The following is a 72,089-nucleotide window of genomic DNA, read 5'->3' on the forward strand; positions in this document are numbered from 1 at the left end:
TTTGTCTTCCGTTTTCACTACTAGAATTTTGGTCTTTAACATCGGCCAGGAACCGATGTTAAAAAAAAAAACGTCCGATGTCTTAGTGGGTGATGTTAAAGATCAGAAAATCCCAGACATCGGTTTTTAGCCGATGTTAAAAATGACTTTGGACATCAGTTTCTTGTAAGATCCTGATGTATAAAATGACTATAGACATCATTTGATTTATAAAAAACTGATTTTGTATCCTACTATGACATCGTTTTACATAAGAAATTGATTTATATATCAGTATTAGACATATGTTCTATAGATAGAACTGATGTCCTGAGTCATTTATAACATCAGTTTGTTATTTCAAATTGTTGTGTCTTCATTCTTTTTGCTTCAATTTCTAGTTTAGAAGTGATTACTAAATCAGTTTCTTTACTAAAAAAGTATCACAATGAGAATACCAGTGGTAAGCAAAAGAAAATTCTCATTAATATTATTGATAAAAATTGTACAAAGAGTAGGGAGAAGGGGACATATGGCCTAAACTTCTCCATATACAATAGTAAAAGAAAAGAACAAGATTGAAGTCTCCTAAATAAACCATATGAAGACAAAAAAGGTTTGTAGATACAGTAAAAAGAAAAAGAGAAAAAAAAATAGCAGTTTGTTATAAGATAAAAATACTTGTAACTTGAATTTCCAGTCCTTGGTGTAGCTGCAAATGAACCTAGCAAAAACATGTGCCAATGAGTTGGAGAACTAGTTTCACAGATACCCACTTAAATTGCAACTTCAAATCACAAAAAGTAGTTAAAGAAGAGGGCAATGACTTAACAGTAAGTACACAGGGGTGGCATAGGCCAAAGTCCACACCTGCATTAAAGAACAGGTAATCTGAAACATTGAGAAGATGTTTGCCTGTACAAAATATTAAGGTGAAAGAGCTAAATGCAAGTTGTTATGAGAGACCCATACCAGCTGTATATATTGATATACTCTTATTCAAGCCATTCATTTGTAAACTAACTCAGCAATTAAACAGAAAACATAGACGATTCGACAGATTCTATCTTCCAACAACAACAAATCCATACTAGTATGCAAATAGAGTAATTTTGAGAAGAGAATAAGATACTAAACGTGCAGACTAGACCGTGCATGCTACTACTATGTTATCTGCATTTCCAGAAAACTTCAAAGTAGGCAAATTTAATTTAAAGCAAGATCAGGGACAGCTATAAATTGAACTTCACCTCTCTCAAGAGTTGCGTAGCACTACCTATATATGACCCAAACTGCAATTATCCTGCTGTTTTATCACATGATGACATGAACAAAGGACCAAGATTGAGTTCATTATACTAAGAAATATTATCACATTCTTGCAAATTTAAGCTACTACAGTCAAAGGTGGACTAGTAATTAAGCTGAGCAGCATCATTAGGACATGAAGTGAGGAGGAAAAATGCAGAAGGTTACCTTGCATAAAACATGGTTTCAGACCTTGCAGGAGATTCCATGAGATTTTCAGGGAGTGGATCTCCAACAGTAAGTCCACTTAAACTAGATGCCATGATCTGCACAAGAAACAATGTGTGAGGGATTGAAACAGCTATAGAGTGACTAAAGTGGACACTATGTCATTGAAGGCGACCATGGCTGTTTAACATCAGAAGAATAAAAAATGACCATACAGAGTCCCCTGACTACATGAAAGATGTGACAAGAATATATGTGAAGCAAAAACAAAACAAGTGGCAAGAAAGATGTTCATATCTTTTCATAATCATACCCAACTCCCATGAATTTATGTGGTAGCCCTTCAAAACTGTATAATTAATAAAATCATAGGCATTGCTAGAGTCCTAATCTCCAACCCAAACATCCGCGCCTTTGTGGTGCCTCCCTGACAGTGCATTCAAGCTAAATGTGACAAGGGGCCTGAAAATGTAAGATACAGATCGTAAGTCACAGTACAAGTAAGTCTAGACCACATAATTCAGATCAGCAAAGGATATGTAAGGGCAACAGTCCAACTTTCTTTTCTTCATGTTTTCGCTTCTGTAAAGAAAGTTCATAAGTAATATATTTTACCTCGTCTTGCTGAAAAAATGGTTAAGCTCATCCCATCTACTCATAGGTAAACATCCTGTAGAAAATCCAAACAACCCACCCTTCTGCTTTCTAAAAGGATGGCAAGGATATTTCAAATCTCCTACACCATACAATTATTGATCTTACAAGGAACCCCCAATTCTGATCCTCAACTGATTGAAAGCTATATCAAAATACCGTGTAAAAGAGTAAATTTAGTTTGTAGATACTAGCCAATGACACTTGACTCTACTTTAAATAGCCAGTACAGTCTAAGTGATGCAATCTTATTAATACAAATTTACGGATAGACAAACCTTGAATTGACTTGGCAAGCAGAGGATGAGACAAGCTCTGGTAAAAAGAAAACCAGAGGATGAGACAAGACCCAAATACAGGTATCTCTGATTGCTTACCAAATTTAACACAGATGCCGATCCCCAAGGACAGTGGTTGTAGTCGCACTTTTCATGATTCCACCAATCAAGAGTGGCACAGACAAAATTGTTATCAACCTGTGCAGTAGCTACTGTCCCATCAACTACAATGCTAGCATGTCCAACATCTTTGGCCAAAAATGCTGGCAGAGAAATCAAAAAGAGAATCAAAGAGACACAAAGTTCCATTTGTAAATCAATTTCTCGCTCACCCACTCAGCTAATGGATTAACTGCAAGAAGAGAAAGATAAACTGAGAAGCAGATAATTATGCTAATTTAGATGCCCCAAGAATAGCTGGTATCAAATTGATAATTCAGTACAAATGGGAAAGAAAATAAAGAGTCTGGACTGGTCATTTTCCCCAAAAGGCATGCATTAATCTTCATTGTTTTCAGTTTTTTTTTTTTTTTTTCAGCTTTTGAAGAGCTTAAACATAATAGCACTGAAAGTCAGTGTAGTCAGTCAAACTGGAAAAAAGTAAAATGCATTGTGTTTCGGACATAAATGGAAAATTAATTTGTAACAGAAGTTTGAACAAACAGATTTAGGATTCTAAGGAAGACCAAGTGATATTTATTTCACTGAAATTCCAAGGAGATCCCAATATTTTGACTCTTGAGTAAGAGTTGAGAGCATTAATTCAGTTAGCAGAGTGGAGTCAATGGGAAATCAATTCCCTTGACTTTTTCAGCGTAAGCAATGAGAATCCTCGTTGGAAGAGTTCCACGAGCAAAATTAGAAATTATCAATGAGAACTTTAGTCACCAAATTCTGTAACCCAGAGGAATAGTTTTCACAATCCTACACTTACCAAACATTCATTGCATTTTTTTCTGAAGAGAAACAGATTTAAACATAACAATTTCATATCTCAAATTCAATACATAACATCAAAAGAAACATGCTTTACCCTCACTACCGGAGCTTATCATATATAAAACAACACCTACATGTCTGCCGATACAAAATCCAAGACCAGTATGGACAACCCCAGTTCAGTTCAGAGCTGCCTCAAATAAACCCAACAAACAACAAATTCTAAACAGCTTTCCTAAAAGAGCAATTATAATCCAGATTCCAACAATCAGTAGGTAAAGAACAAAATCAGAAGCAACCCAGAAACTGCTGAATAAGAACAACCCAAACCCACATCAAAACTCATCTCAAAGCTTAAAACTTTACCATCGAAGCCACCGGTGAAGCTCAAACACAAAAGCATGCACCTTCCTTGAAGCAAATCACATCGATAATGTGAAGCTTTTTAGTTGATAAACAAGCAAAATTTGACATTGGCGGACCACTCAAGGACATGTATGCTACGTTTGGTGAAATGGGTCCATCAAAGTTTGGAAGTTTAAGCCCCAAAATTTGCAAAACCCGAAACCTAAAACTTAACAAAAGCCCCAAAGTTTCCCAAATCAGTCACAAACAATGAGAAGAATTGAGAAAGAGCGAACCTGAGATAAAGAATGCCCAGAAAGCTCCAGTTACATGGTCACCAAGCTTCGAACTTGCCCAGCTCAATGAAGAATGGCTCGGTAGATGAAACACAAATCCTTGGAAGCAAATTAAGAAACAAAAGCTCAGATCGGTGATTTCAGAACTCACAAATCCTTCAAAGACATGTACTGAACAGATTCGTGAATTACCTATGACTCAGAAGCTCAAAGTTTCTCCCAAACGGCGGCCTCGATCTACGATCCTGTTCACTGTCTTAGAGCAGATGAGCTAGTGTGACGCGAAAAAGAAGGAGGACGAGGCGTCAAGTTCTGGTTGGATTCGAAGAACCAAGAGGATGAGAGTTTTGGTCGGAGGTGTAGAACGATTGAACGAAGAGGAGGAGAAGGAAGCTGTCGAATAGTTAGGGGCTTAGGGCAGTCTTAAGTCAATTTTAGTCCAAATATGTATAAGTGTGGGAAACAACTTTTCATCCCCGCGTTTCTTTAAAAAAAATTTAACTTAGCCGCTCAGCCATTCTGCGAAAATTTAAAACAAAGTTTAGACATCAGTCAACAGTAAATATCGATGTCAGTAATATGCATAGAAATCGGTATTTGAGGAATCGATGTTAATGACATTTTTTTACATCGCGTGAATTCCTCAGCGATGTAATTGTCGTGATGTCTAAGGCCAAAATTCTAGTAGTGTTTGTAGTACCCCATTGTTGAAGATGATGAGCTCCCTCAATTAAATAGTAATGTAGTAAATTAGTGATTATGTTTTTGTAGTTTGTTAAATTTCAATATGTAGTCCATATTGGATCCAAAGACACAACTTGTTGGCTGGACCAGTTTTTGAATTTCTTGTATGCTACAAATTAATTATGTATCATTTCGAACCATTAAATGAATTATTTTTTTATGATTGTCATTATTTGGAACTATTTTCAGTACAAATTAATTATGTATCATTTTGAACCATTAAATGAATTATTTTTTTATGGTTGTCATTATTTGAAACTATTTTCAGTTCGACACAAATGTTTAGATGACATTATTGAAATGCTATAATAAATGTACAAAGACAACTGGCAAAACGCTATCAAAGAAGAATTATAGCATTCATTAAACTTTATGGTAGTTATCTAAAAGCTATTAAATATCAGACAATAGCAGTTTATAATTGCTATGACTAATAAACTAATAGCATTTCATAAATGCTATGGAAGGTATTTTTATAGCAATTCAAAAATGTTATGAAAAACTAATCAGTAGCATTTTGTAAACGCTATGCTTACGGATTATAGATAGTGTTTCTGGGAAACGCTATCTAAAGCAACCGACCCGCCATAGCGAGCCTGTCATAGCGTTTTCTAAAACGCTACGACATGATACTATATCATTTTTTTGCCGCTATAGATGACAGTTTATGGTGTACTTGGAGGTTGTTTTGATCCTCTTAAATCCTTATATCTTCAACATTGTTCGAAGAGTGTTTCTATTGGGACCTCCAAATTTGCTCATTTGATTATGTTTTTCTGTACTTTATACCAAAGCAAATCATCATTGGAACAAAGAGTTCTTTTCAATAGTAAAGTCACTTATTTCTAATTGATTTGATACGTTATTTGCTATCCTAGGGTCTACCATTTGGTAGTAGAGGACGTTAAATGGACTTCGGATTTTCATAGTAAAGGACATAAAAAGGACTTCGGTTTTTCCATTTTGACATATATTCCTTTCGTATCGAAAAGAATATATCCTAATTAGAAGATGTAATTTTGTTTTTAGTTTGTCACATCAATCTAAAATGAAGCTTAATTAATTAGAAGCATTGCAGAGCAGATTCAAAACGCATGGAAGTTCAATATAGATTGCATTTTGTCATGTGATATTGAGAAAGGTAGATGAAAGAAGTGCACATATATGAACAAGATGAGATAGAATTGGAGAATCTTTTTTTTACCTTACATGAGGTGTTTTAAGATCAGACTATAACTAGGTCATACTTATTGCGAGGACAACAAAAGCGATGGATAAAATATATAAAGGAACAGCTAGATGAGACCAGCTAGTGGAATTACTTAGCTAGCTAGCTTAATTAATTCACAAAGTTCTGTTACCGGCCATGAATATATATGCAACTAGAAATAAATTATTTAGAGTAGCATCCTCCCAAAAGCCATGAGCAAGACGAGGAGCAAGGCAGGTGGCAACGTGATGATCACATTTGGATATGGCGGTGGAGCAGCGGCCGAGTAAAAATCATAGGAATAGGACGATCCATAAGTATCTGTTTTGTACAAATCACCTGGAATACCCGTCACATAAATGAACCTTGGAGGCGGCGGCGCCAATAATACTGGGGCTGCAGGTAAAACTGGGCTGCAACTAGTGGTCTTTGGTGGCGGAGGCGGTGGGGGAGGTGGTGGAATCTGCTGCTGCTGCTGTTGACAAGGGTTTACACAAGGGCATGTTCCACACTTGATTTCTCCAGTAGTAGTAGAAGTGTCGGTTTCTTCTTTCTGAGTGGACGAAACTGTCACTGTTTGTTGTTGGTTCTTTTCATCGGAAGTGACAGTGACTGCGGCTGAATTCCCTGGAACTGAAATGGACAAAATGATCAGCAGCATGATAACTGCAAGTGGGGGAGAGCACTTCCAACTTCGTGGAGGCCATGCCATTGATGGATTGATCAGTTAATTTCCTGTAAGAGCTGAAATGGTCGAAAGACGAGGAGGGAGTGAGAGTTTAAAGCGGTAGCTTAGGTAGAAGAGTATCGTACTAGCAGTAGTGGGTGGTTGTTTAGGGTGGATCAATGCTTCGCTAGTGGGTACCTTTAGCTTGAGGCTTAGAAAGAGCTTGTGGCTTACGTTTGGGGGCTGCTGCATGGAATTGGTATAAAGCCACAACTCGCCGCCCCCTTATTAGGTAATATAGCAGTTATGAGTGTTGAGCAACGAAAGCGATCGAGAGAGGGACTTGATCTTATTCATATTTATTTTCAGCATGAGAGAGCCTCTAATTTAGAGCGAGGCTATATAATATATATTTTCATATATAATGTTTCGTATCGTATCGTATATATATATATATATATATATATATATATATATATATATATATATATGATCGATCATCATATTAAATGCTGGCTAGCTATCTGAAAGCGAATTGCATGTGGAAGTTGTAAATGCATACATAACCATGCCATGAGGGGACCTAGCTAGCTAGCTCATCTTTTTCTTGTTGACGTTTCTTTTCGATCCACCTGTTTATGTTTTACAATCATGCACCTAGCTAGCTTTACAATCAGTTATCGGCTCCCATAACATTAATAACATATAAAGAATAAACAAAAGAAAATTAAGAGAATTAATTCTACTCTTACATTAAAAATGTTAGGAAGTTTTAAGGTACATTCATGTACTGGTACATCAAGTAAACTTAATTCGATATAAAACAAGTAAAGTCGTCCTAAATTAGTATACCAATGAATGAAGTCAGTCTACATCTGAATCAAACTAGTCTACTTGATGTATCAGTATATTAATGTACCGTAGACAAACTCGAAAAAATTAATGCATGTCTAAAATGTTGAACAGTATCTTACATAGTAAAGTTTTCCTCTCCTAAAAGTGTAGCGAGACAATACCGGTGTCATTCATAGAATCATAGAGAACCAAATTACAAGGTCTATCACATTCAATAAGGAAGGGTTAGTTTAGAATTCCCAATAGATCGAGGAAAGCTCAAGAGAACCAAATTGTGAAACAACATTCATATATTGTGATGTCCCGGAAATTCGTATTTATTTTCCGAGGATTTTTCCGGAATTTAAATTGTGGTTATTGGACGATTTCGTGGCTCGTGGATGGAGCGGAAGTGTTTCGGACGAATTTTTATTCGGAAAGTATGACTTTAGGGGGTTTGCAAAGGTTGACTTTTGATACGTTGAGATTCTCCGGAAATTTCCTTCACAAAAGTTGTAGAGCGCGTCGATACGAGTTCGTGGACATGTGGAACGCGGAAATCGGAGTTCGTATGAGGAAGTTATGGCCAGTGGAAGAAGTTTCCATTTTGGTATAAATAGGGAATTTCCGAAAATATTTTCATAATTCCTGATTTCTGTTTTTGGAAACTTTCTTTCTCTCTCTTTTCTCTCGGTTGCTACCTTCAGAATCGAAGAAAACCGCCTGACCCGACCCGAACCCGGCCGACCCGACCCGGCTTTTCCTGCCAATTGCGGCGGTCTCCGGCGACGAAAATTTCCAGATGGGATCGCCTCCTCCGTCTGGTCGTCCCTGTGGTACTCTCTAACGTCGATTCTTACTGTGTGCGACGGAGAAAGGTGGTGCAGCCTAGTGTTTTCGGACCCGACCGGAAAACACAGTTCCGGCGACGTCAAGGCTTCAAGCTTCCATCTTTGGGTTCGTGGGAGGCTCCTTGATCGATCTATGGTGTTTGTTTCGATCGGTTTACGTGGAAATCGGTTCAACTCAGTTGGGATTACTGTTCACGGCTTGTGAGGTATTTTTCGATCCCTTAAGCTTGTTTTCTGACTTTGAGCTAGTTATGAAAATCCACAAGCATGCTTAGATGAAGCTTTTTGATGTTGGGAGTTTTGTGAAATAATGAGTTTTGGCCGGCGGCGGTGCGCCTCCGTCTGTGGCGGCGTTCCGGCGGTGTATGAGACTGTTTCTGGTATTATATGTCTTCTACTCGTCGATACGAGCGTTTTGATATATAATACGCATATTTTGGAGTTCGTATGAAATTGTTATGATTTTTACGGTTTCATACCGGTGGATTTATTCGATCCGTGAGGATCTGAGCGTCCGATCGACTTGTGGTTTGGACGTATCGATCGTAGATGTATTCCGGAGACTTTGGGAGGTCTCGGATGCGTTTTCGCCTCGATTGGCGTCACTTTGGGAATTTTGGTTCGATTTAGGGTTTCGAACGTTATTCCTTGTGATTCGTTGACTGAATCAGAGCTGTGCTTCCTTAGGTACTTGGCGAAGTATTTGGACGGTTATTTTGTGGATTGGCTGCTTTGTTCTATATTGAAGACGCAGCGGGAGTTTCGAGGTGAGTAATCTCACAAGGTTCATTTTGGAACGGAACACCTTATCGTTTTGTGAGTTATTGATTTAACTGCAAACTATATGTTTTAGTGGGTTGTGGATTTATGAAAACAATAGGCATGAATGATGCGTTTTATTGTTTTGGGTTGTGGCTTTTGGAAAACAAATGACTTGGAATTGTTGATTTGATTTGTTTTGAAAAGCGTTGAGATTTGTGTATGAAAACAATATGCATGAAATGATGCTTTTTATTGTTTTGTGGCTTTTCGGAAAACAATGATTATGGAAATGTCGATTTCGATTGTTTTGAAAAGCGTGAGATTTGTGTAATGTTTTTGAGTCCTGTGCGACTGTTTTAATGATTTGCTCCAAGGGACTGTGCGGCCCGAGGAACGAAGGTCTATGACCTTGGGCAGAATATCAGGTAATCACGTCTTTGGCCGGACGAGTGGTTACGTTCAGTTAGAGCTCTAGTCTGTCTGCCATCTAGGTAATTCATGGGGTAACGGGAATTGGTTATTGATAACTCATGACATTACGTGTTTTTAGGGAACAAAGTGTGAGTTGCTTCCTTATTAACGGTTTTTAAGGGGACAAGGTGTAAGTTGTTTTCCTTATTAACGACTTGGTACGAATTGGTACGTTTTGGTACGATTGATAGAAATCAAGGTGTGAGTTGCTTTCTATGTTATTTTGATAGAATTCAAGTGTGAGTTGTTTTCTATGGTACATTATGGTACGATTGATAGAAATCAAGGAGTGAGTTGCTTTCTATGTTATTTTGATAGAATTCAAGGTGTGAGTTGTTTTCTATGTTTCGTTTTAAAAGAAACCAAGGAGTGAGTTGCTTTCTTTTATTTCGATTTGAAGGAAAATAAAGTGTGAGTTGTTCTCCTTTATTTCGTGTTTTACGGGATTAAAGTGTGTTTGGTTTCTCGATTGAAACGTGACTTGTGCGGACTTTTCTCCTGTGATTGGGTGTGAGTTGTTTTGAGAACAATGTTTAAACTGAGATTGTTTGTTTTAATGTAATCTCCTGAACTAAATTTCTATGCAGGGATTACTATGATTTTATCGATTGTTTTAATGTAATCTCCTGAACTAAGTTATATGCAGAGATTATTGCTTTTTGAATCGATTGCTTTAATGTAATCTCCTGAACTAAGTTATATGCAGGGATTACTGCTTTTTGGATTGTTGTTCTGATGTGATCTCCTGAACTAAGTTTCAATGCAGGGATTATTGATTTTACTTAATTCGATTTTTAAGTGTGGTTGTGGTTGTGATTTGGTGTGAGTTGTTTCGAGTTACTCATACGGGCTTGCAAAAGCTTACCGGGTTTGTTGTGTGACAACCCGGTGCACCATTCCAACGGTGTAGGGGTTAATCCTGCAGGGTAGGATAATCGGGGCTGAAGCCGAGGTAGCTTGTTGGCAACAGAACAGGTAGGAAGCAAAATTGATTGGCCTTGCCATTGTTATGACTTCCGCTATGTAGTAAACTCTGAGGAGTTTTTGCGTTTTATCTTGTTGTAGACAATTTAATTCGTAAACTTATGTAATATATGACTCTGTGGGCGGGTCAATATTGACATAGTGGGTTCAGGGCATCAATATGTATGTTGTATAAAGGGAAAAAGTTTTCCAGGTATTTGGTATTGATGGCTGAACGTTCACGCATGTATAATTATGGGGTTATATATCGATTTTTAATTGTGTTAAAAATCAGGGGCGTGACATATATCTTGGCTTGCTAGCTTGACACATAATTCCAGACAAGAAAAGAATAAAAGCAGAAATATCAGGAAGTGTTTTCAATCATTGGCTTTTAGCTTGAAGTCCCAGAGAAAAGGACATGTAAGTTAATATGGGTATATGTTTTAAGAAAAATTATATTAATTTATTCAGATTAGATAGAAAAGATGTAGATGCATGTATCAAAAACGAAGTAATAAAGATCGATGTGTAAATGCAAGATTAAGCTTGAAGCATATATTATAATGTAAATTTTTTTAATTTTTATTTTTTTAATTTTTTGAACTGAAGATGAAATTGATCTGGAGCAGGGTGCATGCCTGTTTGTTTTTTTCTTTTGTTTCTCTATATTGTAAAAGTTTGATGCATGTCATAAAGAGGTGCAAGCTTCATAGTTACGATTACTTGCTTCCTGGCTTTACATGCTGGCTGGCTTACTGGCTATGGCTAGCATATATTCTTCCACTTTCGCCATGATCGATCACCATTGATTAATGCTATATATTTAGCTTCCTTTCAGGGTCTTATAAATTATTCTATAGTTTCATCAGCAATCTTTATGATGATCTGAACAGCATTTCAATCCGATCAATATGCTGGCAATCAGGATTTAAAGTAGATATATTCCAAAAGTAGAACGGAGTCCATATGCATGTTTAGGATATATCTTCAACACTCAAACAAGGGAATCAGATACCCTTACATAAGATTAGTGACTAGCAATTAATAGGGGCAATCAAGTCCACCTGTTTAATCTTTTGATTATCGCACTTCAGTAATACCCCTCTGATGATTGTTGAAAAAGAAATCTGCAATATAAGAGTTTGTATTTCTCTCTCTCTCTCTCTCTTGGTGGTCAGGGGGAAGAAGCTTTTTGACATGACTCCCAACACAGATACCGTGATCTAGATTAAAAAAAAAAAAAAAGTTCTCTCTGCTAGCTATATCATAATTTTGATAATCAAAAGGTTGTTTCGTATTGCAGCTCATGATCATGATCATGTTGGAAAAGTAATAATTAATAGTTGCAACTTACTGAAGAGGTTAATTCATTCTAGTACGGTTTATATATAAACAACCTCAAGAATCCTAATTCTGTGAAGTTGATATAGCTCATACAAGCAGACTTATATAATATTGAGCTTGTTATACGATCCAGCTAGGAAAGAAATGGGGTTTACCTAATGCATTCTGAGAATCTGAGCTGAAGTCGTTGGCAATGCCCAAAATGGTCGGTTAAGGTGATTCTCAGATGAGATATATATTAGAAACCATTTAATTTTCTGGTTGTTTCACCTAAAATGTACGTTTGTCCCCTCCATCGATGGTAAGCGATTTAATGGTGGGGCTAGGTGTGTGGAATGCTCGATCCATTAATCAGGCTTGTATTCTTCAAGCATGAGGCAGAATTTATTCTGTTTTCCATGTATACAGTAAAATACATTTGCAATGTTCATTTGTTTTGTTTTTTTAATGTGAGATTTACATTCTCAACATGCCTCTGCACGTGTGGCAAATTTTCAAAAACTGTACATTTGAACAACTTGTTTCCCTAAACTATAATGCTTTCTTTCCATCTAGAGTCTCGACTTCGTATGCTTGCGAATTATGGCTGGTTTACCACATAAAGTCGAACACAGTGTACTGGATTTGTATTTGGATTTGTGTGGATCAATAAAAATGGGTTGGCCGGTTTTGTAAATGGGCCTTGACTTTGTACTTTGGTTTGGTCTATCTTCCGTTCGTATCAATAGGCCATAGCTCACCGACATGTTGGATATACTCTATGCTTCATAATATCGAAAATGTAAAATATATTATCAGTTTATAAATTAATTTTAGTGGGTCAGTAAAATTTTATATACCGTAACAGTTTAGAATGAATCCCATAATTCACTCTAGAAAACATATAAATGTGGGAAGAACTAAGCTATTTCCAATTTCTGACCTAGCACTTTCGCTCTACTAGGGTTTATCGTGGACAGCCATCAACAACAATTCTTTAGGCCTCAGCCTATTCCTTTCATGGGGATTTCCTCCAGCTTCGACCTCCTCATTATCTTGGTTGCAATTGTTGCTCCCAAGTTATTCAATGGTTTACTGCTCGTAAGCGACAGAGGTCGCTCAAGCGTGGTTGGTTTAGCGGTGCCAACAAAACTGAGCATTGGTTGGACGGACAGAGTTGGTGATGGTGGTTGCTGGGAAGGGTGGGATCCAGGTAGAAGGCCGGATCTGTTGTCTTTCATCCATGGTAGCTTTAAGTGGTCATCTTCATCTTGCGCACGACAACGGTGCTTTGAGGTCGTTAAGGGCGCGCTTACTTCTGATCTAGCCTGGTCCAACGGGTTTGGGTATTCCCCTGCTACGTACTATCGCCGGCAATCGAACTGGGGGATTTGAAACTGGTTTTGGCATATATGGGGTGCACCGGGTTGACCCCATGTGGTGATGGCGGTGTACTTTCGGTCACAGAGGGTGGCAAAGTTGTGGCTGACGGAAGTGAACTTGGCGGCGGTGGCGGCATTGCTGGGGCAGAGGTTACTAGGGCTTCTCCAAGTTGGGCTGGAGATTGGGCATTCCTTCTGTGGGCTTGGGTCTATTTAGTTATTTGGCTTTACTCTTTTATCTTAGTATTGGGCCTGTCTTCTCTTTTACAAAGGGAGCATAGGACAATTTTCTTTTTTTGAGTGGGACAGATCGACAAGAAACAAGCTGCTTCTTGGTTATTTATATGTTCTTGGGGTGGCTATGTTTTCTTGTTTTTGCGCTTAACCATAAAAGGTGGGTGTGTTGAGTAGTATACTTGGGTGAGGGGTGTGCTAGTATAGTGTACTACTGTATGTAATGGCTTTTTCTAACAGCCCTAACGGGCAAGTCATTATTGTACTGCTTGCTGAATTGCATAATGGATGACCTTTTCAACTATAAAAGAGCTATTTCCAAGAATTTATAGATATCATCATCATCATCATCATCATTGTTGATATCACTTATACTACATACCGCCAAGCATAAGCAACGACCTCTTAGGTGGGCCCCGCGGCATAGCTAGTCCCGCCTACAACATGCATCCGGTACTCCGACACCCGAGCTACCTCGCTATGGTGAAAGTCGGCCGGTACCTCATAGGGAGGCCACCCTCCCATGCTCTCCAAGAGGCTTCAAGAGAAGCAATATGTACATTGTATCCCACATCGGAAATATAGAATAGATGGGGACTTCCCTTAGCTATAAAGGGAAGTCCTCCCCTTCTTAGAAGGGATGGATCCATGATCCCCTCACTTGTATCACTATCAAAGGCTACTTGGCCTCACTACATAGTACAATATCTAAGTGGACGTAGCCTTGCTTCAAGGGCAAGGTGAACCACTATACATGCTTGTGTCTCTCTCTCTCTCTCTCTCTCATGATCCACACTTAGTCTCGTTCCGTATTCTTCAGTAGAAACATTGGCGCTAGAAGGAGGGGCCCTATGTTTGGGTATGAACCTCCGACCTTGAGCAAGAGTCATGTACAGGTACTATGAGTCATCCGGGAACACAAGTGAGCGGGTACGCGCAAGACCCCGCACCCTCATAGCTCATCACCGTACTCGTCATTTCTACAACCAAGGTCCACTGATCAGTACTACCCGACCGGGACTTGTTGAGAAGATCCCGCTCTGTCCTCTTCCAGCATACTTACGGTGTTGCAACTCTTGGTGACCTGACGAGGTTTGGAATACCCGACCGGGACTCATTGAGAAGATCCCACCCTTGGTCCTCTTCCAACATCCCCATCTCTGCGGCAACATTGAAGCAGACAAATTTTCTGGCGGTACCCACACCAACTCATCTTCATTCATCACCTACTCTGTACATGGAGCATCTACTTTGGACACCCACCGAGTCTAGTCCCGCTGCAACCACTCAAGCAGGTGATCTACCCTGCACGTCCAGTTCCCGTTCAGCAACTCAACGCACTTCTCGGTGTCATAGTCCCGGATCCACATGACAAGGTCTGAGTCGACCAACCCTAATGATTTCAGGACTCCTGCCTGATAGCTTCCTCCTTCCAGCACTAACCATTCCCGGAGACACCAGGACGGTCACTGATCCCATCTCCGACACATACCGGTGGCATCATATAGAGGCTGGAATCCCGGGAACGTCATTTCTGGAACGCAACTCTGTTCTACACTTATCTGAACAAAACTTTTCTGGGCACCAACATATCTACTCTGTGCACCCGCTTGGCCACTTTCCTGGAGATAAGCCTTTCATTCTGCTGTCTTTTATAAAAAGCTCAAAACATGCTTCAGTTATATATGATGTCTCTCAGCATGTTCACTTCGATTCTGATAAACAGCTTACTAAAGCATACGATAACTTCCAGATATACATGCATGCAAACAATATAGTTCTAGTACTACAGATACTTGTCATGAATTCCTTATAGACACGATTTGCTAATCTACTCAATTGATGCCACGTATCAAATAGCATGATAACACTTCATATAATCTCTTATACATGAGTGGCTACTCAGCCCTACGTGGTTCATGTTTGTAGAAGTATGCATGTGATTCATGCCACCTTGAGTTAATTATCAAGCATGATCCCGTACCCACTTGCACACCAATCATGCACACTTGCTTTATTTATATGTGGTATCGCCACACTATACAACCTAAGTTTAATTAAGCACATTTGCTTTCTTTCTTTATGTTACTTCTTCAAGCACTTTGATTTTGGATAAATTGTTACTCAATGCATGGCCCCAGCACAGTCATCTATGATTAACATTCTCATACATTGATTGTGATCAGTACCGGCTATATATTAAGCATACTCAGTTCAATTCTTTTAAGAACGGCTTAATCGATTCCATATTTCTATGGTCAATTAATTAGTCAATTCAACATTTTGAATAAATTGCTACTCACTTCCTTCCTTAATTTTGACAAGGCACTCTTACCCCAACGGGAACCTTTATTATATAAACAAAGCAAGTGTACTATGGGTACTTCCTAGTCGACATGGAGTCCTAAGCATGGCCAACCCCGATTTATACACAACTTACACAATTTCGAACGGCTCCAGATAAGTTCTCATTTACACTTTAAAATTAGTGCTAATGCAATGATTTACATGCTTCAAATAACAATTTCTATAATCTAAGCATGTCTACAATATTTGATAATTTCGATATCATATCTAATATGCCTATGTATTAGTGTCAAAGGTTAATTTAATTGCTCATCAATTAAATTGCTACATATATACATATGACACTAGGCAAGTGTAACATGCGGCACTTAAAATCCTCGCCCCGAGCGAGATACCCCAATGGGGTTACGAGGCACAAAGCCATCATTCTACCCGGGGCCAAGCCACCGGGTACCGGAGGCCAAAGCCACCGGACACCCCAACGGGGTTACGAGGCTACAACCATCATTCTACCCGGGGCCACGCCACCGGGTAAACGAGGCCTACAGGCCCTCATTCAACCTCATTGGGTTAAGGAGGATCAAGCCCTCATGCTACCCCATCGGGTACGAGAGGCATCAAGCCCTCATGCTACCCCATCGGGTACGAGAGGCATCAGGCCCTCATGCTACCCCATCGGGTACGAGAGGCATCAAGTCCTCATTCTACCATTCCGGGTATCAGAGGCCCAAGTCCTCATTCTACCCTTCCGGGTATCAGAGGCTCAAGTCCTCATTCTACCCTTCCGGCTATCAGAGGCATCAAGCCCTCATGCTACCCCATCGGGTACGAGAGGCATCAAGCCCTCATGCTACCCCATCGGGTACCAGAGGCATCAAGCCCTCATGCTACCTCATCGGGTACGAGAGGCATCAAGCCCTCATGCTACCCCATCGGGTACGAGAGGCATCAAGTCCTCATTCTACCCTTCCGGCTATCAGAGGCTCATGTCCTCAATCTACCCTTCCGGGTATCAGAGGCTCAAGCCCTCATGCTACCCCATCGGGTACGAGAGGCATCAAGCCCTCATGCTACCCCATCGGGTACGAGAGGCATCAGGCCCTCATGCTACCCCATCGGGTACGAGAGGCATCAAGTCCTCATTCTACCCTTCCCGGTATCAGAGGCCCAAGTCCTCATCCTACCCTTCCGGGTATCAGAGGCCCAAGTCCTCAGCCCTCATCCTACCCTTCCGGGTATCAGAGGCTCAAGTCCTCATTCTACCCTTCCGGGTATCAGAGGCCCAAGTCCTCAATCTACCCTTCCGGGTATCAGAGGCCCAAGTCCTCATTCTACCCTTCCGGGTATCAGAGGCCCAAGTCCTCATTCTACCGTTCCGAGTATCAGAGGCTCGAGTCCTCATTTACCCTTCCGGGTATCATAGACCCAAATCCTCATTCTACCCTATCGGGTACCCTAGGCTCAAGCCCTCAGAAAATCCCACTTGGTACCGGAGGCGGGGTAAGCGAAGGTCCAATCCTTTGCTTTTTGAATCATCTCACCTCCCGAGCGTTCTGTACACTTGGGGGACTTATTCATACCACTTATCACAAGTGGAGATAGTGCCCGACCGGGACTATCATTGAGCTTCACGCTCATACTTTCGTGTTATGGTCTATTAATGGAAATATTGAAAATTTTCACCTATTGTTGATCGCAACAATTAAATTTCTTTTACATCCCATTAATAAGACCATAGGACAAAACTCACACCCGCTCAACATGAGCGAGCTCATCTCTTATGTTCCCGTTACACATGAGCCAAACAATCGGGTTATGGCTTATACGTTCGGGTTAAGTAAGTTAGAGTTCCTTCTTCTAACCTATACTTGGGGGACTATCATGGTCACGCCATAGTCTCGCTAGTATTGTCAATGGTTACTTCGATACCGGAGCTTCATTCTTAGCCATAGCCTAAATCCAAATTCCTGTTTTTCTACGTGACTTGGGGGACTCGGCGAGTAACTACACTCCCGGTCCTAACATGTGTTCATCACGGGCATACAACATTACATATCATTATGTGTCATCGTGTTCATCACACATCTATGCATCATATGCACTTCGTTATACTATCATAACACATACATTTTCAACTTATACGTCGTATGTCAAACATTACATAATATATGCATACACACATTGTGTAACATGCATCTCACATAAACATTCATGCACCTCGATGCATTTGACTCAAATGTCACTTCGATTGCCCTGGCGCAATCAATATGCTTTGTGTGCACTCATCTTATTTGCAGGTACTAGCTTGATGAGGGCCCCGGGGCACCAACATACCCGTAGAGTCCCTTCTTACTTACGGAGTTGGGGGACTAGTATGGGTATAGCGTTCAAACAAGGTCATCACTTATACTTGGCGGCATCATATTTAAACTCCCCAACCAAGAAGCGCCTCTTACTCGGGGACTTGGGGGACTTGTTGATATCACTTATACTACATACCGCCAAGCATAAGCAATGACCTCTTAGGTGGGCCCCGCGGCATAGCTAGTCCCGCCTACAACATGCATCCGGTACTCCGACACCCGAGCTACCTCGCTATGGTGGAAGTCGGCCGGTACCTCATAGGGAGGCCACCCTCCCATGCTCTCCAAGAGGCTTCAAGAGAAGCAATATGTACATTGTATCCCACATCAAAAATATAGAATAGATGGGGACTTCCCTTAGCTATAAAGGGAAGTCCTCCCCTTCTTAGAAGGGATGGATCCATGATCCCCTCACTTGTATCACTATCAAAGGCTACTTGGCCTCACTACATAGTACAATATCTAAGTGGACGTAGCCTTGCTTCAAGGGCAAGGTGAACCACTATACATGCTTGTGTCTCTCTCTCTCTCTCTCCCTCTCATGATCCACACTTAGTCTCGTTCCGTATTCTTCAGTAGAAACAATCATCATACAATTCATGACCTGCCTATAAGGGCCACGTCAATATCAAGCCATGCTAGGCTACCATACAACAACCTCAATGCAAGTACCCTAGGAATTAGCGCTAGTAACCAAATTAACCAAGACAATGTAAGGGGTATTGAAGAAGTCCGTCCTAACATATTCAGAAAGTACCCAGGACCACCCTACGTAGAAACAACTCTCCCAGGATCCTAAATACGAACCCAATAGTGTATTACTGACTTCCAAACTCTCAATGTTAATACAGACTCGTTCTTTAGAGTCATATATTACATTACACAAGTTTACAAATTAAGTTGTGTTAACAAAATAATAAGTAAACGCTCCCTCAGAGCTTACTACAAACAAAAGTTCGAAAAGCTCGAAGCAACAAAATTAGCTTCCGAACTTCTACTGTCCATGCTTGACAAGACTAGCTGAACTAACGCTTCAAAGCGCTAGGCAACTCCCCAACCAAGATAGTGCTCCTTAGCTGGGGACTTGGGGGACTTATACTTACATAAGAATTTGCCCAAGCATAATTAGCTACAGCGGACCATGTCCATGCTATCGCCAGTGGCGCCAACACCGTCAAGTGTGTTACCCCCGGGAACACCATCAGACGGGCTGTCACCTGATCTCAGGGTCGGGCCAAGATCACAGCTGACGCACCCTCACGCGCCGCACCAAAGTCTCTTCTCTAAAGCATCACAAGCTGCTGCCTGATGCATATCAGTCCTACATCGAAGACAAGAAAGACATCAGTGTTTCCCTCATTTATAAAAGGTTCATTCTTCTCTCCTCATTCATTGCGCATTTATTACTTACCTAACGTTATTTTGTCAACATAAATACATTGACTGACTTAGGCATCAGAGTAGAGAAGACCGCCAACTGCGGTCTCCCCTCTGATGCCCTTTATATTTCACTTGACAGGTGACGTTACTGCTACAATCCTTTCAGTAGCAGTCCGAGCTAGGACCAGCGTTAACAGGATGTGGCTACCACCAGATCACCAGCATTAACAGGAAAAACAAGAAAACTTGGCTACACCACCAAAGATTCTCTCATGCAATTCTCTCTCTTGTTTCGTTTTTGGAACAATTCAACACCACAGGTAATTCGAGGATGTCGAGAGGAAGCTGTGGCTACCGGTGAGACGTTGAGAAAAGGTCGGAAACGGAAAACCAAATGGCGAACCCGAGAAGCTTTAGGGCTTCATCCTACTGCTTCTGATGGCTTTTCGAAGAAGAAAATGCTTGGATTTGCATCGCACTGCTGAGACGAGTTGAACCACCCCTATAAGACGCCTGGAGGTGGTCGGACGATGGAGAAATCATTAGGTCGCCATTGCGGTTTTCGGGTCGAATAACCAGCTCAGCGTTTGGGTGAGTTCAGATCTTGTCTAATCTGATATATATATATATATATATATATATATATATATATATATATATATATATATATATATATATATCCAATCCAACTGTCACGATCAAGCCGTTAATTAAAGTTGTGGTACTGAAGTTACTAATGAAACAAACGTTGGGTACAGTTCGCATATTTTCCCTACAATAAAAGAGCCTCCTAGGCTCGGATTGGAGCCTCCCAAGCTCTATTCTTGACTGCGACCTACAAACACAAAGTATTTGAGGAGGAGTACTAAGCCAAACCCTCGATTGCAACCCACGTGAGTGGAAAACTAAATAAATCAAACCATGTATGGTGAAGAAAAGGATTCGAAAACCGTAAAATCCATAAAGCTTCCCCAAAATCTCGCAAATGAAGGCACGAGTACGATTCCCAACCGTACTCGGAAAAATCTCATGAGAAATCAAATAAAACTCAATGACGTGTCGGCGTGTCCTACACGCCAAAATATTCCCAATAAGAACACAATTCATAAAATAAAATTCATATGCGAGATTAAATTATAAATCATATATCATAAACAAAATCCAAATCCGAAATCATCGCTAAAGCATTCTCAATGCAAAAACCAAAAGTTGATAAATAATAGATAAATATCATTGGATTAAATTCAGTTTACCCCCCTGAGGTTTGGGGGTAATTTCATGTTAGTCCCTGTCGTTTCAATTTAATCAGTTTACCCCCCAAGCTTGTCAATTCTCCTCAACCGTGTCCATTCCATCCAATTTGGACGTTAAGTCTGACTTTTGAGAGCTAAAATGATCATTTCAAGACCAAAAAAAAACTTAAAAAAAAAAAGGAATTTTTTTTTTTTATTTTTTATTTTTTAATTTTTTTCTTCTGTTTTTTCATTTTTTATTTATTTTTATTTATTTTTATTTTGTCTTCAACCTATACACCACAAGTTATAATAGGTTTATAAGAACAAAAAGATACTCTAGGTGGTTGAAAGCCGCTCGCTTGTAGACCCCCGTACTTTTTATTGTTTATTTTAATTTGTCGTTTAACGTATGAAATTACGTATTCGTGAGGTACAAAAGTATTTGTGCTTAGGTTAAGACTTTGAGGCCATTTAAAGGATTAAGAAATTTAGAGAAAATCCAATTTGGATCTAGAAAAGTATTTTTAAAGTATCGAGGCTTAGGACAAGCCCGAAAAATTTTCCCGCAAGGATTCGGTGAAGTATCGGGGAAGTAAGGATGTTTGAAGAGGTAATTTTCGGAGTGGGCTTAAGGAAAATTAAGAGGAAAGTGAAATAGGAGCAGCCCAAGCCCATTGGCCCAAAAGGAGGGGCAGATTCGACTTTTCACAATTAAATTTGGGAGAGGTATTTAAGGAACACATTCTCCAAACCCTAGCCTCAACCCACCTCATTTTTCACTTCAGCTCTCTCTCTCTACCCGAGAGTTTCTCTCTCTCTCTACCCGAGAGCTTCTCTCTCTCTCTACCCGAGAGCTTCTCTCTCCTCATCCTCGCCGGAAATCGCCGCCGCCGGCCGCCGGAACCCGGATTTCAACCAAAATCAAGAAATTTGGTCATTCAATCCTCCAAAAACCCTAGAACCCGAAGCTAATTTGGGGGTTTTTGTGATTTCTTCTTTCCAAGCTTAAATCAAGGTAATATCCCTCCTAATCTAGCCTCTATTCATCCGATCTACACCTATTTCTTCCTAAATCCGAGTTTTTGATTTTGATTTTGATTTGTGATTTTGTTTGCATGAACCCGATTTCTCCTTAAACCATGAAGCTAGGCTATGGGTTTGGCAAGGATTTTTGGTAAGGATCTATCCATGCAACCTTGTTTTCGAGTTTTTTGGTTGAGATGTTGATGTTGGACGGATTTGTAGGTGAAGAAGGCCAAGGAGAAGGAATAGGCCGTGATTTTTGAAGAAGAAAGGGTAAGGAATGGGTTTTGGACAAACCCTAGAATTTTTTGAATTTATTTGGTTGATTTTGATTATGTTGAGCTATTTGTTGTGTTGGAAAAATTGTGAAAAATAGAGATTTGAGGATGGTTTAATTAGTAGGATTTTATTAGCATAATTTTCAAAGTGTTGGAATTTTGTTGTTGAAGATTTGGTGATTGTTGTTGTGTAGTTTTGGCCAAAAGAAAACGAAAAGGAAGAAGAAAAGAAATGGATTTGTTTTTGGAAGAAAAGGGAAATAAAGAAAATGGTAAAAGTTGGATTAAATGAGGTTTTACTGTGGTAAAGTGGTAAAAAAGTGAAGAAGGTGAAAGTAAAGGTAAATTCAGTAAAAATGAGGTAAAAGGTAAAAGTGAAAGTGTGGAGGTAAAAGTCATGGTAAAAGTGAAAAGGTGAAAAAGGAAAGTAAATGGGTAAAAGTAAAAGTAAAACTTTATTTATAATTATTTACTTATTTATTTTTAATAAATAAGAAATAATGGTAAATAAAGGAGTATTTGGTCAAAAGTCAGAAGTCAAAGTCAAAGGTCAAAAGTCAACTCCGAGAGTTGATCAAGGTTGACCGACCTCGTAAAACGTGAGGATCGACTCGACTTTGGTCGCTCGGATTGGCGAAAGTTTAGTGGAGTGATAAGGACGTTTTCCTTTTTATGAAAGAAGTTAGTTTCCCAAATTGGTAAAGCTTGAAAGAAATAATTAATAGCCTCATTGAAATAAAAATGATTTAGTATGCGTGATTACTTAAATTTGATTATGATGTTTACCTGGATAATTACTTACAAACTAAGTAATGGTTTAGGAAACACGATCATTAAGGAAGCTTAAGCGGAAAGCATCAGAGTGTGGAATACGCCAGCATTTTCCAGGTAGGGTGAGCTGTCCCTTCCTTGTTAGAGGCTTTTCGATATATGTGGAATGCTCTAGTATAATATTATGTTGCCTGCAAGTATATTTTTTGTTGTTCATTAGTCGATGCCTCATGATACCTGTGTTCTCATAACTGATAATTGTTGATTGCGAAAACCGAGGCTAGACTTGCATGTTGAGATACTGTACCCTTTGTATGTTTGTGTTTGTGACCTGAAAGTGAATGGGACCTAGACGCGTAGATTCCTAGGGATCCCACGGTGTCGATAACCGTGAACCTCCGGAAGGGGCTGTGCTCCTATGTTTGTCGAGGAAAGGTAAGTACAGACAGTGAACCAGTCATAGGAGACTCAGAGCCAGGAAATTGACATTTTCGCTACTTGTAGTCATAAAGACTATAGAGTAGTTGGCCGGTTCTCGAAGGATGACGAACCAGGTCGGTCATCGATTTATTTTGGTTTAGCCGGCAGGTAAGTATCTCGGAGCTCCAAGTTGTGTGAAGCATGCTGCATATGATTTCCTGAAACGAAACAACTATGATTGTTTTTGTTTGCATTTGTTTTACTTGATTTTACAAATGCACGCAATCTATATTCTAGTAGCTATGTTTTACCTATTAGATTTCAAACCTAACTAAGGTTGGGTCAGCCCCTATTGGGATAGCGAGGACGAAATGCTCACCCCTACATTTCAGGTTACAACGAGGTCATTCCGGACGATTTGGATTAGAAGTGAGTCGTTGGCCGAGTCCGTGTGTTGCTGTTCCTGTTGCTTGAAGTTCTTCCCATTTGGTACTCTATCAATTTACTAGCTTCTCTTTCAATATTGAACTCTGTGAGGTCCGCCTACCTGGGAGCGCGCCTCACCCCGTTGTCGTATTGTTGTTGTTGAACTTCCCTTTCATTTCGGTTATGATGTAAGCCCTAAGGCATCACAGTGCACTTGCCCACTTTATTTTGTTGCATTTCCAGACTTGTTAATTTAAATGTTGGGTTGTTGATTTAAAATCTTTTCTTAAAAGTTTTCTTGGTCTCCATTTTCCTAAAATTTGCATTTTCAACAGGCCTTGTAGTATTAAGTTGGTAGGCCTTCGGTATGTCTACGACGTATCGAGCTCCTATTGGCTTAATATTACGGCGCTGTGGTATACCCATTCGGGTCGCCACATCGCTGATCTACGATATTTGTGATATATCTCCGATAAAGTGAAGAATTTTAGGAGATATCCCCAATAAAGTGAAGAAATATCTGTAAAAAACGATTTTACACTTTATCTATAAATATCTGTAAAAAATGATTTTACACAGATATTTCTTCACGATTTTACACTTTATCTGTAAATATCTGTAAAAAATGATTTTGCACAGATATTTCTTCACGATTTTACACTTTATCTGTAAATATCTGTAAAAAATAATTTTACACAGACATTTCTTCACTTTATTGGGGATATATCCTAAAATTCTTCTATTTATCGGAGATATATCATAAATATTGTAGATCAGCAAGAGACTTTCAACCACCTAGAGTATCTTTTTGTTTTTATAAACCTATTATAACTTGTGGTGTATAGGTTGAAGACAAAATTTATATATATAAAAAAAAAGATGGAAAAAAAATTTTAAATGAAAAAAAAAACAGAAAAAAAAAACGAAAAAAAGAAAAAAAATTCCTTTTTTTTTATAGTTTTTTTTTGTCTAGAAATGACCATTTTAGCCCTCAAAAGTCAGACTTAACAGTCCAAATTGGACGGAATAGTAGAAATTGGACACGGCTTATTGAAATTGGAAAGCTTGGGGGGTAAACTGATTAAATTGAAAGGACAGGGACTAACATGAAATTACCCCCAAACCTTAGGGGGGTAAACTGAATTTAATCCAATATCATTCCATCGAAAATCCCATTTTTGAAAATTTTTCAGAAATCTCAAAATCGACGAATAAAAAATATATTTAATTCTAGAAATCACATTAAAAAAACAATTCGCCAAAAGTCATCATTTCAATTCGCATTTCCAAAACCAAAACATAAGTTTAATAAATAATATGATAATTAAATAAATCGTGAATTCAGAAATTTAAGTGCATGCATCATTTGAAGTCAAAGTCCACTCACAGTACGACTTAGGCGGTCACACGTAAGGATTTCCTCATCCAGCAGTGGCTCGGTACGTTGTCCTGTACACAACAATACATCTTAAATAATCGAACAAAAGGCTCGAAATAAATTCACAATAAATAAATCGAAAACTAGATATCTTCGACCCTCTGAAACCTAAAAGTTTCAAAAGTCCTCGAAATCAAACCACACTTCACCAACAATCTGTCATTGATCCTAACATTCTATGATGAAAATAAAGGAATCCCAACAGTTGGATTTCCAAACATCAACACCCGAAACTCTGAAACTTCGAAAATTCCCAATCGATACCCTACATTCCCATATTTACACCAAAATCATATCTACAAGTTCTACACACTAACAACATCACTACAAGTCAAATTAGAAGGCTAGAATCGGCCCTTCGCGCCCCTTCGCGCCACCGTCTCCGACCCCAAATTGGGCGACACTGCTTATGCCAAAATCTTCACCTCAACCAACCCAACAACTTTTAGAACTACAACAAAGTCCTGAAATACCTTGAATGGCCGGAAATTACCTCAGAAGTTCGAAAAGAAAATCTGGAATTTCAAATCTTCAATTCGGCCTCCATGCTTCGATTCGGTTCAAGCCATTTGGAGGGATTGCTAGACGTTGGAAGAGCTTCAAAACCCAACAAGAATCGCCGCTGGAGATGGCCAGAAATATGATGTCAAGCCCCAAATTTTGAATAAAGAAAATTCAAATCCGAAACGCGAGAACAAACACAAAAAAACACACATAGAAAACTTTTCATTTAAACTGAGCTCACAATGTCAATACCGACTCGTTCTTTAAAGTCACATATTACATTACAGATAGTTTACAAATCAAACTGAATGACAATTCAATAAGTAAACACACCCACCACAACTCACTACCCAACGGAAGACTTAAAACTAAGAGCACCCTTTCACGTCCACGCCATCGAACGTACACCTCAGCTTTGATAATGATCACTCGATATTCAAACCTGCACAATAAACCCTACACCATAGAATAGTGCACCGGGATTGAACAAAACAAACCCGGTAAGCCTTTCAGCCCGTATGAGTAAACTCAATTAAAGTGACTCACGTCACGCATGCTTATAATTTCTCAACTCGTGAGATGAATCAAAGCAACAACATTTAATTCCACAAAATACATGCTTTCACCATCTTAGCTTAACAAAAACAATATGCAATTATCACAACAAAACGTCAAGTTCAAATTAATCAATAACATGCTCAACAATTTCAACCCAACTAAAAACCCACATGCTCTGTCTCTCAATTCATTTTACGTCCCCACAATCTATTAGATCACTATTCCTTTGCCTCAACGGCACAACCAGGAAATCATACTCATTTCCCTCTACATAACGCGGTTGCCAAAATCATGTCATCCCACCTCATTTATCAATCACTACAGATCACAACCCACAACTGTATCCACAATAAGAATTTAGCAAATTTAATAATCCCTACATAGAAACTTAGTTCAGGAGATCACATGAAAAAAAACAAAAGAAATCATATAAATCCCTGCATAGAGTTTAGTTCAGGAATTTACATTAAAACAAACAATACAAAAAGCAATAATCCCTGCATATAACTTAGTTCAGGAGATTACAATAAAGCAAATAATACAAAAGGCAGTAATCCCTACATATAACTTAGTTTAGGAGATTACTTAAAATTCAATAATTAGAAGGAAAAGGAAAATCAATGAAGAAGTCCAACATCTCACACTAAAGTCAATGATCACCCATCAACTCCAAACTAAAGTCGATAGTCGATGTAAATCATCTCACAACAATCCACTGCATCGTAACCTGCCCCCTTGACCAATGTACAAGCATCCGATAACTGAACCGTAACCTGCCCCCTTGTCCAAGGTGCAAGCATCCGATGACTTACACCCTAACCGTATCGTAACCTGCCCCCTTGACCAAGGTACAAGCATCCGATAACTGTATCGTAACCTGCCCCCTTAACCAAAGTGCAAGCATCCGATGACTTAACAACAGGTTACCACTGTAACCATCGGACTTCAGACCACCTGGCCCTCAGAACAAAACCCCCCCTAACAGGTTACCACTGTAACCGTCGGACCTCGGACCACTTGGCCCTCAGAACAAAACCTTTTAAGGAAATCCCACACGACTCACAATGTCACATCACATTTTCAATTCACTCTTTCAACAATATAATCATCAAACATATACATATCACAACGCCACACCATCCATATATATATTCCACGTAAATATATATATACGTAGTCATTCACGCAGGAATGACCACTAATACCAACTATAGTTTTATAAATTATACTTCTCGAAAATCATTTTATATCAAAACATTGTTTTAACCTACCCATGAACCGTTGTCGATCAAGTTCATATATTTTAAAACAAATAATTTGTTTCGAAAATGATTTTTCATGCTAACAATTAAATATACTAAATTAAAACATAACTACTTTATCAACCGAAACACCGTGAGATTTACTCACCTCTAACTCCAGCTGCCTCTTCACACAAATACCAAGACAAGCACAAAATCATCCAAACTCCGCTCACACAATTCCGTCAATCACCTAATCACATCAAGGTCACACTCAATACAACACAAAGCACACAATTCACAACACACAATTATACGACGATCCAACAGTCGGATCCTCATCCGAGACCACCCAACGTCATCGGAACACTTATACGATCAATATAACAAAACTACAAGTCAATTGGACAGCCGAATCCTCACGGATCAAAAACCGATCGAACCGAAAACCCTAAAACTTGGAAAATTCATAACATGCTCATACGATTTCCAAAAATTTCAAACTATATATCGAAATGCTCGTATCGACAAGTAGATCGTACTGAGGAGCAAAAACTGCCCCAGAGGTGGCCGGAGGCCGCCGGAAACAACCACCACAGTGGCTGCACCGCCACCAAACCAAAGTCAAAATTTGACAAAACTTCCAACATCAAAGTTCTTCATCTCAACTCCAATTGAAACATTCATAACTAGCACAAAGTCAGAATCAAAGCCATTTCGCTGGAATTTACCTCGCAAGTTCAGAAATTCAAAGAACCCTAGATTCTCAATCTTCCAAATTCGAGCTCCACATGTTAAATCGTTGCAAGCTGATTGGAGGGAAGCATCTACGTCCTCTGGGCTAGAAAAGCCCTCAAAGAACTCGAGCTATAGTGGCCGGAGATGGGAGAACCAAGGCCGGCGATTTGAGGCGATTTGCAGCTCTACCGAGCAACTTCTCGGCCTTGTAGCGTCGTGCACAAGTCTACCCACACCGTGAAACTTCATGGAGACGAATTTGGACTGAGGCGAAGAAATAGGGACAAAAATCACGGCCTACGGTGCCCGGACGGCGGAGAACCAAGCCGCCGAAGTTGGTTGGGCGGAACTGAGGTCGGGGGAGAAAGTTTCCCTTTTTGGAAATTTTCGGGTTTTCTGAAATTTTTTGCGATTTTTGCTATTTAACCAAAATGGAAACTTTTTCCAATGACCATAACTTCTTCATATGAACTCCGATTTTCGCGATCCACTTGTCCACGAACTTGTATCGACGCGCTCTACAACTTTCGTGAAGGAAGTTCTCACAGAATCTTAACGTATAAAAAGTCAAACTTCGTAACCCCCTAAAACGTGCACTTCGAATAATTATTCGTCCGAAAATAATTCCACTCCACCCTCGAACCACGAAATCGTACAAACGAACACTTTATTAATCCCAAGAAACATTTAGGAATTAATAACAAATTTCCGAGGTCTTACATATGAGTTCCAACCTGGTACCCAAAAAGACATCGTCGCTGCGTTCTGCACCCTGCTAGGCCTTCTACACCTTAAATTGAGCCACCAAACCACCCAAATCGGTAGAGGAAAGAGAGACGGTTCGAATGGGATTGGTTGCGTGCAAATTTTTCGCTGACGGCAGAAAACCAATTCAGGTCGGGTTGGCTATTCAGGTCGGCATAGAGAGAAAATCTCGAGGTAAGTTACCAAAGTAATTTCCCCTTTTATAGAAACTTTCCCGAAATAGTAACTTCCACATTTTTGACCATAACATCGTCATACAAACTCCGATTTGAGGGTGTCACGTGTCCATGAAGTCGGTTTAAAGCCGTCTACAACTTTCGTGAAGGAAGTTTCCTAAAAAACTGAGCCTAAGAAAATTGAACTTTTGGGGCCCTAAAAGTATAGAAATGAAGCTAAAAGTGAATTGAATTATTGTTTACCGTCCAAATGACCTGTAAACGGCTAAATTATGGTACGGGACATAACAAATATTCGTAATATCAAATTGTTCATGACGACGGGTATGTAGATCGAGCTTGAGGAGGAAATCGTCAACGACCATCATAGCCACAATTCTGTGAGTGGACATTTGATTTTAGAATATATTATGCATGCAGTACTACTTTTGAGTATTTATTTATTATGAAATTTAATTATAATTTAAATTATTGAGATATTTTGATCTTATTGTTTATTGAGATATTGAGTTTTATGAGCATCGATTTATCATTACTGATTTTTATGATGATATTGAGTATGGACGATTTATCATGATTTGATGAGCTATGTTTTCGATGATGTGATGATGATTTACAAAGCTGGAAAATTTGATATTGTTTTCCTTTCTGAAAGTCATTGACTTGATACACATTTACGCAAGCGTACGTATCATTGTCAAGATAGGGAAATATTATGCCCAAAGTTATCGTACCACGGGGATTAGTGGCTATCCCACAATCCTTGGGTGGTCGGAACTAAAGTCACTAAGCAAACAAAAGCAAGAGAAAAAGAAAACAAATAAAAATGCTATTCTAAGGCACCAAGCCTTAGCAATGCTCGGCTTTGGTTTTCACCAAAGCCTAATCAAAACTAAGAGCCTAGTGATGGCTATTTACAATGATATAGAAATTGTCATTCAAAATTGTGATTTTAATTTTCTAAAAGACTAAGTCAAAAACTAAATTAACAACAACAATCAAAAACAAAGAAAAAAAATAAAATAGAGATAGATAGATTTGGGTACTAGGGATCACTCTATAGCAATTTCAATGCAACGAACACATTCCAAGCAAACAAACATATTTTCATGAGAACCAAATCCCGTACTTAATGCCGGTCAAGGCCACTAAGCCGAATTTCCTTAAGGGTATTCACATTTTCGGTTAGGACAAATATGAACTCTCTAACTCATGAGTTAGTACGACCAGGGCTACCAAAACATGAGCTAAAGGCGTAGAGCTCTAGAAATTAGGGATTTATGCATGCAATAGTTACAACCTAAAATGTAATGATTACGTAGTTCTCTACATAATGCCGGTTAAGGCCACTAAGTCAATTTCTCTTATATGGTATCCACTCTTCCGGTCAAGGCAAGAATGAACTCTCTAACCCTAATCATTATGCCACCACTACAAAAACATGATTTAAGGATATTGAAACCGTGTCCTTAAATACATACGAGGACTCTTTTTTAAAGAGTCCTCTATCCGGGAGTCATTGTAAGTCCGAAACAAGGACACCGGAAATGTGTCCTCTTATCTATACGAGGACACAGTTTATGTGTCCTAATAGCTTTGGACGAGGTGTCCTTATATCTATAAGAGGACACCTAAACTGTGTCCTCTTTTCGATACTAGGACACACAAACTGTGTCCTAAAAGCTCCAGAAATAGTGTCCTTAAATCCTTCAGAGGACACAAAAAAAAAATACTCATGTGTCCTTAAAACTAAAACAGGACACTTAATAAAGATAATAGAGGACGTTAAAAAAGTGTCCTTAAAACTTGTAAAGAATCCAAAAAAAAAAAAAAAAAGAAATCTTCCTCCAATTACCAGTGAATAAATACTACCTAAAACAGCTACAATATCATTCAGAGAGCATGGAAGGTTCAAATAAATAAAAATTGAAGAAACTAGATCTAGCTGCAACATACAGCAAACTTGGAAACAAGTACTAGAGCTGGCACAAGGAAGCATATTACACAAAGCCTATAGGTATAGAACTTGCAGTAAAAGGAAAAATAAAGAGATTCAAACCTTTCATCATCAGATTCATTTGAGATGCTTGCAAAGATGTACATCAACACTTTCATGACCTCACAGAAAGTAAATTAGCAAACATCATTTGGTAGTGTTAAATTCCTAACCGTTTTGGTCTAAAAACACAAACTGGGCACATTCAAAAATGGAAACCCACAACCAAAAACAGAAACAAAAAGCATAGTGTCACCCACCTTCATCGTTCAGTGACGAAGCAAGAGGAAAACGCAGAAACAGTGACAACCCAAACCACAGAACAACATCCTCATTCTTCCTCCATTTCAAAACCACCCTCTCCTCCATCAACGTTGAATATAACCTACAATGAGCACTGTGAACTGTAAAGATACAACAAAAAGCAGATCGTTATTATATTCTTACCTACACATTCCTATCCTATCATGAGGAAGCCAGCCTCAATCTAGGAGCACTTCTTTAGACCAAAACGAAAAAAAATCTAAGAGCATGAGTTTGCACACAATAGATAGCTTCTATTCCTTGGCATAAAAAGATGACTCCTATTCAATTTCTTGATGAGACTTCGTGTAGCTCCATTCGTCTATCAAGTGAAATAGATGTGGCTTAGCGTAATGATGAAACAGTGGGAAATAGATATATGCAAAAAGCATAGACATTATTGAAAACCAATATTTACAAGCAGATGCAGATACACATGCACACCTACTCCCGATGTGAGTGTGTCACAAGTTCACTAACCTCAGATAAAGCTCTTGCAGATACTGTAAGGTAGAAAATACAGGGTGCTCTGGTAACGAAGCTGCATTACCACTTCGATCTAGAATCTGAAGCATAGGGGTTGCTTGGAATCCATCTAATGGTATCTACAAGTCAATAAGTAGATTTCTTAGCTACAAGTCAATAAGTATATACGTTTAATTACATCCTTGAGTTTGCCTTTTCTCTATAGCTAACTTTGCAGAATGCAGTAGCATCCATGCACATTGCTAGAAAGAAAACAGAAATAATCTTATCAAGATATGGATCACTAACAACATTAGAAGCAATTGGCGGTAAGGAGTATACAATTGAAAAAAGGAACTCAAGACTCATTAGTTTTCCAGCTCACCTAGTCAATCAGACTCAACAACAGACCATCAAATACTACATCCTGTACAGATGCACGAGTTGAAGTCCTTGAAATGCATTCAGAAACAGGAAGGTTCCAAACTGATAAACCCCGACCACTACCACAAGCCTATAAAAGAAAATGAGATTAATCAGGTCACAGCACGGACCAACTTGAAGAGAAAAATAATTTGAAGACCAACCAGCTTGAAGAAAAATGAGAGTAATCACTTGCAGTAGTAAAATATATGCTTACCAACCAGCTTTCACTTGCATCAAGACCAACCAGCAATGCAATTTGATAATAAATGCATTGTTATCAAATTGCAAGATTTTACCTTAACAGAAAAGTACGCCCAAACATTTGGCTTGCTTTTAAAACTCAGCTCCTGCATATAGTAAACTCAGTATAGGTCCCTCAAAGCATTATGGGAAAGAAAGAAATTAAGGTGAAACTGACAAGTCATGATAACAAACCTGAACTTTCCCACTAGCAGGTTTAAAGCCATCATCTGGATCCTCACTTGTTACACGCACAGCAACACAATGACCTTTTGACCTTTTAGATTCTGCCTTGTCAAAGTCAAATGGAGTGGCAACCACTGACGTCTTTCTCCAAGCATCATATCCACTACCATGTTCCATTCCATAGAACCGCCTTATCTCTAATCAAATGAATAAATGAAAAAGAAAACTTGACAAAATTAACAGTTTGGCTCAAATATATAAATATATATTTGAAAAAAAGAAATCTAGAAATTAAGATGATACCAGGAATTTGCCAAAGAGGAATGCCCATCCCAACTGCAACTTGGGCTGATAGCAGATTTATTTCTGCTATCCACTTAGTGACCGGGTGCTCCACCTACATTGAATTACATCTACACATTTAGCACTCTGAAAATTAAATGTCTTGAAAAAAAAGATGCAAGAATAGAAGCTAACTCAGTTTGCCCATGCATAGGCAGTAGTAGAAGCTATATGAAATTCTTGCGATCCTACTGATCATATGATTTCAATCCTTTTCTAAGAGGTTGCATTATGACTGATGGCTTAGTTAGCACATAAAAAGCATAGTTTCTTTCTATGTTACTTGAAGCACACATAACACATTTGTCAATGTATTATTCATTGACCAAAACAAATTAAAACGGTGTTTAACAAGAACCATAAGCTAAAATGAGACTGCAGCCAAAGTTAAGGCTTAAATCAAAATAATATACCTGCAACCGAGGGTTCAACTCTAAGAAATAGTACTCGCCAGTGTCCATACTGTACAGATACTCAACAGTAGCTGCTCCAACATAGTTAACACTTTTAGCCAGCCTTCAAGCTGCCTGCTCCAACTTTCTAATTGTCTCTGGTGGAGCTACAGTTATCGGACCCTCCTCAATAATCTATAGAACATAAAACAAGAAAAGTTATTCTTCATCAGAAAACTACTCCAATAGACAAAACAGTGCACTAATAAAACAAGAAAAAGAGAACTTTAGTTGGAAAAAAAAAACCTTAATAGACTAAATAAGTGACTAGTGAAACATATCATATCAAGTTTACTATGTCACAGCACTACATAGTAAATGCTTACGCAACTTGAATGAAAGAGTGGCTGGCAACCAGGTGGCTTTTGAATAACTTACTTACGTTGAGGATTTACCAGGTCAAGTACTGGCTTCACTTGGTCTCCTGTACAAAGAAGAAGAAACAAACAACTTAAGTGAGATAAAGTACCAAAAAGGATCAATTTCAAAATCATATACAGAAGCAACATATCAAATTCAAGCAAGAATGCAAAATAATATAAATTCGCAAAATGTGGTAACCCCTATATTACCTTGCAAATTAATAGGCATGTCGGACTGTATGGAATCCTTCCACCTCCATCCTCGAATTCGACCATCATCCCCACAGCAACATGTAACAATCCCACAAATCAACTACCTCAACCACATCAAATTTAAGAAATGCTGAAACGTAAATCACAATAGTACCAGCCTTGAAAATGAAAGTTTCAAGTTAAACTTCACTGTATTTCAAATAGTGTAACATTTTAAACTGTCACTAGGCCAAAAAAGTGAACAGACAACGGACCAAATTCGTTGTGTGATTTGGACGATCTCCGTTGTGTATCGGAGCGTTGTGTGATGAAAAATGGCACAACGGTGGAAACCCGTTGTGTGAATCACAAACAGTCAACACTTATTTGGTTAAAACTGTTGTGCCTTCTCTCGGCAGATGGCAGCCACAGTTGCCGCGCAGTCATGCTGCACATGTCATTGGCATCATTCACACAACGAAAGTTGTTTCCGAGCCGTTGTATGAAAGGCGAATCAGACAACAGAATTTTTATTTTCTCTGTTGTATGAGTTATCCTCACACTTCACTTTTGGAAATTTTATTGTTGTGTGTTAGTTTTAGTCTAGTTATTACAGTTGTGTGATTGTAAATCAAACAACGTATGTTTGTTAGAACCGTTGCATGTTATATAATGATTCATTGTGTGAACATCCAAATTGTTACTTCAGACAACATTATTAACATTAGAAATTTTGTTGTATGATAATCGTCTTTTCTGGATTTTGTGCATTGATAATAATGCTCCATTTTACCTAATGAACAGTGACTAATTGTGTGAAGTTTACTATATTAGTGCTTGAAATCATTATCCAATGAATAATGATTAATATTTACGCCAAAAGCAATGTGATACATCAATAAAATTCCAATATATCCACCAAATATTGAATCCAAGTAACATGTCATTGCTATAAAGTTTCCTAGCTAGGTGAATTTACATGATGAAAGAAAATATATTTTGCTTCATTGCTTGGTATTCCATGCTTGATCACTTAGTGACTCTTTAGGCAACATTTCACTAGATATTCCCAAACCTGCAAACAGAATAATAAGCAAAATTCAAGGTTATGAAGAAATGATTCAAACTAATTAAAGCTAAAATAGAAGAAAACATTGCAAGGTAACATTACCAAGCCTTGTACACTAAGAGAAGCAGAGCTATAATATATGTGTAAGCATAACAAACAAATAATACAATTTGATCAAACAAACAAATAAGCATATATAACATGAAATCAGCAGATGTAAACAACCCACTTACTCTATCATAGCTAAAAGTTTCAATTGATCAAACAAACAAACACGCATAACATGAAATCAGCAATAAACAACCTGATATTTTGACAGATCACAACTCTCAATAGCATGTGGCCTTAATTCCAGGCTAGTCAGTTTTGAGAGAGAGACCTGCAAATCAAAATCATCAGCCAAAATCACCCCAAAGATAAATTTAAGAGTTCACAAACAATCAAATCACTTACTCCTACAGCTAACAATGTTTAGCAAACAACATAGTACCCATCCAAAAGCGAAATGGACATTATTTACAGTCAACTGTGTTATTACAATCTCATTATGGAAGGCTGCATTTAGAATGTCTATGTAATTTCTAAGTCCCAAAAACAAAACATGCTAATAAATATACAACTTTCTTGGGAAAGGTTTTCTGCTCTAAAATTTTCTTAAGGTAAACATGTCTCCAGGAGGAAGGCACCTTTTTGCACTCAAGAAGATCCTTTACAGAAAAGTTACAAAGAAAGCCATAATAAGATGATAATTGTATGGACTACTAAATTTAACAAAAAAAAAACAATATATGCTGATGAATAACAGAAAGAAAAGAGTCTTCTTTATTGTGTCAATAAAATCTTTGAAGTTTCAATATCTTTTCATATGCATATGCAAGTCACTGTCATTGAAATTTAAACTGCTACACAAATTTACCTCCTTCTAATGATAAATAGAAGCAGCAAACTTATTATTAAGGCTAATAGGTTTCAGAATGCATACCACATCAACAGGAGAGCCAATAGAAACTGCAAAAAAACCAGCACCCAGACCAGCTAGGAGATGAGTGAAAATATTGTCAGTGAACCCTGGAATTTTCAAAACTGTCTGCATAAGTATGCAGAATTAGGATTCATTAGGATTATCATCCTACATGTAGAAATTAGCAATAACTGGCGATCTATAATAATAGTTGAACTTTAGAGATTGAAAGCAATTACCTCCTTCACTTAATCATAAATGGCTAGCTCAGCAGCATTTATAATTGCACTTCATCCTACATTTGGTCCCACCCCAGTCCATAGAGCTCCTAAACCTTCCTAATTTTTGACAAACATAAATAAACAAGTAAGATGATAAGGAGACAATATACAAAGAAAGAAGGGGCAAAGAAGCACATTCTTCTACTCTAAGAAAACTAACATGCCTCACTATAGTGAAATAGGCATCTTTACTCCAGAGTAATGCCTAGGAACTCCAGTGGGCTGGGCAATTTTCATTCAGCTTGGAGTCGAACCTTTACAAGGTCTATTGGATTAGCCACTACGATAGCTAGAGCACCTGTTGATGTAAAAGTTTGTCATGAATTTAGGAAGTTAAATTTTCCAGTTTTCAATTCAGAAGGCAAGGAATATATACACAGTAATTTCGACACCTTTACAATTGCCAAAAACTTGCATAGAATTAAGATAACACTCGGCCTTTCAAACAAAAAAAAAAAAAAAAAAGATAACACTCGGATGCAATTAAGGTTAGCGGGATATCGGTTGTACTAACCAGTTAATAGTGCAGCAAGCACTTTATGGTATATAGGAATATATATTAAACAAAGTAAATTATATATTCCACTAATCCCAAAGACTCAAAAGTTAGCAAGTGCTTCTTAGAAACACCTAATTCTACCTCTTACACACATAACAAGAGATGAAATAAAAGATGGGAGCTATGGGCTGGGCAACTCTGCATCAAAATCTCAACATAAAAAACAAAACCAGTTCATTTATTCACCAATCTTAAACAGCTTAGTATTACAAAATCAAATAATTACAACAGTTCTACCAAATTCAATTTGGCTACAATTTCAAGACTCATAAGCTTCTTTTCTGACGCCCAATATACTAAAGGAACATTTAAAAACAGAGATTTCAAGAAGCCACCAAACAAACAGATTAATGCAATTGTATAATTCCACTGTACTTTTCTATCCAATTCCAACAAAACAGGTCATGATTTTAAACCAAATAACCACAATTTTTCTACCAAATCCAATTTGGGTTCAATATCAAGATTCACAAACGTCTTTCCCTTCCTCTCTCCAACAAATTCTTTATATTCCTTATTAACAATTACTAATCTAACATTTAACAAACAGAGATCTCAAGAAACCACCAAAAAGAAAAAGACTCATACAATAAAAACCCTAATTCAAGAAAAGGGAAATGAAAAGGTTAGAGAATCAAGAACATACTGGGGCTCTCAAACATGAAGAAATATAAACCTCCATAGAGTAGAACCGATCACAGCAGGAGAGAAGCCTCCATAGAGGCATAGATCCTCGCAGTCCCTGTAACAGAAAGAAATATGAAGCAGTAAATCATCAAAAACCCAGGAGGTGAAGCACGGATTTAACTTTACCTCCAATATATCAAGCAAACCCAGGAGGGGATGCATAGCGGCAACGGTGGCGAATCAGGCGGTGGCGTTTTCCCACTGCCACTGCGGCGATGCTAATAACCATTTAAATCACTTTCTTTAAAACCAGAGAATAACCTACAGATTTAAAGATTCGAAAATAAACAGATTGAAAAGAGAGGTTACCAGTGAGGCCAAGAGAGAACTTGATGATTGAAAAGAGAGGTTCCGCCACTAGGAGCTCTACCCATACCCAGCATCGTTAGCAATGGAGGAGAGAGAAATCCCAGATCTGTTTTCTCTCTCCTCGAATTCATTCTCATCTACGTGCTTTCTCTCTCCTCCGTTGTGTTGTAGAGGTGAAGAAGGTGAGACAGGAAGTGAGAAATGATGATTGTTATAGGGAAGAAGACAAGTTGTTGGTGTCGTGCCGGAGAAGACGAGCGAGAAAGAGAGAATGACCTAATTGGGTTTCGAAATTGAAGACCCGGATTCCCAATCCAAGATTTCCCCTTAGTATTGGGTGATTCAAAGAGACCGATTTCAGTATTGGGTGATTCAAAGAGACTGATTTTAGTATTGGGTGAGTGATGGTTGTTTGGCTCGAATGAAATTCTGAAGAGGGAGAGTTTGGGTGCTGGCACGAAGAAAAGGGAGAGTTTTTATCGGAGTGTTGAAACAGCCTTAAGTGGGGGTGAGAGAATCTCATAATAGAGAAGGTAGCTAGATAGCCCTAATTAATTTGTCAAAGGCGCGCATTTGGTTCTTTTATTTTGTGTCCGTGACTCAGACAACACATAAATCAAGTTATGTTGTCTGATTATCTACATATTAAAATTGAGCTGAGGGAGCAAAGAGGGAAAATTCCCGCTTATGTGCAATCAAAGTATCATTTTTGGCGCTAGGTATAGGCGTTTTTCATTCAGACAACACAAATAAGTAATTATGTTGTAGGAGTACATATATGTAACCTACATTTCAATCAAAATTTGTTCGCTTTGGGGGAAATGAATGTCATTCTGGGATACATCTAAACCTTCCCAATATATCTTCCTCATTTGGACAACACAAAGTAAAAAACTGTTGTATGACATTTTGCAAGCTACACTCATACAACAGATACAAATAGACTGTTGTACTATAGAGGAGGGAAGTTTGAGCAGAAATAGGAGGGAAATGTGCCTCTTATTTTTTTTCCATTCACACAACAGACCTTTCTTATAAGTATTGTGCAATGAGTTTCTAACTAAGAACTTTTGAATTTTAACAGCCTTATACGACGAAAGTTTCTTAAATGTGTTGTATGATTCACTTTCCTTCATCACACAACAAAAAAAAAAAAATTCGTTGTGTAAAAAGTGTTGTATATTGACGTTATTGGCCTAGTGTGTATTTCCTTTCTCTACTGCAACCATAAAAGCATTGTACAGTTTTGTGGGGGAATCTGAACTACAAAGTAGTTCTCAGATTGGTTCACTTTAATCATATCAATAAGTGTATCAAGTTTAAACTAATCAAGTCAACAAAATTATTGGAAGGAATGAAAGATACCTGAGGAAAACTAATCAAGGGTCTCCCAAAATGACATGTCCATGAAAACAGCAATACTATATGATGCAGCCTCTGTATGAAAACAATCTCACTAGTCACTACTAATAGTGCAACCAATAACAAATAGTAGAAAATAAATGGAAAAACATCTACATTTTAAGACGATGCAAGAAGTAAAGAAATTACCTGCAATAAGAAAATCCACAAGATAGTCACAAGTGTACCCAAACCAAAATCCTGCAACCAAAAAATAAAAAATTCAATCCTGCAACATGGAAATCAGTTACATGCTACTATAGACAAAAATTAAATATATACCTCAATAGACAACACAAAATAAAACTAGGACCAGTCCCCCTATACCATGCTACTATACTTAGTTTGATTTATGTACCGCTCGCCCAGTCCTTTACCCCTAGAGATTCCACGCCTCTCCACAGTACCTACCACAGAATATCTCAATGCCCCTAGTCCCAGAGCCTCAATAACTCTTTCAACAACCAGGACTTTATCAGGTTTTGGCATGTTGGCAGACAGTCTACAGTTTCAAGGTGACCACCAACAAGATGTAATCTCTATCAGAGTGAAGCAAAGAAAATTACTAATTGACACAAAACTTACATGCATGATTATTGATTCAGAGTTTAATATTAACATATGATGACTACCTATCATATCTAATGGGTGGGGTGTAGCTAGGAAAGTACCCAACCAAATAGAATCATGTATGAAGATAAGTAAAAATGCCAGTGCAATAGCATCATGATCATTTTCTTTTGCATTCAACAAATCCTTAGCTTTTGAATAATGAGGAAATAATTGCCGGTGACATAAGAGACTAACATGTAGTATCAGTGTCCACCTCACCAACATATAGAAGAAGTCTGATAAAGGATGGCTGAAAAACACCCAATAAAGAGACAAATATTTTTTATGATGAACCTAGGGCAGTAAGGGTTTGTCAATAAGAAAAATTTGATGGTACATTATGGTGAAACTATTTTTTTTTTTCAAACAATGATGGAGAAATTTTTAAAGATGTAAATCACCTACCTGCACCTTGCACTAAATCGGAGATTCTCCTCCACAGTCAAGTTTCCATGCACAATATCGTCTTGAGGCACAAAGCCAATGATTCTCTTGTAGGCAGTCATTGGTTCAGCTTTTCCATTTATTAGAATTGAACCTGTCACAGTGCATCCAGTTACTTTTCCTGATAATGCAGAAAGAAATGTTTGTTTTCCCAGCTCCTGAAGGACCCATGATTGCTGAAACTCGACCAGGAAAAAGTTTTCCAGTAACACTCCTCAAAAGATTTTTGTCTTTTCCTTTCAGAGTGAGAGTTAAATCTTTAAAATCTACTTCAAGCTACTATACTTAGTTTGATTTATGTACTGCTCGTGTGATAGAATGCAGTTAAACTTAAAGAAAGATATAAGCATGAATATAGGAACTGTGGGACGAGAGTTTCTATATCAAAGGAGCCTTTGCTAGTAAATTTAGAAGCAACAAAATTTCTATTAGAGGCTAAACTGTAACACAAAAAAGGGAATGTTGACCCCTTGGATATCTCATTCATCAACATCGATCAGCCCCTGGAAGGGTAAAGCCTGCCCTGGTCAAAATATTTCCTTCATCCCGCATCTAACTAAAAAAAAAGGGGTCACATACCCAAGTTTCAACAAGCACATGCAACATTGCAAGTTTATAGAAGGAAAAGATTGTCAAGACCAGAAGACATTACATACCATATTCACCAAATTGGCGACAGAGGTGGAGGGGGACATGTTGCTACTGCTGCTTCGATCAAGTGCTTCCACACGCCGCTCGGACGAGCCCGACACGAGAAACCCAGCTGTTGAATTTGAAGCATCAAGTTGAATTGGATTCGACAAGAGACGAGACTGAATTGAGATACCCAAAGCGAATAATCCCTGAATCCAGGTCAACCCAGTGGCCACCAAGTTCTTCGAAACTCAATTTGGTGGGTGACATTGAGATAGGTAAGAAATGGAAAGAGGGGCTGTGGGAGAAAACGAGTGTTTGAGAGAGAATAATCATGAACCAAAGCATACAGATCTGGCCAGAAGAAAAGGTGAGAGATAGATCGAGAAGGAGAGAGAATCACCCATGGTGAGTGAATTTGTTTTCCTCAGAGCTAAAGAATCTGAGCTCAAATTTTGTCTGCTTCATTCGATGAGGAAGAGATGCAGATGAGAGAGAGAGAGTAAGAGAGCGGTCAACTAAAATGTGTGCAGGAAAACAATTCTCAATTTTTAACTTTTGGCGAAAAAAAGGGCGGGGCTGCTCCTGTTTTCTTTAGCTCGTCCTCTGAAGGATATTAGGACATCTCAATAAAAATGTGTCCTTATAGGGTGTCCTAATAGCCCATATTTGTAGTAGTGTGCCTTGCTAGGGCCACAACATCTAGGATTAAAGGCGAAGGGCACAAGAAAATAGAAACTTAGGCAATCATTAATTCTCGATTAAGCAACTACTTGACACACCACACTACTTACATGAAGCTAGTGAACAAAAGAACCACCAATTGTATCACACAACACAAATGTCAAAACATAACAAAGAGAGTGGTCAATTCCCTAAAATTTATGCATCAAGAATCAATTGACATAGTAATTAGAGTGCACCCATATGAAAATATATTATTTATCACTTGAAAAATATGTTCATTACATCAAAATTGAGCTAGAGTAAGAAACCCTAGCCCCCAAAAGTAACTACTCACAACCCATATTCATGAACATCAAAATTACAAAATTCAAATAGCAAAGAGTAGAGAAGTGTAGGAGAAAATAAGGATAGTCACAAATAGCTATGAAGCTAGCATGACTAGCCTTGAATTACAACCTCACAAAATACCCAAATCTTGAATCTTGTAGAAATTGAGTCCCTTGGTGGATCCTTGAAGCTTTGTATGAGTAGTCCTTCAATTCTCAAAACAAAATATAAAAAAAAGAGGAAAAAATGGAGGAAGAAGATGGGAGAAGAGAGCAGCCCAAAGGGCTGCCTCTGTTTTGGCGGTGCGGCGTTGTAGCTCTAGGGTTCTCCTCCCCCTCAGTAAAGAAGGAGAAGGTATATATATTGGTGGGTGTGTCCGTGTGTGACTGGTCTCTGCTGCGAGAAATAGAGAATTAGGGATAGGATAATTGGGCTGGCAGCACGTGGGAGAAGAGAATGGGATAATGTGGGTGATGTGGCAGCAAATGAGTGGCCAAAGAAAGAAATAAAATATAAATTCAAATTCAAATAGAAAGAGCACGTGCAGGTGGTAGCTCAACAAGATTAATTAAGAGTTAATTATATATAAGTGCATCTTTGAATGTTTTTTTAGCCATAAGGACACCAACTAATTTTTTCCCTTATAAGGCCACTAGATTAAAAATGGTGTTATATTTTGGATATAAAAACAAACATATTTACATAAATGCCACTAGACTAAAAAGTCAACAACCATTCTCTCTCTCCGCTCCGGCGAGGTCTTCGGTCGACCTCTGGCGGGTCTCCGGCCGACCTCTGGCGGGTCTCCGGCAAACTCCGGCGACCACAAAAGCTACTGTCACTAACACCAAAAGCTACTGTGGCTAGCAACAAAAGCTACTCTGATGAGATTTCTGGCGACCTCCGGCGAGGTCACAAAAGCTACTATCACTAGCAATTAAAGCTACTGTCACTAGCAACAAAAGCTATACTGGTGAGATTTCTGATGAGGTCAGAAAAGCTACTATCACCAGCAACAAAAGTTATTGTCACAAACAAAAACTACGCTGGTGAGATTTTCAACGAGGTCAGAAAAGCTACTGTCACTAGCAACAAAAACTACTGTTACCACAAAAAAAGCTACTGTCACAAGGAACAAAAACTAATCTTGTGAGATTTCCGGCAACCTCCGGTGAGATCACAAAAAGCTACTATTACCAGTAATAAAAGCTACTATAACCAACAAAAGCTACACTCCTCAAAACCAAAATCTACTATCCTCACCAACAAAAGCTACTGTTACAAATACCAAAAGCTACTGTCATCAACACCAGAAAACTACTCTCACCAATAACAAAAACTACTCTCACAATCACCAAAAGATACTCTCATAAATGTCAAAAGCTATAACCAAGCAGAACAAAATCTAATGACACAAATCTACCAACAGAGAACGCTAATCACTACATGTCCATAAATCAACCACAAAATCTAGTGACAAAAGCCAACAATGCATCAAATCAGGCATAGGGAACAAACGAGTTTCTACCTTTTCCAAAAACAGTAACAATACAAAATTAAAACCACAAATCTATACCAAAATCAAAAACTCAGCAAAATGAATGGCATTGAGGACAACTCGTCACCGGAAAGAAGCTGAACGAAATCGAATCAGGGACCGGTGCCGGAATCTCATTTTCAGATGCGAAGGACGGCGGCGTCAGCCACAATTCTCCCAGCTACACGCTCAATTTCGAGGACGACACCACATGCGTCGATGACATCCTCCTCCGGTTGCAGCTGTCGGGTCTTCGCCTCCTGGAGTTTGACCCCTCCGGAGAAGTCGACCACGAGCTGGCGTATTCTGAACGACTTTCTAGTGGAAAATGAGGACAACCGGAGCTGGAGGTCACCGACGAGGAACAAAGCTGGAGGTCACCGAAGGCAAACAATCTGAAGGAGAAGCGTCACCGATCGATGAGTCGACGGATCTCCCGAGCTCAGATCTGCTTCGAATCGGGGTCGAGATCAGAGAAAACGTGGGAGAAAGAGGAGGAGGTGGTGAAACGATGCCGTCTCATTTCGCTCCGATCCGTAACAAAGCTTCTCTCCGCCGAGATCGTTTGGCCAGCGATGAGCAATCTTCAGTTGCCGCCAAGGGAGAGCTTCTCACGTCGGAGATGTTCTTCGTCGGCGACGCCATGGATGACAGCCACGGAGAGAGTGAAGGTTGAATCGCCGGCGAGAGAGAGAAAAGAGAGAACGATGGGTTTGTTTTTTTTTTTTTGAAGAGAAAGGATTGAATAGGATCTCAGGTGGTTTTGACGTCTTGTTAAATGGAAGGGTAAATTTGTCAGAGACAAAATAATTTGAAGGTGAAAGTGGCCTTAAGAAGACAAAAAGAGTTGTGTGGCCTTATGGCTAATTAGAGTTTCAAAATGACACTTGTATGTAATTTTCTAATTAATTAATCAAGTTTGATTAATTAAACAAACCGATGATTAATTGATACTATCTTCTTCTTTTTATTTTTTATTTTTTTCTTTCCTTCTCATTTTTTGTTCTTTTCTTTGTCGTGGCTGACCACAGTTGACTGCTTTGACATTTTTCGTCCTTTTGTCGAAATACTCCGATTTGCATAATTTCCCACCTTTTATCTCGATTTCCGCAATTCCGCTTATTTCCTACATAATAAATAAAAATGGATTAATTACATCATAATTGACTTAAGGATTAGCTTATTTCTAGTGCTTTAGATACAATTACATGCATAGAAATGCGTGTAATCAGTCATTATTATTTCATTGAGCTATTTGAATTTCTAACTGTTGAGATTTGCTTTTGGACATATGATGGTTTGAGTTTATCATTATGAGAGGTAATGAGTTTGATTTCATATTATTTCATTCGAGGAGGTAAATATGAAAGATGATGGTTATGTTAGCACATGCATGCATTACTTAGTCGACAGTACCCTCCAGAGTATATATTTCAGTCGGCAATACCTTCCGATGCGTTATCTGATTGACGATGCCCTCCAGATGGCATGAGATGGTTAGTCGGTAGTACCGTCTAGCCATCGCCTCCTCATATTCTTGTCAGCAGTACCCTCTGATGTGTCACCTGGTCAGCAGTACCCTCCAAGTGCCATGAGATGACTAGTCAGCAATTCCCTCGTCATCGCTTATTTTATCATGAGGATATTTTGAATGAGATTTTTCAGATCTAAGCATAATTTGAGATATTTCATTATGTGCGTTTTTAAAATGATTTTGAGATGAGATTGCAGTATGATTCGAGATACCAGTATTAGAGAGCTTATTTCATGTTTTTGAAATGACAGTTGTAGGAGACGATTGATTTGAAAGTGTTTTATTGAATTTACATTGCTTGCTAGGTTTTTAAGAGATTAAATTGGGGGAAAGCATTTTATTTTAAGGGGAATGATGGAAAATGTCACATTAGAGTGTGAAATGATAAAAAGGTCACATAGTTTCCCACTTGATAAAATGGTCCATCATGAATTGTCAGTAATATTAATTTAATCTATATCTATACTATTATTAAGAGAAGAGGCTTTGTTAGCCAAAATTGAAAAATTGTACCAAAATAACCCTGAAATATTAATAAACTTTCATACTCATGAAACATATAGGGATAATATAGTCAAATTACAAGAAAAACAGGAAAAAAAAAAAAAAAAAAAAAAAAAAGGAAAATAGATAAATACATGGGAGAATTACCAACCCCATGAATAACTATCCACTAAATCCATTTTCTCTACAGATAACTACCCACAATCTGCAAATAACTTTTTTTTTTTTACAACGAAAGTTTTTCTTACACATGCAGAGCATGTGATTATAGACTAGTTAATAATGAAGTAATGTTAAAAAAGGTCAGTTTTTAATTTTTTTGATTCGGATTCTGCCCTTTAAGCTAATACACGTTTGGAGAAGCTTTGTGAGAGAATCTTCATATCTAATTCCTCCTGATCTTTCCTCTCTTTCCTCTGTGTTAATCTCATTGCATTATCTTATTCACTTTCCTCAAGTTGAACCAGATGTTGGAGATAAAATTCCTCATAGAAAAAAAATCACTGTCTTTTTCACTCTCACTCTCTCGAGATCTCAAACAATTTTGATCGGTTTCTTCCGCCATGATCCGCTGAAACACGTCGCCGTCGGCGAGAATGGAAGGAATCTAACGTCTCCGGCGACGATGCCTTCGCTCGCCTCTACTCTGCCGTCGAGTTCAACATTGAAGCTGCTCTTCAGGTTCAGTCTCTTTCTCAGTTTCTTTCTGATTCAAACTGTGTGTTTCAAAGCGATGAAATCTCTTTGAGAGTTCAGAATTTCGAATCTCTTTGAAATTGACTAGAATTTTAGTTATGATTTGGTCCTATTTTTCAAATTGAGACTGAATTTTGAGTAATTTTGATTTGCAGAAAGTGGAGCTTGCTTCAAAAGAGAAAAGTAGGGCATTTGCAATTGCTCTGAATGCCGTGATTTGCCGGACCAAGGCTCGATTGCTTAAAGAGGTTTCCAAGTTGCAGAGATTGGCTGTAAAGAAGGTTGACCTCCACTGTTTAAATCAATTCTATTATCGTGCTTCTTAGTAATTGTGCATTTTCATAAAACTGTTTGAGAAATTGATGTTTAGTGTGCTACATTCTAAAACTGAAAATTGAAAGATGATTGTACTCGGATACGATGTTTTAGTACTCGATAGTAAATTGAAGTGGAAGAACATGTGTAGTTGAGTTGTCAGTTTTGCCTGTTTAGTATAGAATTTCTGATTTCTTAGGGTTTGTGCAGTGAGGTTTATAAATGCTACTATTTGCTCACAGGTTAAAGGGCTTTCATCTAAAGAGTTTGCTGCTCGTAATGAGTTGGTTGTAAGGCTTGTTTACAGAAAAAGACATAACTGGAAGAAACCACAGTTTTGCTTGGGAAAAAAAAAATAGCCTATGTAGAATTGAATTGATTGACAACAGGTCAATCAGTTTCCCCTCTTAAAAATGATGCCTGTTGGAAACAATCTTGTAAATTGAAATGTAAAGGCCGTCTTCAATGGATTTTTGTGTCATTCTTTACTTCCCATTCAGTTTTGAGCATTTCTATGTGCTGAGATTAAGGTTGGTATAGTTTAGTTGGAATGAAGTTGGAAGCAAGCAGATTTTTGAACTTGTGTGTTTGGTCTCTGAGGTTTTTGTTTTGTTGGGTTTTGCGATTGTTCTTGAATTTTGTTCTGGTGAAGTTGTGTGTGTTTATTTGTTGCTACTTTTGGTTGCTGAGAAAAATGTGGGAAAGTGGGAAATGGTTTTGGGGTTTGGATTTGTTTGAGAATTAATTAGGTGGGTTTGAATGAGCTTATCAGCTTGTTCTAGATAACTGGGTGGAATTCAAATTCAAGTAGTTGGCTCTGCTACTGGTCTTGATGGTGTTAGAAACTAAAGTAGTTTGATTGATATGAATATGAATGTCTACTATAGTACTATTATATGGGATGTCATATATGTTATATGAGAGAGGCAATGGTTAAGTTGAGGAATTTATGGTTGTTCTTTAATAAACACATAATGAAGGTATGAAGAAGCTAGGAAGATGAATGTTTGTTCCTGAATTTGAGTTGATTAAGTTCAATACTTTAAAATGCGCCTGCAAGATTTCATCTTTAGCTCCAGTAGTGAAATTAGTTTCAACAGGCTTTCAAGGTGGCAAGATTTTTTTTTTTTTTTGGGTTTCCAACACCTGTGTGTGTGTGCGCCTTAGCACTTCGTAATTGTGGGTTTGTTGCTGATATAGTGCATTGAAAGTGGATGAACTAAAGACCTTTTTTTTTTTAACTCTTTTTTTTTCACGTTAATTAGCACCAATAAGAGTTTTCATATTTTGGAGTGGGAAATAGTGCTAGGGCATCCAAGTTGAATGATGTCGTTGAAATATGTGGGACTTAAGTCCCATGTACTGCGAAAAAGCTATAGTTGTCAAATGCACTCTGCTTGACCTCAGCAAAGTATCAGCTTCGACACAATCAGCAAAATGGTCTCCGGCGAGTACTTGGTGAGCGGAGGGATGATCTTGCGGAAGAGAGCGACATTCCTCTGTGGCAATTTGAGCCTGGACTCGTCGTGGCCCTGGCAGCCCCCGGTAGTGACAATGCCGAGGTCAGAGACGTACCGGACGCCATTGGAGAGAGAGAGAGAGAGATTTTGGTTCAGATAAGGATTCAGATGGGCTTGGATAACCATAGGGGGAGAGAGAGAGCTGTCGGTGGCAGTTTTTGTAATTAAATTTAACTCTAGTGGTAGGTTGTAAAGAGGTGACCTTAATTATCATGGGAACATTTGTGTGTTCTGATTTATAATAAGACACTTTAAAATGACCTCTTTTATCATGGGAACATTTGTATGTTCTGATTTATATACATATTCCTATTATTGAACCTAATAAGTATTCTTCACTACTATTATTCTCATTTACGTAAAATATACTAGCATGTGCCCACACTTCTTGTGTGTGGGGTTTTTTTTTGGTAAGAACATAGGGTGTTTTTTTTTCTTCTTTGAAATGAAAAATAGGTGATTTTTTTTTTTTAAATGGCTAATGCGGCTCTCCTCAAACCTTGATTAATGAAACTATTAAATACAAGAGGGGGGACATTGAACCTAAACCCCTTATTACAATAAGCATCTACAAACCTTCCTAAAATGAAAACAGAAGACTCTACCAAATAAATGTATTGAACCAGGCACCGACTAGTAAAGAGTGATCTACCGGCTACTCTATTTGCTTTGACATAGCAATGACATAATGGAAAAATAACTCAATTTTTGTAGCTCGATTACAATGTAGCATAATTACCAATTGCACAACTTTCCTACTATGTTGCTGCCGGAGGATAAATCCGGCGACAGTTAGCTTCATCCTAACACTAGGCGGTAGCGACCATTTGACAAAACAAGGAACTCACCGCCTACCTAGAACAAACAAGGAACGTTGAGTGCACACACATGCACATAGCCAGACTAGCCTTACACAACTAATGAAGGGACTTATTACTCGCAAAAATGCGCAGCAAAACTAGATAACAAAAATAAGTAAAAACGAAAAAGAAAAAAATAACCAAGGTTGGGCCCATGAATTGATCCCAAACTCATCAACCAGCCCAAGTAACAAGCAGATCACAGCACACATGCTAGGCCCAGCCCAACTCTAGTACAACCTCCACCGACATCCCACAGCCCCTGTCGCACCACCCCCTCCGCGCTCGGCTCTGTCGCACCACCACCTCAATGCCCCAAGGCAGTTGCTCCACTGCCAGCACAGCAATCCCTTGGTCTCTCCATCGCCAGCGCTGTGTAGCCCGCATTCGCCTTGTCTAGACATCGATCTTTCCGAGATCGAATCTCCAACCCAAAAGAAGACACCCTGCAAACCTTTGTCCCTACCATCGCCAGATCCCAACACCTGACCCAGACCCCAGCCTATGCCCCACGATACCATTCTCAGTCACTAACCCTACCAACAAAAGTCAGGCCAACACCTAACAACGTCTGTGATCTCCTCCACCATCTCCCTCAAATAACAGTAGTCCAAACGAACTCCCACAATTGAGAACACCACCTTTTCCGTCAACAGAGACGGAGACGACAACAGTGTAATACCCCGAAAATTTGTTATTAATTTTTTAGAATTTTCTGGAATTAATAAATTGTTCGTTAGTACAATTTTGTGGTTCGAGGGTAGAGCGAAATTATTTCGGACAATTATTTGCTCGGAAACGCTTCGATTCAAGGGTTGACTTTTTATACGCTATGAATCTGTGAAAACTTCCTTCACGAAAGTCGTAAAGCGAGTTGACACGAGTTTGTGGATATATGGAACGCGAAAATCAGAGTTCGTATGAAGAAGTTATGGCTTTCGGAAAAATTTTCCATTTTGGGATAAAAATAGAAAAATTTGGGAAATTTTTCAGAACCCTAAATTTCCAAAAAAGGAAATTCGATTCTGCCTCCACGCTTCGAATCGGAAAATTGAGATTTTTCAGATTTCTTGATCTTTCGAGGTAATTTCTGGCCAAATAGCGTAGATTCAGACTTTATGCTAGTTCTAAAAGTTGTGGTACATGTTGAGATGAAGATTTTGGCATAGATTTCTCTACCCAATTTGGGGGTCGTCGACGGAGTGTGAACCCCACGCTCAGCCGTTGGCGCGTGGCGGCGCGTCTGACCAAGTTTTTGGGATCTGTTTTCATGGTTGTCACCTACTCGTCGATACGAGCTTGTTGATATATCATGGAGTCATGTCGTAATCATTCGAAGCATGCTAGATTTACTTAATTTTGGTTTTCTCGGTTTGCGATCGGTGAGGATCCGACCGTTGGATCGTCTTATAATTTTAATAAATTGATCTTAGAAGTGTTTCGAAGACCTTGGGAGGTCACGGAGGAAGTTTTGTCTCGATTGACGAAATCTTCAGTTTCGGGTTCAAATGCTAGGTTCGAACCGTAACCGCTTTCGTTTTAATCGTGTAGTGAGTTGAGACCTTATTTTACTTAGGTGATTGATGGAGTGTGTTCTGTACTTTATCTCGGCTGTAAGAGAAGACACAGTGGGATTTAGAGGTGAGTAAATCTCACGTGGTTCATTTTATGAACCGAGTTACATTATTGCTCGGTTTAATCGTTAAATTGTGAAATCATTTTTGGAAATAAATATTTGTTTTAAATTATATGAACTTGATAGTCAACGGTTGATAGGTAAGTAAAATGAAGTTTTATTATAAAAATGATTTTTCACGGGTTTTGTATTTGTGAACTATATTAGTAGCATTCCTGAGTGCGTGACTACGTATATATATATATATATATATATATATATATATATTTACGTGGAATATATATATATATTGATGCAGTTGTGTAATGAGGTAGAATTAACATGTTTTGTGAATTCGATGTTGCCTTTGTTGTCATTTAATTTTCTAAGGAAATTAATGAATGAATTTTGGTTCTTTTGAAAGGAAACAATTATATTATTGACATTTTGTATTTGAGAGTTTTACTTGTCAAATTGTGCTGGTGGTTTAAGGAGTGAAACAATCTTTCAAAATTTATTTCTATATTGTTTTTGAGATGGGAGTTGAGCTTTGAAAACAATATTTTCGCAGTCAATTAGATTGTTTTGGAAAGTGTTGAGGTTGTGTAACATTTTAAGTCTTGAATGACTTTCTAAATGTTTTGGTCTTTGTACCGAGGGTCACAGTAGTGGCCGAGGGTGGGTTATCGGATACCATAACCTTTGGCCGAGTGACATGTTACTATTCAGTTAAAGCTCTAGTCTGTCTGCCATTGTATGTCATGGGGGTAACATGTGGTTACTTGTGACTCATGAATACACGTTTTTAAAAGAGAGTTTCAAGTGGCTTCTTTCTTTTATTGTCTGAGGAGGGACTTGATTTTCATATTATGGTGTGAATTGAAATAATATGATTTTATCACTTTAGTGATGCATATTGATAGCGCTTAAAGTAAGCGCGCAATTTAACCCTAAAAATGTCATCGTTAGTATATAGTAAATAGGGATCGTTCTATTTCGGGGATTGAGGGTACACCTGTAATTGCAAACACAATTAAAGAATTAATAAAAGTATAAATTAATTTACAAAAAGAATATATACAAATAACGAAATAAAAGGGGGGTTTAGGAATTATAAAATCAAAAGTTAAAATAAATAAAATAAAGAAAACCTAAAAACATATATACAAGGGTGGAACGCAAGGAACAAAGATCAAAACCAATTCCATGTAATCAAATTCGATTTAAACCCTATAATTGTTCTTCCAAGTCATCTTCAAGCCATGTGGTCTCCTAATGCCTTCAGGTTTCCTAGCCTCATCAGGATTTTTGCATTGACTGGGATTCCTAGTTGGACCAGGAAAACTCCATTTCATCATTTCAGCTCATTTCTGCATCCCTTCTGCCTTTAAGCTCATTTCTTCTCCATTTATTCGATGTACCTAGAAAATAGAAAGTAAATTAAAAATGATTAAGTAAAGGAAATAACTAAGCAAAATATGGGGAAATAACTATTAAAGCATCGCATTAAAATGCTCCTATCAAATTCCCCCACACTTAGCTTTTGCTAGTCCCTTAGCAAAATAAAAACAAAGAAATTAAAAACAAAGACTCAAGGACTCATGAAATACACTAAGTATAGAAAATGCAAAAGACTCAAAGATACTTAACTCAAAAACTACTAAGCCTTCCAACTATTTGTCTCAGAAATCTCTTACTTTCATAGCATCAAGATTAGCACTCAACAAAGAATCAATATTTAGATATTCGAGAGTTAATTAAAACACATAATCCACACATACACAAGTAGGACTTGGTTGTGACAATGGTGATGGGGTGGAGCTCAGCATGTTTCAGACAAGTATGATTCATATCCTCACAAGGTATATCCACTCTTTCTTCTCTCAGATCAAGGCAATGCTTAAAAGCTTATAATCACTCAATTATATGTGTGATAGGAGCATTTTTATGCGACGTTTTAATAATTATTTTCTCATATTTTTCATAGTTATTTCCTTTACTTCATCATTTTTAATCTATTTTCTATTTTCTAGGTACATTGAATAAATGGAGAAGAAATGCTCCTATTATATGTGTGATAGGAGCATTTTTATGCGACGTTTTAATAATTATTTCCTCATATTTTTCATAGTTATTTCCTTTACTTCATCATTTTTAATCTATTTTCTATTTTCTAGGTACATTGAATAAATGGAGAAGAAATGAGCTTAAAGGCAGAAGGGATGCAGAAATGAGTTGAAATGAAGAAATTGAGTTTTCCTAGTCCGACTAGGAATCCTGATGAGGCTAGGAAACCTGAAGGCATTAGGAGACCACATGGCTTGAAGATGACGTGTGAGATATTATAGGAGATTAAATCTGATTTTTGCATGGGAAATGATGCAGATAACGTGAAAAATCAAGGAGAATATCAAGGGAGAGTTTCAAGGGATTGTGCAACAAGAAAAAGCTCAAAACAAGTCCAGATTCGTTCCTTAATTCCCTCAAGATATGTTGGCTGAAATTAGAGAATAAAATCTACAATTTTAATGTGGAAATCAAGAGAAAATCAAGGGGAGGACATTAAGGATAAAGCCATGGAGAGATTTAAGGGAGAAAAGGTCCAAAACAAGTCCAGATTCATTCCTAATTTCACTCAAGAGCAATTTGGCCGAAAATTGTGAATAAAATCAGATTAAATCATGGAAAATTCAGCAACAAAATATTAGGGATTGATTTTGGAGCTTTTTGATTGGTTGGATGACATAACAGAGCTGACGTGGCGCTACGTGATTGGTCGAAGCTGTGTGGCAAAGCTTGGCCGTTCCCCTATATAAACCCCCCTATGCAAGACACCAACACACCAAACAACCACAACAACACTTCTCCCATTTTTTTCTACACATCAGAAAAATTCTCTCCATTCTCTAGTCTTCAGAAGCTCTGCGTCTCAACCAAGGAGGAGAAGAAGTCATGCAATACATCAAGATTCTAGCCACCATCCACCCTTGGTCATTCCTAGAAGATTGCTTGCTTTCAAGGATCTTCGAGTTTTTCGTCTCAAGGCTTGTCATCCATCTTTCACGGTGTATTTCATCCTTTTTCTTTTGTTTTCCTTTGTTTGATTTGTAGAGTTATGAATTTTAATTAACATGACGTTAAGGGCAAGTTTAAAGCCCATTTTTATGTTTTGAAATAAAGTTGTGATTTCTATATGTTGATTTTTATGTTGCTTAATTATGTGAGATTGCTTAATTGATTTTGGATTATAGAAAACTTTTGCATGTTTATGTTCTTTGGTGGCCAACTTAGGATATATGCATGTAATTGGAGCTAGATTTAAGTAGTAAAGGCTTTGGACAAAAGTCGAAATCCATTAACGAGGATTGCAAATAGATGAGCTTTGTCATACTAGGTTGTGCACTTTGGTTGACATCCTTTCTTTGTTCTTCATGCATTGAATGTGTTCTTGATTAGCTAGCTTTCTAGACTATGATTGCATGTTCAATAGGTTTAATTTAGGTGCTTTCACTTAGATTAAATATTGAAGGAAAGTAAAATATGGGAAATCGTTTGCTTTCTAACGTTTCACATGGTCAACTTATTTCTCATGACATAGAAAATCAACTATAGGAATTGTAATTGGATTTCATTCGTATGAATATAGTTTTGATCTTTGTTCCTTGCGTTCCACCCTTGTATATATGTTTTTACATTTTCTTTATTTTATTTATATTTTATAATTCTAAACCCCCCTTTTGTGTTCACTTGTATATATTTTTATTCTTTGTTTTATTTTTGTAAATAATACTTTTTACTTGTTTTAATTCTTTATTTGTTTTTGCAATTACAGGTGTACCTTCAATCCCCGGCTTGAACGATCCCTACTTATTCTATACTAACAACTACATGCAGGGTTAAATTGCGCGCTTACTTTTAGCGTATCAATGTGAGAGAAAATATTTTGAGGCAATCAAATAGCTCACATATATAAGAAACGAAAAGCACTTTGTGAATATAATTTTTTTTCAAAGATCTCATGAAAGATATCAACTACTTGCACGAATGGATCCAAGCCATAGGTTCAACTCTTGTAACTCATCTCCACATATCAAAGGCTGTCCCATCTTAAGGATCAGAAAGGTCTTCTCAAAGGGTTGTAATTGGGCTAAGGCTCAAAGTTTTCAGAAATACAGGGATAAGGAATCTAACAAAGTGTCCTAAAAACCTAGTAGAGCTCATGTTAATGTAGAGACTTCTAAAAATCCACCAAGGCATCGCAAAAACGTCATAATCCCATAGAGGAAAAATAAAAGGACCTAATGTCTTCATGTTAAACTTCCTTTCAACTCTTGTGAATTGGACAAAGACCAAATTTTCCTGTAGTGGGCCTTCAATTCAAAACAATCTCCAAATCCACCAAGTATGGGGGACTAAAATCCATAAACATATTTTTTTTTTCTTTCTTTTTCTTTTCTAGCCGTACACATTTTTTTTTTTTTTCTTTTCATTTTTTTTTCACGGCTTTCACATTTTTTTTTCTCATGGACAAGTCTACCCCCACACTTGAACTTTCACCTCTTCTCAATCTTCATCCTTGCCACCAAATCCATGTAGTAAGTCTCAAAAGATAGCTCTACCAACTTTTTAGAAAAAATGGTAAAGTTGTAACTATGCTAAGGTTCAGGTTAAGGATTTTTAGGGTGATGAAAGAAAAGGCTTAATGTAGGCTCAAAGGGGTTTATCTAAGGGAGTCCCACGACGGGCATAATTAGGGACAGAAGCTCATTTGGCAATGGTGATAATTCCTAGGGTGCCTCTATCCTTTCCAGAATCAGGGCCATGTATTGATAAAAGTCTCAACAAGCACAAGAGTGAATTCTAGCATTCTCTACTACTAGAAAACTTGTCTTTTACGACGCGCAAATTACGGCGTGCATATCGTGTGCGCCGTAAAAGATGGTCATTTACGGCGTGTTTTTTTGTGCGCCGTAAAAGACTTCTCTTTTTTGTCTTTTACGGCGTGTTTTTCATGTATGCCGTAAATGTGTAAGTATATTTACGACGTGCTGTTTTTGTGAGCTGTAAAAGACTTATTTTTTGATCTTTTACGACGTGTTTTTTATTTGCGCCGTAAGTATCATGTTTATAAAATAATCTTTTACGGCTTGCTTTGATGAGCGCCGTGAATGTCATAAGAGCCCGCTAATATTTTCGGCTCAAATTCTAATTTCCCTCTCCATAATTCTTATATCTCTATGGCTCTCTCATCTCTTACTTTCTCTTCTTATCTTCATCGTCGCCCAAATTCCCAGTTACCTCTCATCTCTCTCGTTCTCTTTTCTTATTCTAAACAAGATTAGATCAGAGCGTCAGGTGTTCGGGAGGGCGGCCATACAAGGAAGGGCGAGCCCATCATCGTAAACTGGATCTGATCTCTCTGCGCTGATATGTACGGCCTCTGGCTCTCCCAACGCCGCCACCACTACTCGGAAAACTATGACGACGGCCACCGTGCCCAGCCCTATAATCTGTCCCGCAAAAGGCCCAGCCCCCTCAGCCCGGCAAGAAGCAGTTCATCATCGAGCCCTTCAAAGGTTTGGCCTCGATCCCAAAGCTCGCGTCTGTCACGGTAATTAGTAATTACAATCTACAACTCTCCCTTCCGCAATTTGGCCATGATTTTATGAATTTGTTTGCCATTTTGAGTTTGGGCTGATCTTAATTGCAATTGGGTTGAATGGAGCAGCAGAGAAGTATATCAGGGTCGTCGCAGAGCCCTTAGATCGCCACCATCGCAGCTGCTACTGTCAGTCTCGTGAAATTAGGAGCCAAAGCCAAGCGCCAATCAGCCGCCGCTTCCTCCTCCGCGTCAATTCGCTTTTCTTCTTCTTCTTCTTCTTCTCCATTACGCTTCTCCCCTCTGACGACGTCGTTTACTGCTTCGTGCTTGATCGACCAGCTCAGGGCCGTTTTCCCGGACATGGATAATCAGGTTTCCAGTTTCTCATCTTTCTTAAATTATAGTTTAATTGGGATTGTAGTTTAAGCTTATAGTTTAGCAATATGGAAGCTTAAACATGGAATCTTGCGCTGTTGAATGTGCGTGTGCTATGGGTTTATTTGTTAATTGGTGTAAATCTTGCTGATATTTTGGTTGAATTTGTGGTCCTGAAGTTGAGTTGATGCCTAATGACATGTTCAAAAGTTGGTTGTCCGTGGGTATGTGATTGACTGCCCTTATTAACTTGATCATCCTCTGCATCCTTTGTTTCAGGAAGAGTCTCACCTCCTAGATTAATATATTAATACATCATAATTGACTTATTCTTTGTTACATCAGCTGTTAAGGTATAAAGTTGGACGGATAGAGCAGCTGGAAACTTCTGATCAACCAAAAGCCTGAGGTGCCAACGCTGTAAGTTGACAATGCCAATCTTTTGAGATATAATATCTGTTTTTCCTTTTTTGATCCTATGTTTTAATCCAACAGTAAATCAACATGTAAGTTTGCATAATGATCTGAAGACAAAGTTTATCGAAGGGGCCAAAGAACGTAAAGAACTCTACAACAAGGTGTTAGAGTTGAAAGGTTAGGTGTATGTTGTTTTATAGAGGTCCAATCGGTTGTGATTCTGGAGAGGGTTTCTGACATCAGTTTTGCTCTCTTGTAGGAAACATAAGGGTCTTTTGCAGGTGTAGGCCTCTAAACACTGAGGAAGTTTCAGCAGGAGCTTCAATGGCTATTGACTTTGAATCTAAGAAAGAAGGTGAGCTTGCTGTCAAGTCAAATGGGGTTACAAGAAGGACCTTTAAGTTTGATGCAGTTTTCGGCCCTCAAGCAGACCAAGGTACATGCATATGATGCAAGTCTTCTGTTGGTTATCTACTGAAGTACAAAAAACACCTTTGAATAACAGACATCCTTTTTGTTTGTCATATTAGCTGATGTCTTCGAAGACACAGCTCCATTTGCAACCTCAGTTCTAGATGGGTACAATGTCTGCATATTTGCTTATGGGCAGACTGAAAGTGGAAAAACCTTTACAATGGAGGGAACGGAAGAAGCTCGGGGAGTCAATTTTAGGACTCTTGAGCAACTGTTTCTTATACTAAAATAGCGAGAAAAGTTGCATAGATATGATGTATCTGTTAGTGTTGTAGAAGTGTACAACGAGCAAATACGAGATCTACTTGTTCCAGGGAATCAGCCGGGAGCAGCTGCCAAAAGGTCCAAGAGATCCTTAAACATTTCTCATATTTTTCCCCCTTCATGAATATGTTGAAAGTTCTATATGATCTTGCTTGTATCTTACTATATGGTTATAATCTTGTATGTTTCTTGATATATGGGTTCTCTTATCTCCTTGTTTAGATGGAAAGTCATTTACCTATTCAGACATTGCATAATCTACTTTTCATGAATTCCCACTTGTTTAGCTGGCAGTTAGAATAGCACCATGGCCTCTCATTTCTGTATCTCAAAGTTGAAATCTTTTCTGTTACTTTAATATAACTCTCCTTTTAAAATGTGAAGATAGAGTTATATGTGATATCCATGTTTTCTCCGTACTTGTTGCTATATTTTCATTTCTAACAATTCACCAATATGTTGGGTACTCTTGATGAGCCACGTCTTTCAGTGCTATGAAGGATACAAGTGAGGAGAATTCCAAGATAATGGTATCTAACAATACTGCAGTGTCTTGTAGGCTTGAAATTAGACAAGCTGGAGAAGGGAGACATCATGTTCCAGGACTTGTTGAGGCATGTGAAAAACATGAATGAAGTCTGGGAAGTTCTCCAAACTGACAGTAATGCAAGGGCTGTTGGCTCAACCAATGCCAATGAGCATAGTAGCTGTGACTTTGGATTCAGATATTTTTACCAAGAATTTTGTATCCCAATGCAAGTGAAGCATCTTAGAATGGTGGTTCTGCACTTTAGACCCGAATAGAAACCAAATTCTCACAGAGTGTTGAACCTGCAATGGCAATTGTGCCAATTATAGCCCAATCACAGCTTGGGTTACAAGTTAGTCTACTTCCCTGTATTACAAAGTCAATTTGCTTGCTTTCTTATCACTATTCTTTATAGCCTTTGAATTAGTTTTTTGAAGCTTAGAAGTTGGTTTGCATTCTATTTTGAAAATTGATATTGGATATGCAATTCATAAGTCTTTAATAGGATTTTTGTAGCTGTTATACAGAATGATAGGAGGAGTACTGTTATGTGATATTCCACATATATGTTGAGCTCTATCAATGAAGTTGATAATTAACGGGGATCACATATGTTTTTTTTGGGGTCTTAAAGAATGCTGGACTTGGAGCATCTTTTGCCAGCTCCCATTGGTATTGTTGACTGCAAGACACAAGTTATTCAATGGGAAGAGGGTAATTCAAATAACTTCAGCTGGTATAGTGTATGATTATCTTGCAGAGTGGATGAGCGAATGAATGTAAAGTAGTGTAGAAAATGGATGTAAAGTAGTAGTGAAGGTTATTTTTCTTTGCTTGTAAGCAAATTTTGTATGATGTAAAATAATTATATAAATGAAATTTATTTAACAACAAAAATATAGAAATATGAAATAATATATAATTGTGGATTTTTGTTTTTTTTTTTTAATTTTTTCAACCCTCATTTACGGCGTGCATGGTATGTGTGCCGTAAATGTAACCTCTTTTACGGCACACATTTGACTCATTTACGGCGTGCACGGTATGTGTGCTGTAAATGTACTCCTCTTTTACGGCACACTTTTGACTCATTTACGACGCACATTGTGACTCATTTACAGCGCATTTCATGCGCGCCGTAAATAATAATTGTCTTTTACGGCATGTCCATTTACGGCTTACATTTGTGGGCCGTAAAAGGTCATTTACGGCGCACATTGTGGGCCGTAAAAGACCTTTTTTCTGGTAGTGCTAGTCCATTAAACTTAATCTATGACAAACAATCAATCAAATGAAAGAATAATTAGATCATCAAAACATCACCAAGAAAATAAGAATATATTTTTCATTTATCACTCCAAGAAAAAGGGACATGGGCTCAATTATCTCACATGGGCTTTCATGAATCAAAACTCATCCTAACATGCTCATATTCTGTACCAAGGTCACGAAATCCATATCCACTACTCATGCATACGTTTTTCATATATCCTAATTACCAAAACAATATCATTTAAAATCATCTCAATATTGTGATCCTCTTTTAGCCATAATTTCAGAGATATAGAATCATCCTAGACAGTTGAAAGGCATCCTATAACTCAAAAACCAAAAACAAAAACAATTTTTTTTTTGACATTTTTCAATTTTTTTTGTATTTTTCAATATATATGACTCAAAATAAAAGGCAAAAATATAAATCCCTTCCCCCACACTTAAATATTGCATTGTCCTCAATGTAATCAATTATAAGCATGCAATGAAACAAATAAGCATAGATAGAAGGCATTTACGAAAAAAAAATCTAAAATAAAAAAAAAATTGAAAAATAAAAAGAAATAGGGAAAGAGAAAGCAAATCTGTGTTTGTAGACTCCTTCACAGCTGCTTCTGAAGTGGGTTGCCTCCCACGCAGCGTTTGAGTTAAACGTCTTTCAGCCAGACGGTACCTCCATTAAATAATGTTAGTGACTAAAATTAACAAAGAAATACAAAGTAAAAAAAACAATTAACTATGAATTACAAACTACAAGTATAATTAACAAGTACATTGTACATAAGACACAAGTGAGTAAAGAAAAAAAACGTGAAAAGTATTTTTACAAGTGTTAATTTTGTACCTTAGTGTATCACAACATTTTCTTTTGTTATAAATATTATTGATATCGAATTTAATTCCAAGCGGTAAATCAAGTGGACGTGCAGCCCAAGTATAGTCGCCTAGACACAAATTCCCTCTCACATCCTTTGGGCAACCTTACTGAAATGGTCAGGTGGTGGAGGACGAACAAGAGAGACAAAATCCATTTTGGCATGAGCTACTCCCACATAGTGGTTTAGGCCCATTTGTAAGCACTTCTGGATTCAAAAACCAGTCATGAACGTTGTCCCCTTCCTAGACACCATTTCACATAGGCTATACTTACTGAGATGAAAAAGTTCACAAGTGTTAATAAAGGCCGCCCTCAACCTTAAGGGACCTTAACTAGGTACCAATAAGGGGTTTAGGCCAATATTAACAAAAGAGACTTCACCTATTTCATTCAATTTACAACTTACAATTAAAACTCGTATTCAACAATAAAAAAAAAAACAACCTAGTTAATTTAAACTAAGTGTCAAACAGTTTATATACAACAATTATAAACAAAAACAAGTGATTTTTCAATCCCCGGCAACGGCGCCAAAAATTGATAGCGCTAAAAAGCAAGCGCATAATTTAACCCTACAAATGTCATCGTTAGTATATAGTAAATAGGGATCGTTCTATTCCGGGAATTGAGGGTACACCTGTAATTGCAAAAACAATTAAAGAATTAATAAAAGTATAAATTAATTTACAAAAAGAATATATACAAATAACGAAATAAAAGGGGGGTTTAAGAATTATAAAATCAAAAGTTAAAATAAATAAAATAAAGAAAACGTAAAAACATATATACAAGGGTGGAACGCAAGGAACAAAGATCAAAACCGATTCCATGTAATCAAATTCGATTCAAACCCTATAATTGTTCTTCCAAGTCATCTTCAAGCCATGTGGTCTCCTAATGCCTTCAGGTTTCCTAGCCTCATCAGGATTCCTGCATTGACTGGGATTCCTAGTCGGACCAGGAAAACTCCATTTCTTTATTTCAGCTCATTTCTGCATCCCTTCTGCCTTTAAGCTCATTTCTTCTCCATTTATTCGATGTACCTAGAAAATAGAAACTAAATTAAAAATGATTAAGTAAAGAAAATAACTAAGCAAAATATGGGGAAATAACTATTAAAACATCGCATTAAAATGTTCCTATCACATATTACCCATAAGAGGTAAGGATGTCGAGTTTTGAAAACGAGTCATTTTGTGAGATCGTTTATTTGGAGTTGAAGGGTGATTTCTTGGCTTTAGTGTGAGTTGTTTGATTTCCTTATTCATTTTTCTTTTTCATTTCTTTCGTTTTATTTTAATGCATGTAATCTCCTGAACTAAACTATATGCAGGGATTACTATGGTTTATTTTGTTTGCTATTAATGTAATCTCCTGAACTAAACTATATGTCTGACAAAATCGATAATTTCTCGTCGAATGACTTTTTCGCGATGAAAAAATTCCTCACTGAAATCTCCTATTTCCTCGCTAATAACATAATGATTTAGGAGACTAATTTATGGTCACTTTTAGTGAAGAATTGAAATATTCGTCGTAAAAAGTGGTGTATAGTGAGGAAAATATGTTTCTCGCAGAAAACCTAATGACATTTAGTGAGGAATCAACATATTCCTCGTAAAAAGTGACATTTACTAAGAAAAATAAATTCCTCGCAAAAAACTTTGTCGCTAAAAAGATTTTCCGTTGTAGTGACTATGATTTGAATTGTGTGATTTTAGGTGATCTCCTGAACTAATTTATTATGCAGGGATTACTAATATTTACCTTGTGTGATTGTAAGTTCGGTTGTGTTTTGTGGAGTTAAATGTTGACGCTTTTATCTCATGAGTTGAGAAATTTTAAGCATGAGTTATTGGGTCATTTTATTTGAGTTTACTCATAGGAGCTTAAAAAACTTAGCGGGTTTGTTGTTGCAACTCGGTGCACTATTCCATGGTGTAGGGGTTTGTTGTCGCAGCAGTGTTAGATTTAGAACATATTTTGTTTATTTTATTTACTGTTGTTTGTAGTATGCTCATGGTGAGCGTTTACATTTACTTCGATGCTTTCGAGTCTATGTAAACACGTAGTGATGTAATATGTGACTCTAGCGAACGAGTCACATATTACATTTTATTTACTGTTGGTATTTATATTTGTGAGCTCGGTTGTTTTATTACTTAGATTAAATTGAAAAAGTTTCTCTGTTTTTTTGGGCATTTGTTTGAGTTATCACGTTTCGGATTCGAAATTCTTTATTCGAAATTCGGGGCGTGACAAACAGCCCGTCCGACGACAACGCCCCTAAGATGCGCCGTCGGACAGAGAGGGAAAAAAAGTGACGACGACTCTCTAGGGTTTTCTCGTACTAAAGTTAAAATGAGTGATTTCTTAACCAAAGCAGTTTCCTACAACAATAATTACTATTTATTTATCTATACTATTATTAAGAGAAGAGGTTTTGTTAGTCAAAACAAAAAATTTTGACAGATTTAACCCTGAATGATTAAAAAACTTTGAAAATAAATTAAATCACAAGGGTAAATATGACAATTACAAAATGAATTTTTATTAAAAAAATTAAAAAAAATTATCTCACAACCTTCACTTTTCTCTCCCACTATTTTTTCTCTGCAATAATTGTTTTATTTCGTTTATTTTTTTAATTTTCTTAAAAAAAAAAATATTACACATGCAGAGCATGTATGAAGAAGGCTAGTTTTAGTTTAATCGATCCCTTTAATTTTTTTCAAAATATGATTTCGAAGTTGATAATAAATACCTCTTAAAAAAAATGGTAATAAATGAATGAATTTCACTTTTGTCTCAACCGGAAAGAGGAAAGATCGAGGAAAGAAAATATTCTCATGCCAAATCATTGCATACGTTTCAGTTTTAATTTACGAACCCCTTAGCTGCTTAAACAGCGAGACAATGACATCCAAACACGTGCCCCCTCTATGAGCAGACACGACACGTGTCTGACATGCCTGGCCTTACGAAACACGTAAGTCCTTCCCCACCCCCCTCAAATGCATCATTATAAAAAGAAGCTGTGCAAGTTCCCGAAGAATCATCCGATTATCTACACTACCAACCTACTTCAATCATATCCTGCTCCATCTATCTGCTGCAAAGCCAATAACCAAAGAAGCAAGCACAGCAAAATGACTGGTGGTATTGGAATTCCAATATGCGTGCAGTGCGGAACGCACAGCAACCCATGCCGGTGCAAGGTGGTTGGCCCTACCTTGGGGTTCCTGGCCTTCGCCGCGGCGGCGATCGTGGAGTGGCCTGTGGGGGCTCTTGTCTACTGCTTCCGCCACATGAAGGGTCGCCGAATTATGGCTCATCCGGCCACCGTTGTTTACCCCAAAGTTACCAATTCCATTCCCATTTGATCCATCATCATCTATCTGCTGCTTTCTTGTAATAGTATCCAATCCATGGAACCAACTCTTGCATGCTCTCTGTGTTCATGTAAAAGCCCTACTTACTTGTTTCGTTAACTAGTGCTACTGCTCCTTTTGTCTGTTTTCCACCTCCATCTGCTCTCAATAACATACACCGAACGTAATGAAATGGGACTTAATTTATATATTTTGAACCACCAAGTTATTAATTTGCACTCTTGCCTCAATCTTTATAGTTGTTTTTAGTCTCCTTCTTGGCAAAAGCAGAAGCAACCATATAAGTTAACTAGCATGTACATTATGATATTAAGAAGATGATCCAGCTTTCTTTCTTTTTTGGCATGGGTCGAATCCGGCTGCATCTTAAGCAAGTAGCTTTACCAGGATTCAGAAACGGATGCTCAGACTAAGACCTCCTTCGAGAATACATTATCTTTTTTTGAGAATGAGAATACATTAGCTTTAATTTCTCATGGAATAGGAATTGATTTCCATTTGCCATTACTTTTACATGTGTACGAATGAGTGTTCCATTTCAATATTTACTAAATGCTGAAAATGGAATCAGGAAAGTGCTAATTAATTTAAGGAGATAAAAAGCGAACAGTGAAGATGATTGTAGATCGAGATGACGGTTGGATACTTTGAACGCCAAATAACAACTGTGATCTCTTCTAATGTAATTTTGGTTTATATAATTAAGTATGTGGCTTAGTTGAATGTTTAGTGATTTATGAGTAGCGCTAGAGATTCAAAAAAATTATACCAAATCTGAATCCCAAATGATGTGGCAGCTTTTAACTTAGTAACCTCCAATGTGTAAATAAAAATTTATTTATTTGAGGAACTAATATATTTTTTGAATTAAAATCCTAATATTAGCAAAACAGAAGAGGAAATAAACTCTACACACAAACAATCAAATTTCAACAATCCCAGTACTGATAACGCCGATTCTTAAAATCACAAGTAATTATTGTCATCAATTTTTTGATGTAACTCCTCAATTTGGATTCCATTTAATAGAAAGTAATAGCACCAAAAATTTCACTTGATCTAATTCAAGGAATCATCTAAGCTTTTTAATATTTTGAATGGCAACATACACAATTGTAAAGGAGACAACTCCATTTCAAGTGAAGATTCTTGATCAAAACACTGTTTGTATAATCTTAAGAAACAGTTATCGGAGTTGGTCGGTTGCTAGCACGTTGGGGGATTTGGCACGAAGCTTCGTGGTCGTTAGGGTTTTGAAAGCAACTTATACATAGATATTAATATGGACTAATTTCAGTTTACCCCCCTGAGGTTAGGGGTCGTCATCATGTTAGTCCCTCTAGTTTCAATTTAATCATGTTAGTCCCTGTACTCTTAAATTTCATCATCCGTGTCCAATTTCTACTATTCCGTCCAATTTGAACCGTTAAGTCTGACTTTTGAGGGCTAAAATGGTCATTTCAAGACAAAAAAAAAACTAAAAAAAAAAAAGTTTTTTTTTTCTTTTTTTCGTTTTTTTTTTTTTTTGCATTTTTTTTCTGTTTTTTTTTTTTGCATTTTTTTTATTTTCTTGTTTTTTTTTTCTTTTTCTTCGCTTATTATTATTATTATTATTTTTTATAATTTTGTCTTCAACCTATACACCACAAGTTATAATAGGTTTATAAAAACAAAAAAAAATACTCTAGGTGGTTAAAAAGCCGCTCGCTGGTCTACGATATTTGTGATATATCTCCGATAAAACGAAAAATTTTAGGATATATCTGTAAAATATATTTATAAAATATAATAGGTTTATAAAGTGAAGAATAATAGGATATATCCCCAACAAAGTGAAGAAATATCTGTAAAATATGATTAAAAAAATAAATACAGATATTTCTTCACTTTATTGGGGATATATCCTAAAATTCTTCGCTTTATCGGAGATATACCACAAGTTATAATAGGTTTATAAAAACAAAAACAAAAAATACTCTAGGTGTTTCTTTTTTATTTTTTATTTTTATAAATTTTTTCTTCAACCTATACACCACAAGTTATAATAGGTTTATAAAAAAAAAAAAAAAATACTCTAGATGGTTAAAAAGCCGCTCACTGGTCTACGATATTTGTCATATATCTCCGATAAAGTGAAAAATTTTAGGATATATTTGTAAAATATATCTATAAAATATAATAGGTTTATAAAGTGAAGAATATATAATAGGATATATCCCCAATAAAGTGAAGAAATATTTGTAAAATATGATTAAAAAAATAAATACAGATATTTCTTCACTTTATTGGGGATATATCCTAAAATTCTTCGCTCGCTGGTCTACAATATTTGTGGAACATCTCCGATAAAGCGAAGAATTTTAGGATATATCCCCAATAAAGTGAAGAAATATCTGTATTTATTTTTTTAATCATAATTTATAGATATTTCTTCACTTTATTGAGGATATCTTAAAATTCTTCACTTTATAAACCTATTATATTTTACAGATATATCCTAAAATTCTTCGCTTTATTGGAGATATATCACAAATATCGTAGACCAGCGAGCGGCTTTTTAACTACCTAGAGTATTTTTTTTTGTTTTTATAAACCTATTATAACTTGTGGTGTATAGGTGAAGACAAAATTATAAAAATAATAATAATAATAATAAGCGAAGAAAAAGAAAAATAAAACAAGAAAATAAAAAAAATGCAAAAAAAAAACAGAAAAAAATGCAAAAAAAAAAAAACGAAAAAAAGAAAAAAAAAATCTTTTTTTTTTTTTGTCTTGAAATGACCATTTTAGCCCTCAAAAATCAGACTTAACGGTCCAAATTGGACGGAATAGTAGAAATTGGACACGGATGATGAAATTTGAGAGTACAGGGACTAACATGATTAAATTGAAACTAGAGGGACTAACATGATGACGACCTCTAACTTCAGGGGGGTAAACTGAAATTAGTTGTCACGCCCCTGATTTTTAACACAATTAAAAATCGATATATAACCCCATAATTATACATGCGTGAACGTTCAGCCATCAATACCAAATACCTGGAAAACTTTTTCCCTTTATACAACATACATATTGATGCCCTGAACCCACTATGTCAATATTGACCCGCCCACATAGTCATATATTACATAAGCTTACGAATTAAATTGTCCACAACAAGATAAAACGCAAAAGCTCCTCAGAGTATACTACATAGCGGAAGTCATAACATTGGCAAGGCCAATCAATTTTGCTTCCTACCTGTTCTGTTGCCAACAAGCTACCTCGGCTTCAGCCCCGATTATCCTACCCTGCAGGATTAACCCCTACACCGTTGGAATGGTGCACCGGGTTGTCACACAACAAACCCGGTAAGCTTTTGCAAGCCCGTATGAGTAACTCGAAACAACTCACACCAAATCACAACCACAACCACACTTAAAAAAAATCAAATTAAGTAAAATCAATAATCCCTGCATTGAAACTTAGTTCAGGAGATCACATCAAAACAACAATCCAAAAAGCAGTAATCCCTGCATATAACTTAGTTCAGGAGATTACATTAAAACAACAATCCAAAAAGCAATAATCCCTGCATATAACTTAGTTCAGGAGATTACATTAAAACAATCGATAAAATCATAGTAATCCCTGCATAGAAATTTAGTTCAGGAGATTACATTAAAACAAACAATCTCAGTTTAAACATTATTCTCAAAACAACTCACACTTGAATTCTATCAAAATAACATAGAAAGCAACTCACACCTTGATTTCTATCAATCGTACCATAACGTACCGTAGAAAACAACTCACACTTGAATTCTATCAAAATAACATAGAAAGCAACTCACACCTTGATTTCTATCAATCGTACCATAACGTACCAAAACGTACCAATTCGTACCAAGTCGTTAATAAGGAAAACAACTTACACCTTGTCCCCTTAAAAACCGTTAATAAGGAAGCAACTCACACTTTATTCCCTAAAAACACGTAATGTCATGAGTTATCAATAACCAATTCCCGTTACCCCATGAATTACCTAGATGGCAGACAGACTAGAGCTCTAACTGAACGTAACCACTCGTCCGGCCAAAGACGTGATTACCTGATATTCTGCCCAAGGTCATAGACCTTCGTTCCTCGGGCCGCACAGTCCCTTGGAGCAAATCATTAAAACAGTCGCACAGGACTCAAAAACATTACACAAATCTCACGCTTTTCAAAACAATCGAAATCGACATTTCCATAATCATTGTTTTCCGAAAAGCCACAAAACAATAAAAAGCATCATTTCATGCATATTGTTTTCATACACAAATCTCAACGCTTTTCAAAACAAATCGAATCAACAATTCCAAGTCATTTGTTTTCCAAAAGCCACAACCCAAAACAATAAAACGCATCATTCATGCCTATTGTTTTCATAAATCCACAACCCACTAAAACATATAATTTGCAGTTAAATCAATAACTCACAAAACGATAAGGTGTTCCGTTCCAAAATGAACCTTGTGAGATTACTCACCTCGAAACTCCCGCTGCGTCTTCTATACAGAACCGAACCAAAACTATCACCAACAACTCGTCCAATTCACCTTTAGAAGCACCTAATCACCAATGACCTCAAATCAGTAACGATTCACAAACGATTTAAGTCCGAAACCTCTGTTTTGAACTAAAATCCCCAAAGTGGTGCCAATCGAGGCAAAACCACATCCGAGACCTCCCAAAGTCTCCGGAATACGTCCATGATCGATGTGACCAAACCACATGTCGACCGGACGCTCAAATCCTCACGGATCGAATAAATCGATCGGTATGAAACTGCAAAAATCATAACAATTCCATACGAACTCCAAAATTTGCACATTATATATCGAAACGCTCGTATCAACGAGTAGAACATATATAATACCACAAACAGTTCCTTAAGTGGCCGGAACACCGCCAGAACGCCACCACAGACGGTGGAGCACCGCCACCGGCCAAAACTCATTATTTCACAAAACTCCCAACATCAAAAAGCTTCATCTAAGCATGCTTGTGGATTCTCATAACTAGCTCGAAGTCAGAAAACAAGCTTAAGGGATCGAAAACTACCTCACAAGCCGTGAACAGTAATCCCAACTGAGTTGATCGAAGTTTCACGTGAATCGATCCAAACAAACACCAAGGATCGATCGGCGAGGCTGCTCTGAGCTCAACCAAGAAAACTCGAAGCCTTGCCGACGTGGGAATAGGGATTTCCGGTCGGGTCCGAAAACTCCAATCTGCACCGCCTTCTATCGCCGTCACCACCGAGAATCGGCGCTAGAGAACACCACAGGGAGGAGCGCACGGAGGAGGCGAACTGATCTGGAAAGTCTCGTCGCCGGAGATGGCCGGAGCTCGCCGGAAAAGTCGGGTCGGATCGACCGGGTCCGGGTCGGGTCAGCCGGATATCTTCGATTCTGAAGGTAGCAGCCGAGAGAAAAGAGAGAGAAAGGAAATGGTTTTTCCGGAAAAGGAAACTTATGAAAATAGTAAGTTTCTCCTTCGGGAAACTTCTATTTATACCAAAATGGAAATTCCTTCCAATGGCCATAACTTTCTCATACTAACTCCGATTTCCGCGTTCCACATATCCACGAACTCGTATCGACGCGCTCTACAACTTTCGTGAAGGAAGTTTTCGGAGAATCCCAACGTATCAAAAGTCAACCTTAGCAACTCCCCTAAAGTCATACTTTTCGAATAATTATTCGCCCGAAACACTTCCGCTCCATCCACGAGCCACGAAACCGTCCAATAACCACAATCTAAATTTCGGAAAATCCTCGGAAAATAAATACGAATTTCCGGGGCATCACATTCCACCCCCCTTAAAGAAATTTCGTCCCGAAATTTAAACGTACAAAACCAACAAGTACGAATAACTCATTCCAAGCCTCCATAGGGTATTGAACTAGTCAATTATCCCCGATCAAAGTTCACGAAACCGTCCATACAAAAACAATCCAAACACTAACCATGATCTCCACATCTTTTGTTTCAACAACACTACGATCAACCACACTGGACTCATCGTAAACTTCATCATCGGCATAAACAAAATAAAATATGCCGCACGACATAACATCTTGGAGATAAAGCTGACCTAAACATCGACTCTCCACACCCCAAGGTACAACATGCATCTCGCTCAACAATCGATATAGGTACCTTACCTAATATCGCAATTCAAATGCACCATACCATCCCACTTGGAGATAATCCAAACATCTCACCTGTTTCAATCACAAACCAATGCAACAACAATTCTGCACAACTACAGCACTATGCACAACCACCTAAGAGTCCAAAGTCCTGTCCTCACAATATCTGCATCGATATATCATCTATTGCAACACTCTCATTGCTAAATTTAAAATGACATTTCATTTCAAATCAATCGATAAACTCTAGGTCTTGCCATAGTCAACTATTTGCGAAATCACAATAAGCATTCCAACCATCTCCAAACACAACAAAATGAGATTCAGCCTCAGCCGAACTACTCATCAATTGTCACATAGTATTGCACATACAAACAAAGTTGTAAAAGACTTCTCTATTACAACAATGAAAAATGCATCATGCAACCTACCACATAAAACAGTACTTTACAAAAGGAAGCCACACACAAAAGTCTAACTATAGACATCAGGCAAAGCCTGTCACAGCACACAAAGGAATTAGGTTCTCCACTATCACACTTCGCCTTAGCAAGAAAAGTCTTAAGGCCGATAAGACACCTCCATTCCCTACACTTTGCTAAAATTAGCATCCAAAGGCTACTGTCCCCGCTAATTTCCCTGTCTCCTACCCTGCTGCTGGGTACAATCCCTTGAGAAATGCCCTGTTTGGCCACAAGTAAAACATGCCAAGTTCTTCGGTTTCGTACAAACCCTAGCAGTATGGCCAACCTCCTTACAGTTGTAACATCTCAGAGGTGCTTCTTGCCCAACAGGTGCAGCCGCTTCCCTAACAGGTGCAGCCCTAGCAGGTACAGCCCTAGCAGGTGCAGCCGCTTCCCTAGCTGGCGCCTGCTGATGAGTCCTGCGTCTCTTCCAGAACCCACCCTGAGCATCTGTCCCTTCACTGCCCTCAGCAGTTGCCTTTCCCTTCCTTTGGGAGTCCCTCTCAGCTGACTCCTGCTCCTGAAAAATCAGGTTTTCCTGCTCAATGGCCATAGCCTTAGCGAAAATGAGCTCCATCGTCTTCAGTTCCAAAACAGCGACATCACGCCGGATCGAAGCATTCAGTCCCCACTGAAACTTCATGGCTAAGCTCTCAGCATCCATTTGCCTCACAAAGCGATACAACCTTGAGAACTCAGCCTCATAATCCCTCACACTCTTAGTCCCTTGGACTAACGAGACAAATTCCCTTTCCAACTGCTCCCTCACTGAAGGCGGAAAGTACTTCTTCCTGAACAGTTCCACAAACTCATTCCAGGTCATGGTGGACACATCCATAACCCTCTGTGTGCCGCTCCACCACACCCGTGCATCGCCTTGGAGCATAAATGTGGCAATCTTCCTCTTCTCAACGTCGTCACAGACGACCATCTCGAAGTAGGTCCTCATGTTCTCGATCCATTGATCTGCCAACATGTGATCCGTTCCTCCCTGGAATGGAACTCCTCCCAACCTCGAAATCTCCTTTGCCAACTTCGACAAACGAGTGGGATCAGTAGCATTCACAACCTCCACAACAGGTGGAACAGGCAGCTCAACATTCGATGCCTCAATATCATTCTCAAACATCTCCTCAACAGGAGGAGGAATCCTGCCCCTACCTCGGGCTCTACCCCTGCCTCTGGGTCTACCTCGACCCCTAGCTCTGCCTCCTTGTGAATCCATCACCTAAAGAGCATAGCAACACGTCGTTAACACCTATATAACTCTCAACACAAGCACAAGTCAATGCTAAAAAAAGCAACCACGACATGACGTCAGAGGATACAATTTTCACTCCCTACGTCAATCCCGAGTTAAATCTAAAGGTGCTCATTCCTCAAAAGACTATAACTCCTAGAAGCTACCTTAAGCTCCTACACTTACTCACTGAGCCAACACTACCCTGAAGACTCACATTCCAACGCCAACTGCATACCCAATGACTATATCAATACCGAAGAGCATCGGATGGGGATCCGTTGCAGACGGGCCATCACTCGAGAAGTATTGATTGTCACCAAATATGCACCTTACGCTCTGATACCAATCTGTCACGCCCCTGATTTTTAACACAATTAAAAATCGATATATAACCCCATAATTATACATGCGTGAACGTTCAGCCATCAATACCAAATACCTGGAAA

The 72,089-nt window shown here is 38.0% G+C and overlaps 3 protein-coding genes and 4 long non-coding RNA genes across 30 annotated transcripts; 3 read left to right on the forward strand and 4 right to left on the reverse strand.

The window, feature by feature from the left end:
* Positions 1-443: 443 nt before the first annotated feature.
* LOC133722615 (uncharacterized) lies at positions 444-4,407 on the reverse strand. Of its 12 annotated transcripts, none has more exons than XR_009852866.1 (6): positions 4,160-4,407; positions 3,693-4,066; positions 2,487-2,739; positions 2,388-2,424; positions 2,071-2,254; positions 444-1,917 (listed from the first exon to the last, which is right to left on the reverse strand). It is a non-coding gene; the product is annotated as an uncharacterized LOC133722615 (long non-coding RNA). The 12 variants fall into 12 exon arrangements; XR_009852872.1 differs by having other exon boundaries at positions 2,487-2,650; positions 3,968-4,066; positions 4,160-4,403; XR_009852868.1 differs by having other exon boundaries at positions 3,968-4,066; positions 4,160-4,403.
* Positions 4,408-6,108: 1,701 nt separating this feature from the next.
* On the reverse strand, positions 6,109-6,633 carry LOC133723210 (uncharacterized). Its single transcript, XM_062150025.1, has one exon. The coding sequence runs from the start codon at positions 6,631-6,633 to the stop codon at positions 6,109-6,111; it is 525 nt and encodes a 174-aa protein (XP_062006009.1).
* A 14,482-nt stretch (positions 6,634-21,115) lies between these two features.
* LOC133723709 (uncharacterized) lies at positions 21,116-23,946 on the forward strand. 2 transcript variants are annotated; one of them, XR_009853206.1, is made up of 5 exons: positions 21,116-21,711; positions 21,842-21,870; positions 21,942-21,992; positions 22,819-22,885; positions 23,581-23,946. It is a non-coding gene; the product is annotated as an uncharacterized LOC133723709 (long non-coding RNA). The 2 variants fall into 2 exon arrangements; XR_009853205.1 differs by having other exon boundaries at positions 21,117-21,711; positions 21,846-21,870.
* Positions 23,947-25,904: 1,958 nt separating this feature from the next.
* On the reverse strand, positions 25,905-34,234 carry LOC133721083 (acetyl-CoA carboxylase 1-like). Of its 5 annotated transcripts, XM_062147602.1 has the most exons (10): positions 34,017-34,234; positions 33,827-33,868; positions 33,406-33,579; positions 32,954-33,047; positions 32,660-32,847; positions 32,521-32,571; positions 32,210-32,312; positions 31,814-31,938; positions 31,291-31,415; positions 25,905-26,012 (listed from the first exon to the last, which is right to left on the reverse strand). In XM_062147602.1, exons 3-8 carry the CDS (start codon positions 33,451-33,453, stop codon positions 31,880-31,882), a joined length of 543 nt encoding a protein of 180 aa, XP_062003586.1. In that variant the 5' UTR covers positions 33,454-33,579; positions 33,827-33,868; positions 34,017-34,234; the 3' UTR covers positions 25,905-26,012; positions 31,291-31,415; positions 31,814-31,879. The 5 variants fall into 5 exon arrangements, with proteins under 5 accessions (XP_062003586.1, XP_062003587.1, XP_062003589.1 ...); XM_062147603.1 differs by lacking the exons at positions 25,905-26,012; positions 31,291-31,415 and adding an exon at positions 31,646-31,655 and having other exon boundaries at positions 32,184-32,312; XM_062147605.1 differs by lacking the exons at positions 25,905-26,012; positions 31,291-31,415; positions 32,521-32,571 and adding an exon at positions 31,646-31,655 and having other exon boundaries at positions 32,184-32,312.
* A 598-nt stretch (positions 34,235-34,832) lies between these two features.
* On the reverse strand, positions 34,833-41,572 carry LOC133721084 (uncharacterized). Of its 8 annotated transcripts, XR_009852059.1 has the most exons (11): positions 40,978-41,571; positions 40,283-40,415; positions 39,416-39,466; positions 37,865-39,301; positions 37,682-37,773; positions 37,515-37,610; positions 36,470-36,607; positions 36,268-36,366; positions 36,050-36,154; positions 35,372-35,446; positions 34,887-35,073 (listed from the first exon to the last, which is right to left on the reverse strand). It is a non-coding gene; the product is annotated as an uncharacterized LOC133721084 (long non-coding RNA). The 8 variants fall into 8 exon arrangements; XR_009852061.1 differs by having other exon boundaries at positions 34,833-35,073; positions 37,515-37,816; positions 39,230-39,301; positions 40,978-41,572; XR_009852058.1 differs by having other exon boundaries at positions 37,515-37,773.
* A 14,457-nt stretch (positions 41,573-56,029) lies between these two features.
* LOC133719783 (uncharacterized) lies at positions 56,030-58,904 on the forward strand. Its single transcript, XR_009851461.1, has 6 exons — positions 56,030-56,160; positions 56,278-56,523; positions 56,872-56,946; positions 57,022-57,120; positions 57,203-57,759; positions 58,241-58,904. It is a non-coding gene; the product is annotated as an uncharacterized LOC133719783 (long non-coding RNA).
* Positions 58,905-63,235: 4,331 nt separating this feature from the next.
* On the forward strand, positions 63,236-63,889 carry LOC133723674 (uncharacterized). Its single transcript, XM_062150556.1, has one exon. It carries the CDS (start codon positions 63,377-63,379, stop codon positions 63,743-63,745), a length of 369 nt encoding a protein of 122 aa, XP_062006540.1. The 5' UTR covers positions 63,236-63,376; the 3' UTR covers positions 63,746-63,889.
* Positions 63,890-72,089: the final 8,200 nt, after the last annotated feature.

This window comes from Rosa rugosa, chromosome 7 (assembly GCF_958449725.1).
Source record: "Rosa rugosa chromosome 7, drRosRugo1.1, whole genome shotgun sequence".
Lineage (NCBI taxonomy): Eukaryota > Viridiplantae > Streptophyta > Magnoliopsida > Rosales > Rosaceae > Rosa > Rosa rugosa.

Coding starts and splice junctions, on each gene's coding strand:
- LOC133723210 (XM_062150025.1), bottom strand. CDS start 6,633: ATGGCATGGCCTCCACGAAGTTGGAAGTGCTCTCCCCCACTTGCAGTT.
- LOC133723674 (XM_062150556.1), top strand. CDS start 63,377: ATGCATCATTATAAAAAGAAGCTGTGCAAGTTCCCGAAGAATCATCCG.
- LOC133721083 (XM_062147602.1), bottom strand. CDS start 33,453: ATGGACACTGGCGAGTACTATTTCTTAGAGTTGAACCCTCGGTTGCAG. Junction 33,048..33,405: donor AGTTGAACCCTCGGTTGCAG/GTATATTATTTT, acceptor AATTCAATGTAG/GTGGAGCACCCGGTCACTAA. Junction 32,313..32,520: donor GGGCGTACTTTTCTGTTAAG/GTAAAATCTTGC, acceptor TTTCTTTTATAG/GCTTGTGGTAGTGGTCGGGG.